Raw genomic sequence first — 72,089 nt, 5'->3', positions numbered from 1 at the left:
TGGCGACCTACAAGGTCGCCGGGACTACATGGCGACCTACAAGGTCGCCCAGACTGCATGGCGACCTCTCTATTGGCTGGCTCGTTTGCATGGCGACCTCTCCGAGACCATGGCTCGTTTGTACGTATCATGCATTGCGACCTTGTAGGTCGCCCCGGCGTCCACTACCTCCCGAGACCATGCATGCACATGCAGCCAAATAAACTTCACGTGCTCCTGCTCCCCGCTGCATGCTGCATGCATGCCAAGATAACTTCACGTGCTCCTGCTCCCGCTGCATGCCTACAGCATGCCATGTGATCCTAGCTCACGAGACGAGACCATGCATGCACAATAATTGAACCATTGTTGGTGAAATAATTGAGGCAGCCGGGTTATATATGGGGTGTGCAAATTGCAAGAAGAAAGATCACACATAAAAGAAAGAAAGAAAGGGAGAAGAGATTGCAGCCGAGAAAGAAAGAAAGGGAGAAAGAAGGAAAGTAAGAAGAAGAAAGGGAGATAAGGTAAATTTGTTTATATTTAAATTAGTTTATTATTATAAATGTTAATTAGTTTATTAGTTTAGGGTTATATGATTGTTAGTTTAAGTTATAGTATACATAAATTAAAAATTATTAATTAGTATATGTTTGATAGTTCTATAGTTAAAAATAATTAATTAGTTTGTTTTGTTAATAGTTAGTTATATAAAAAAATTATTTAATTAGTTTTTGTTAGTTAAATAGTTAAGTTATATTTGTTTGTTGAATATATATTATATAAAAAATTAGTTAGTAAGTTTATTAGTAGTATATATAATGAAAAAATAGTTTATTAGTTAGTTTTAGTTATATAAAAAAATATTTTATTAGTTGTTTAAGGGTTGGTGTTTAGTTTATATTTTAAAAGTTTAGTTTGTTAGTTTATTAGTTTATTATATTATAAGTTATTATATTAAAGTTTAGTGTTGTAAATTAGTTAGTTAGTTTATATTAGATTATATTAAATGATTTTTAAATATTGTTGTTTAATTTTTTTACAGATTCATTCCAATGGGTGACCAATTCCACTGTTGAGGCTTGACAATGAACATATTTCAAGTCATTTGGGAATAATGGTGAATAAAATATTTGTTAATGAATTATAATTAATAAATATTTGAATATTATTTTATGATTGTGATAATTTTTTGAAATATTTAATTGTAGGAGGACGAGCAGCGAGTCCTTCGTCTTCGACTACATAAAGTGCCCAAGCCACACCCACTAATAGAAGAAAATTTGCAAGAGGCTGGATTTTGGTATATCACATTTGTGCGAGATTACAAGTTGGTCCAGGTTGATCAGTGCGTTGATTGAACGCTGGAGACCAGAAACACACGTTTCATTTGCCGTGTGGAGAATGCACGATAACTTTGGAGGATGTGGCAATGCAACTCGGGGTCCAAACTAATGGGATGCCGGTGGTAATGTCACATGAGTTTAATAAGGTGGAACAACTTTGCAACTTGTTTCTTGGGAAAGCGCCCGTACCACCAGAGTGTAAAGGGTGGCGGGTGAGGTTGTCATGGTTGAAGAATGAATTTCAACTTCAATCAAATAGTACGGAGCACGAAATTATATATGCAACACGAGCATATATTACAATTGATTGGGGGAATTTTGATGCCTGATAAATCCGGTAGTTATGTTCACACTCAGTATCTTCTTTTTTTAACAAATTTGAGAATTGTAGGCAATATAGCTGGGGTTCGGCGATATTGGCGTTCTTGTATCGTGAGATGTGCAAGGCGTCATTAGTCGTGAATGATAATAATACAGTAGAAATCGGTGGATGTCTGTTGCTTCTACAATCATGGGCTTGGCATAGACTTCCGTTTTTGACACCGATTAGTCGGACTGCGGTTGACTTTCCACTTGCCGGAAGGTAATATGAATCCTCTATTTTAATATAAAATATTAATTAAAAATATTTATTTTGATTAAAATTATTGAACAAAATGTCTCTATTTTTGTTTTGATTGATATACAGATGGAGGCATAAAATTGAAGGCACAGGGTTGGTGCACAACAACATTAAAGAGTTCAGGTTGAAGATAGACATTAAGGCCAAAAAGGAGGTATGCATAATTTGTATTTTTTAATTATTATTTTAATTAACTATATTATCTAATTTAAATAAATTTTATTGTTTTTGTAATTTTACAGTTTAATTGGAGACCATACATGAATGAAGAATTATTGCGTTGATACCGCACGATATTTTAGATGGGTTTCAATATTGGTGTGCTGTTACACCATTGATCAATTTTGCTTTTGTTGAGATCCAATTTGGGGATAGAGTGCTGAGGCAATTCCACTTCCACCAACCTATTCCGCGGAGTCCATGGGATCATGACCTCCTCCAAAACTTAGATGGTCGTCGTCCAGTGAATTGGGTTGAGACGCATGACGACCTGCACAGATTTGATGGTCGTCGTAAGAAAGCGTTAATTGGGTTGAGAAGCATGCAACCTACATTAATGCTTGGAACAATAGGGCTTCATTCATGCCATCTCTTGACGCCATTCAAGACGACGACTTTAATTTTGAGACTTCGGCTTACCTTGCTTATTTTTTGGATAATGGAAAGCCGTTCCTCACAACAATAGTAGAGAGGCGACAATTTTTGAGGTTTAAGAAAAGATTTGGTAAAGCTGAATACTCTCTACCGAGTGGGAGTGGGAGTTCATCTCTACAAACTGAAGCGGAAATGACCGATGTGGATAATAGCGCACCACAATCGTTGCATCACGCAGTTGATGACTCTACTGGCCCGGCATACATACCAGAGTTTGTGCAGCCTGAGGCACCCATCTATTCTCCTACGTTTTCGTCGACGTATGACTTTGAACACATGACAGTTCAAATACCCCCAATGAATGAGGGGGATGAGTACAATACTCCTGAGCCACAACGGCCACAACGTATCAGACGTCCGCCCCGACATTATCATTCAACAACACCCCGACATCGACAACAATTGTAAACTCGTTTGCTATTTATTACAAATTATTTATTGAAATTAGACTACTTTTTTTAACCTTAACAATGATGTTTAGTATCAAATAATTAGTAAATCATTAGTATCAAATCATTAAATATTTAAAAATCATTAATAAATTCGACTATGTATAAATTTAAACTCAGTAATCCACACTTGTACACTACTTTGTTAGTATTCTATAATTATTAGTAATAATTATCAAATCATTACTATAATTTGATATTATCAAATCATTACTAAATCATCAAATCATTAAATATTTAAATCATTATTAAATCATTTTTATAATGATTATTACTAAATCATTACTATAATGATTATTATCAAATCATTACTAAATCATCAAATCATTAAATATTTAAATCATTATTAAATCATTTTTATAATGATTATTACTAAATCATTATTATAATGATTATTATCAAATCATTACTATAATTTGATATTATCAAATCATTACTAAATCATCAAATCATTAAATATTTAAATCATCATCAAATCATTACTAAATCATTACTATCAAATCATACATAATTAATAATAATTTCATTATTACTATCAAATCATTACTAAATCATTACTATCAAATCATACATAATTAATAATAATTATGGCATGAGGGACAAGCTATGGCTAGACGCTAGGGCACGAATCTATGACACTTTGCAGCTCAAATCATGCTGCAATAATACATCTATTACAGCTGCATGCATGAGTCTCCTGAGCAGATGTAAGAGGAATCACGCGAGGAGCAGGAGGAATAGGTTCTCCTGCTACCTATCCTGCATGGCCCAACGTTGTTCAGTCCAAGCATGGACTGCATGGTGACCTCCGGCGTGCATGGCCGTGCATGGAGGTCGTTGGGCGTGCATGGCCGTGCATGGAGGTCGTTGGGCGTGCCTGGGCATGCATGGAGGTCGTTGGGCGTGCATGGGCGTGCATGGAGGTTGAGGTAGGTCGCAGGGCATGCATGGCGACCTACCAGGTCGCTGGGCGTGCATGGCGACCTACCCCCGGTACTGTAGAGGACACCACTCGAGCAATTAATCTGGCGATCCCACTATTTCACGAAAAAAAAAAATTTCAACGCACTATCAACGAGATTTTGCCGGTTCCAGCGTGTCCGTGATTCGCCTGACAACCATGTATATGAAGGGAATTACATATTTCATTTGTAAGTTGTTCTCTTTCCCAGCCCCTTCCAACAGTGAATCATATCCCGGAATTGGTTTTTGAACGAAAATGGTGGCTGCAGGGACCATGTACTGTGTTGGGATGGATACGGTTTGCGTGATCCTGTCACAAGCGACCCAGTACTCGACGACGATGGATGCCCTTAACATAAAGCTCACATTGAATGCAATTTCTACAAGGAAAATCCAGTTTTGCTGCTTTTGTTTTTCATTTTAGGGTTCTCTGAATACCGTAAATGTGTGGATATTGTTGGTATAATGGCTGTTGGCTCTGGCAGCTTGCGAGAGATTTTTCAGTTAAAACAGGGATCTTGTAGCCACAGCCAACATTTTTTGCAGGGAAACTATTACAGACTTACAGTTCAACACCATTGATTCTTCAATCCAACTAAAAAAACATACATAATACACCACATATTACATATAATTATAAATAAGACTAGAAATTAAAGTTAACTGAATTTCCTTCATTTTTGTATTGCTTGTAAATAATGACAAAAGATAACCTTAAGTTCAAGTGGAGAAGAACAGTCATGCATAAGCGGTGGGCTATCATGGGCATATGTAAACGTGGCGGGGCAAGCATGCTTGAAAATTCAGAATAACTCGAAGCCTTACACGTCTGCGGCCTATTTTAATGGTTCCTACAACAAAGCTAGTCTGTACCAAAGGCTTGCACCCGCTCTTGCAAACTACCACCGGTCCGTGACCCGGCGGTGGCCTCAGCTGTTACTCATTGGGACACGCAGCGAGCAGATTAGCCCTGCAGCCAACAACGGGGCAAACACCTTTGCCTTCGTGTGGGGTCACTGTCATGGACTATGAAGCACGAGTACGGCAGCCTAAAGCCACCCCACGTACCCGATACGTCCGTGGGACAGGTAGCTTGGATACGTGTTGAGTACGTATCGACGTACCCAATATCATTTCAGAGGTTTGGCTTAAAAAAAAGACTAACGTAAGTTTTGGCTTCACTTTCTTAGTTCTCCCACCCTTTTTCTGTATTTTTCTCCTTTCTTTTCGATCTTTCTCTTGCTCACATGTTTCAACTACATGTATATCAATGTATGAGATGCTATGGCCACATTTTTTCTTAACTCATGCGTCCCTTTCGTCTACTTCGCAATTTTTTTGACTCTGTTCTACTGTGAATCTGATACATCAATTGATCTGTTTTTTTGTTTGTTTAATGTGAGAAGTTCAATAAGTTAAACTATGCCATTACAAAGTCAAATGATAATGATCCTACCTGGGTTCAATTAGTTCTTTTGTTTAATGTGAGTAGTTGACTTCAAGTTCAGACCTCGAAGAATAATGTCGAGGTTAAGTGTTAGACATGTATTACCTACCTGGGTAAGCATTGTGTTGTCTCTTTCAGATTAAAACTATTGTATTCATCTAGCTAGTATAATGAAACCCATTCACTAAAAGACTCCTCACTACTACAGTAAAATGATGAAGAAACAGGTTGAAATGAAGATTCACAAATCCCCATCCGGACCGGACCCATTAGAAAATCACCGGCCACCATCTTAGAAATAAGACAATGGATGCAACAGTCAGTGTGGGAGGATAGGATAAGGTGACACGAATTGGATTGGAGGTCAGATGTCTCAGTGTAGGGAAAAAAATAATTTTAAAGATGCATATGAAAAAGCAAGTGTTGATGTACTATTATATGCTTCTATCACAAATGTTTAACACAGCAAGATTCCTATCACAAATGTTTCCTGGGATGTGACTTGAAACGTTTAGCTAGCTCAACATACCTAAAGAAAAAATGCCAGTTTAGTATTTCACAGTTGTGGAGCATCGATTTGGATTTTTTTTAATCAGACAGTTGTTTTCATGATTTTCCAAAATATCTTAAATGAGCCAACATCAAAATTGCCACTACATAAAAAATAATACAATTCTTTAGATATACATAACTCACCCTAAGCTAAAATATTTCAGTGCACAATCTTCTTATACAGCACGCTTCCGCTTAGTTCTCTTGCTTCTTCTCGGCTGCGAAATATTAGGAACTTGTTTGCTTTCATTGGAAGCATATGCTTCTTCAAGAGTCTCATCATCCTGTTAAAAACTTGAAATTAGTCGTTGGTTTTTCAAGCGAAATGTGGTGAAGTTTCAGATTTGCATTAATCCACCATCAGTAGTTGGCACAACTTCAAATGGTAAAATATTTGGAAAGCATCACCAACACATCAAATTACCAGTCTTCGACCTAAAAGCCTAAAATAATGTCTATGTTTATCGACATAGAGAAGGCAAACCTCCATACCTGTATAGATTATTACTCCTGAAATAGGTAATGCAATTTTGCATATATTCTTCTAGAACAAGAGAATGACCAGTGCTGAGTTAACCACAGTCGTATCGAATAGATTTCATTTAGGGATATAGACAAGATAGGTGTGGTTGTAGCTAATGTCCCATTCATGTTACTAACTAATCCTCCCCATGTTAATAATAGCATACCATGCTTCCACTATAGCATACCATGCTTCCACCAACTTACAAAAGACAATGTTTGATTTTATTGCATAGTTCAATCAATATTGGATTTTGCAGCAGTGGACCCACCTACAGGTACCATAAAGTCAAAACTTTGTGTGTAATCATGCTTCCATAAACACGCAGTCACAGATTAACTTCATCTCTTCCTAAAGATGACAAGCTTTCCATGTCATTTGTGCTTCATTTTTGCTGCCCTATATGACAATTTAGAAGATCCATAAATGACAGCTAAGGTAGTACTATCGTCGCTATTGACTTCATAAAATTCAACTTGCAAGGTTAAAACCTTGCAAATGATCCTATAAGAAAATTCTGTTTGGCAGCCATTAATCTAAACATGACGTCATTATCTTATGGAAGGCAATAAAAAAGATATGGCAAGTTCAAGAAAGTAGTAATATTCATCCAGCATCAATTATGCATTGGGCTCCATACCCCTTTGTTTATGGTGAGAACTAAATCTATGAGAAATTCCAAACATTGCTTAGAGATACCTTAAAATGATAAGAGCAACCTCAAGTCACTGAAAGTAGAAGTTTACCTTGCCCTTTGTCTCATCATCTGACTCCCCATCAGAATCAGATGCTGAATCTAGAGCCTGAACCTCATCTGCTGACAGAGCCTTGCTTATTTTCTTCTTCTTCTTCTCTTCTTCTTTTAATTGCCTGAACCTGTTAATTTTCATTTGTTTTTCAGCATGCTAAAGTTGAAGCAAAAACAGAATCCTGTTATCATTTAAAAAGCCAGGCACTAACTTATCCCCATGCCGTGCTGTCTCAGCGGCTGAACGTTTTGCACGTCCTGCAGTAATAATTCCACTTGCGCTCTCATCAACAACAGGTTTTGCACCACCTAATTTGCGTAACCAACTTGTTGTGCAGTGCTAAGGACATTGTTTGTAAACCTGAAAATGGGCACACCTCAGAAACGACAAACCATATAGCTGAATAGTAAGGCGAATTTTTACAGCAAGTTGGGTGTACCACTTCATAAAAGGGAAAAAAATTATAGTGTTCAAGTAAACGAACTCATCTAGAAGGCTAGAACAAGCAACATATTTATACACATTGAACAGGAAAGACAAATGAGGACAGAATCCACACACATGATGCAGCATAATGTGAAAACAAAATGAAAATAGTACATGCGGAGATATTGGGGTGAGTGCTCAAAATTAAATACGGAGGGAATCAAAAGCAATGAAGCTGGGACAATTTAATTCTCATGTATGCAAATTCAATTACGTATTTTTTGCTAATATATGCAAATTCCAATTGCATATCTACATCCAAACTCAAAAGGCATTATTAACAAAATAAAAAATACAAGAAAAATGAAGTTTGGATGCTCTAATCCTGCTGGCACATACAACATTGTAAAATTAATGATAGCGCAAGTATAAAATGTTTCATTCATGGTTCAGAATGATGACCATACAAGACCACTGCATGCATTATATGTTAGTGACACAATCAGAAAAGTGAATATTGATACGTCTATTTGTTTCAGTAAAAGAGCTAAAGGAGACCAACCAGTAAATTGATAATCCTGACGGAACAGATAATGAAAAGTAACCAATCATAAGCGGAAGAAACTTGAGAACAAGAAGTGTGTTCTTTTGGGCTGGATCCGTCTGTCCAAAAAAAATTGAGAGGTTTAAACTTCTAACTAAATTAATATGTCAAATAGGAAAGAAATGGAAGTAATGAAGCCCGTTCTTCTTACCTGGGGAGGCTTCATCAGCTCCATTGAAACATATTGACTGGCAACAAGAAGCAAGGGCAAAACAAGGTATGCAGCAGTGTCATGCCAACCCAATGGTGGATGGCCATCCTAAATGATTATTGCCCCTCGTATGTTAGAGAACAAAATTAGATGTATGAACCAAAGGAAGAACGTGGTTTCAGCGCCTGGTCACAGAAGCTACATCTCAAAACTTTAATTTTCTATTCTTAATCTAATCTCAGCTGTAAAAAGTAGTTAAGCCTAGCTTCACACAAATTTAGTAGATATTATAGTCAAATTTTTTAGTAGCTATTATAGTCACACTTTAATTATAGTCTCATTTTTTTTCATTCATGGAAACCAAAGGTAAATATGCTACAAATTCTTAGGGTAATTATAAAGGTAAAATCAAGGAATTCCAAACAGATTAAAATAATTAAATAAGTAACAACAATCAGTCTCTCTAACACCTCTGTAGCATTAAAAAAAAGGATATAAAATAAAATAGAGTTGTCACAGACAAGTATAAGATACAAACAAATAAGCAAGGAATTCCAAAACGTTGAAAATAACAAAGAGAATTGTCCTAAGTTTGGGAGTAAGTTTATTACCACAAATGGAATAAGCCAAGAAATTCCAGATCCACTTTGTCGAGCAGCAATTGTAGTTGGCCCACCCAAAGAAGGGATCCAAAAGAAACCTTCTGTCAACAATCCCTTTGAGTAAAATTTTCAGCAATCAGTAATGAAAGTTATTCAACATGTGAAAGAGTTGTCCAACATGTGAAAGAGTTCTCCAACATCACTCAGAAATCGGAATGCTACGTCAACCACTTTATTACCTCATTTGCCACATTTGAAAGAGCTTGATACAGGCCTATCCAGACTGGAATAGTGGCTAAAGTAGGGAAGCAACCTGCAAAGACAAAGTTTTAAGATACTGATGAGCATTTTCCTATGAACCATTGCATCATAAATTCATTATTCACTCTCTTTTATAAAATAATTAACAATGCTAACGTTTAAGTTCAACTGTTCAAGTCAATTGCCATACAACCATCTCTATCACCAGTTTTTATAACCCAAGATACCAACAAAGGCAAAAAAACAGCTTTCAAAAGAAGCTAAATTTAATTAAATATGAAAAAAATAGAATTTCAAGTGAATAATCAAAAGGATACCTGCCAAAGGATTAACGCCAGCCTGCCTATACAAGCGAGAAGTTTCGAGTTGTATTCTCTCCTAAATAGAACCAAATGAAGGGAAAAATGAACCTTTCCAATCAATCAAAAAGGAAGTAATCAAATTCAAACTTCAGTATTACCTGATTTCCAGCATATCTTTGTTGGATAGCTTTTATTTTTGGTTGAAGATTTTGCATAGCTAGCGTTGATTCCACCTAAAAACCATCGTCAACTGTTATGTTTCGAGTTGAAAATAATAATAAATCACATCTAAATTTTAAGCACTTTCTTTTCCTAAACAAGTTGAACCAAAGGCAAACCTGCTGCTTTGTCAAAGGAAATGTAGCAATCTTAACTATAACCGTAAGTAATATAATCGCAAATCCATACGCGTAAGGCACGTGTAATGCCGATAATCCGTCTTTCAACACCTAAACAAAAAATAAGAAGAAAAAAACATAAATCAGAAATATTTAGTTAGATAATTAATCAGTAATCAGTTTTTCATATGTGGAATACGTGTTTACACAAGGACTCGGGAGAGAAGCTTTACCTTGAGCACAAATTCCATTGATTCAGCGATGAAGCCGAACCAACCACCATTTTTCTGCGCGGCAGCGTCAGTAGACCCTGAGGCGGTGGCGGCTGGATCCGCCGCAACCGCAGCGTCGGCGAGAGTGTATAGGAGGCTCTCGGCTTTGGTAAAAAGTGCTTGGAAATCGACGGAAGAGTCAAGTGAAGTAATCGGAGGGATTTCGTTGAAGCTTAGACGGATTCTGGAAGAGGCAAGTCTACAGTTAGGGAGCGCATAGAGGCCACCGCGGCGAAAGATTTTTGATGATGGAAGTGGAGTGCCGATGAACGGATGTGATGAAATTAGAGTTCTCGCCATGGATTTTGCTTGATGAAAGATTTTTTTTTTGACGGAAAAAGTTGAGTTTTCTTCAGAGAATCATGAGTGGGGGAGAAATTGAGATGAGATGAGGTTATCGCAGAGACTGTTTTTCTTTTCTGAATTATCCTAATATTTTTTTTTGGATAAATGAATTATCCTAATATTAAGGTTATTCCAAGTCATTATGCCCATTATATTTAGGAATAAAAAATGGAATATATCGGGTTTGAATTTGGTTACCTTCTATCTTCTAAGTGGACTGCTTTAGACGTTTTCTGAAGGAATACTCAAATTGGGTTCTAGAAAAATAAATAAATTAAAATGTTTTTAATTGTGGTTGCATTTCATGTCATAGAGTAATGCTAATAAAAGCTTGAGCTTTCTGGTATTCCTCCGGCTCCTCCTGGTGTTCTCTAACCAATGTATGCTTCCACATTGACGCCAATGAAATCTTGAATGTCTTACTCAGGATAAGACAACTGGACAAAAAACCAATGACAAAGCAAGATTCTCTAAGAGAGAGATTGTGTTTCAAAGTAAGTGGCGAAAATAGAATCTTATTTAAACTTTAATGATTGTTCATTTAGTTTATCTTAAAAAATATGATCAATGATATTTATTATAAGATATTGTTTTGTTAAGTATTTTACATATTAAAAGTTATAAAATAGTTCTCTGATTATAAAGAGTTATTTTTTTAAATATTTCGACTATTAAGAACAACAAAATGGTTACATGACTATTCACGATATTCTAAACTCATCATTTTTTTTATTAAAATTAACAGTCGTCTGAACTGGAGATTAACATACTGATTGAGAAACGATAGTCATTTGAGTTTATGAGATCAGATTTTATCATACCTTAATTAACATGTTAATGTCCAACTTAGACTGTCGTTATTTTTTTAACGAAAAAGTACGAGTTTGGTATATAATAAATAGTCAGATGACCATTTTATAACTTTTAATAGTCGAGAGAATTAACAAATAAACTCCCTATAGTCGAGGGGTTATTTTGCAACCTTTTATAATGAAAGAGTCAACAGCATAATATCTTATAATCAGGGGACTATTTGTGTATTTTACCCTAAAATATATATCAATTCCAATTTAAATTTGGAAATTAGATTCGATTAATTTATAATTAAATTAATTTAATATAATTATAGAAATTAAAAAAACTAATAACATGAATTAATTTAATCTAACTTCAAACAAACTCAAACCATACTAAGATTTATCCATAATGACTTGAACTATTAACTCAACGAAATTAATCAGAAAAAATCGACCATTAAATCTAAATGATTTGAATCCAATAGGGCAGTGTGGCATGCTTGGGTCACTTTGAACCATCTTAGGCCTGCCATTACTAACAATAGCTAAACACCAACCATCGTTTTACAACTAGCAAATAATCATTGCTGCTTCGACCACGCTATTAATAACAATGGAAGGAAACCCAGATGGAAACACCATCCGTCACTTTACCTTATTCAAAGGGAATATGATATTATTATTACTCCATATGACTTGCAAATTAATTCTGCGAACTAATCCTATAAAAGATGCTTTCAAAATCATTACCGTTTCACAGTTTTTTTAAATGCCTCGGTACTTGGTGTACCAAACCCAGGGGCCCTTTAAGGCTTGCACTTTTGCCGTATTCGCCCCATAAAAGAGTAAAATTTTGATGCTTAGCCAACCAGTCGTATTCAGAGCTTACTTAAATGATTAGACCTTACAGTTTTCTCATTGATCCATCAGTTTTCGATGTTGTTGGCAATGGTCCCTTATGCACTCTGATCTCCGACCCATATGGCCCATGTTTATAATTTCGGTTCGGCATCAATGCGGTCAAGTTCAATACTCTTTCGGGTGGGGGTGGGGGTGGGTCTTAAATCCTAAACAACGGGTCACACTGGTGGATCTATCCGTCAAGTTCCCGACTTCGGTTGGGTTCCGATAAGGTAGATTTTTTTTTTGGAATGAAAAAGCAAAAGCTTAAACCATAGACCAATAGATTAACCTTTTATCCGTAAGAAAAACGGATCATGGATATCTCTTCGAAGAACTCGAAAAATCTTAATTTTAGAGAGCCAAAATAACTAAAGAATCATCTTCACTAGGATCATTTTTGATCATATAATCTGCTGCTTCATTTGCTTTCCTATGTATCAGTTGGAACTCTACATACCAAGATCTCTTGTAAAGTTCGACAATGACTCTCACTTGAGAGAATGGGCTGGTGGCATCTAGTGGTGAGAGAAGCTTGAGAATCTCATTGTTATGCATCTGCAGTATTACACGTTGGAAACCATTTGTCCATGTCAGTTTGAGACCTTTGCATACTCCCCACAGCTCGGCCACCAGCACGGAAGAGAGACCGAGACCTTTATTAAATTTTGAACAGATGTAGTGATGATTATCAATAATATTAAAAAGAGAATAAATAAGTACTAAATGGTAAATAGTGAAAAAAGGCAGGACTAAAGAAAGTCAGTTTCAGCCGTTAGACATTAAATGAATGTAGTCAAATAAAATATGAATTCAAGGTATAAATTTGCGTAAAAACAAAGGAAAAGTCGACAGAAAAAACAATTAACAGTAGATTCTCTTAATGAGGCTCAATGTCTTTAGTTCACATCTTCCCATCAAAACCCAAAGCTATATTCCCATCAAAACCCAAAGATCTCATAAAAGTATAGTGATTAAATTGTGTGAAGTTAACGTAAAAATAAATAAATCTGTAATCCGAGTATTACAGAGGGACCAAAACTATAATTTGACCCTTCTATTCGTTTTAATAACTTACTTCCCGTGTGAGCTGCATTCTCCAAGCATTTGCCATTTTCACTAACTCCACAACACAGATTTGCCCAGACCCCCAATCACATATTTTACTTTTCTTTGCTCTCTTTTCAATACTCTTTGTTTTGACAATTCAATCTGTCTTCGTTTTTCAATTTCCACAAAATATAATTTCGCTTTTATTTTTTGTTTTGTTTCCATTAGCAGTAAGCCTAAACAACTTTTGTGATGTTCCTTTGTTGCTTTGAGATTTGGACTTATAAGGTAAGTTTTTATTTGCAGTAAGCTTTTTCCTCAGATTCCTTGTGGCGTGTATTTTAGGCAAATTTATACATTGCCCCCTTTATTCTTCACCACAAGGAATCTTTGCTTGTGAATTGCAGTAAAAGTGAAGCTTATCCATGCTTTCTTTATTTCATCGTAGTTTCCTTTAGAAATATGGGTTTTGTGATTTAAAGGTCTTTTTTTTAATCTGACAAACCTTTTTTTCACTTTTGGTACTGAATTTCAAACAAAACCCAAGATTTTATGTACCCGTGATGCGAGTTTCAACCAAAAGATGACATCTTTCAGTGGATTAGGGATTGGTTTAAGCTTGGTTTTTGGTTGTCTTTTATTAGCTCTCGTTGCTGAGCTTTACTACTTGCTTTGGTGGAAGAAGAGATTAATTGGCAGCTCACAAGTTGAAGATGATTACACCAAATATGCAAAGGAGCTCATTCAACTGTTCTGCTGGAAGAAATCTGCTTCTTTGCATGCATCCACTAATACCAACAACAACAGCAACATTCAAGATTTGGTCAAAGACCAAGGCATTAATGGCGTTGTTGAGCCAGATTTGGAACTCGGGTCAGGCAAGGATTTGCTGCTGAAGGGCTATGGCGAAGAGGGTATTGAATCAGAACTCATGAGGCTTCACAATCTGGCCGGTCCACCTAGATTCCTCTTCACAATCAAGGAGGAAACCAAGGAAGATCTTGACTCGGAAGATGGCAGGTCTAGAGGTGATAAAAGCAGAAGGGGTTCAAGAACAAGGAGCTTGAGTGATCTTATTTTAGCCATCGACACTCCAATGGCTTCTCCTCCTCCATCGAAATCACCTCCTTCGAACCCTTTAGGTTCTTATCACCGCCAGGGATTCAACCCTCTCTTTGAATCATCAACAGATGCCGAGCTAAACAAGCTGAGATCTTCACCTCCTCCAAAGTTCAAGTTCTTAAGAGACGCAGAAGAGAAACTCTTGAGAAGATTGATGATTGAAGCCGAGAAAAAGGTACATAGAAATGGAGGTCCTCTTCAAGGTGAGAACATACAAGGGTCTTTCTTAAAATTCATTGTCGATAAGAACATGGAACCTCTCCAATGTTTACCGCAGTACCCTTCAAGTTCTTCTCAGGTACTGCCATTGCCTTCTTCTCCAACAACATTCAGAACACCAGACAAGACAGACAGTATGCGTTAGATTCCTGAATCTTGGTCTGCTAGATGAGTTTTTTTTTTGTAATTTATTCTTTTCATCTACCATTTTATTAGTTTAAAACGTTTCCAGAAAGAGCAAAAAATGGTAGATAACCATGGTCCATGACCAATCCTGTAACACCTTGTTATGCAAAGGCAACTTGAAGGGGGGACCTGGTCAGGGACAATCTGGTTTTTCACCATCCTCCGTGTCCCTTTGGCCTCTGTTTGAGCTAAAATTCCTTCATGTGTTTCCAGTTCACCATTGTCTGAAAGGGCTAACAATGCTTTCCCTTGTTTTTACTTTAGATTTCTTAAAGTAATAACCGTCCTTTGTAGGCATTGTTAAGACATGTTCTCAAGTGTTAATACAACTAACCCTTTTTGTTCCGATTCAAAACAGTTGAAAGTTATGCATAAACTTTCTACCTTTTCCATGCCTGGTAAGATTTTACAGTGGTCGAAAATTTAGCCTTTTAATTGTCATTTTGTTTAATCAAAAGATAGCAAACACGCGTGGTAAAACTAAATCTTTCCCTCCAAATGTTAAGCGGTCTGGTTCGTCTTTGTACTATTAGCTTTATCAAATTAGTCCTTCGAGTATAAAAAATGATCAATTTAGTTGTTTCAGGTTTAACTTTGAAGTAAATAATTTTTTTCAATAGGACTCTTTTGTTTTTTTGTAAAGGAGCCATTTAATATGGCATTAAAGGAGGATGAACATTTAGAAAAGGTGACAAAGTTTACAAGCAGAGAGAGTTGTGAGGTTTTACCTAAACAACAAGAAACGTCATTGTTATCACGCGATTCGACCGAAAGTTTGCCCCCACTTTCACTTCTCCATTTTCCTTTTCTAACCTAATACTAACATTTCTTTTCCTTTCAAAATTTAAATCCTTAAAAATATCTGTCTGCTAGAAGTGATAAAATCTATGGGTAACCTACATGTTTAGTACCTACACTATTATTTTTGTTCTATTTTGGTATCTAAACTATTTTTTTCAAAATCATATCTAATGTTTAGTTTAAGTTTATTTTGTTACTCTGCCATTAAAAATTTAATGAAACTGTTTTACTTGACATTTTTAATGGGTAAATTACATCATTCATTACTCAACTATCTTCTTAGTTCCATTTTAGTCAGTAAAGTTTATTTCTTTTAATCTAATCACTTAACTTTCAAATTACTTATATTTTAATCATTCTAACTTATTTTATTAATATATGAGGGGTTTGTAATTTAGAATTTGTGGTATAATTTTTGGGTTTAAGTATAATTTTAAATTTATTTGTTTGTTTTAATTATATATTAATAAAATAATAAAAATAATTTAACAAAAAAATTTATAAAATAAATTAGAGTGATTAAAACATGAACAATTTAAAAGTTGAGTAATTAAATTGAATTTTTTTAAATTTTAGTGACCAAAATAGGAATGAGAAGATAATTGATGAATGATGTAATTTGACCCTAAAAATGCCACATATTAGTTTCGTTAAGTTTTTAACGACGTGATACCGAAATGAAACCTAAACTAAATGTTACGTTAACTTTGAGAAAAATTAAAGCTTAAATACTAAAATGAAATAAAATAATAATTTAAATACTAAACTTGTACTTTTCCCTAAAATCTAAGCTCCAACATATAGAAATTTTGAATTGGGTAAAAGGAAGACAATAATCATTGTGTCGAGGCAGGTAATATTTGGAAGATTTAACGAATTCAAACATTGAGTTGAATCATTCAACTTTATATCTAGATATATTTAATTTGATCATTGAATTTTTATTTTTTTATTTTACCGTTAAATGATTGAAAATATATCTAGACATCTGTTTTTTTTTAATGTGAACAAGGCCCCAAAACTTTATTTTTTATTAAAAAATCATGGCTTCATATTATTTATGATTTCTTAATGATAAGTTATCTTTTTTCAAATTCCAACCGTAGGGAGGTAGAGAAGAAAGAGACGAGCTATATATAATGATTTTACTTTGATTGAATGGTAAAGATTATAGATCAAAGTAATTTTCCTCTAGATTTTGGGTTGAAATTTAAAGATATTTTGAATAAAAATATCTAAACTCTAGGAAGGAAATGATGAGACCAGTTTTTTGTTGTCTTGTGTGGTTGAGTGGTCGGAAATGATGCTGAAGAATAATGAATTAATGATTTTGACAATAACGGGACACAAAGATGAAACTATTAAAGTTTGATATTTGTAGGGAAGAAAAATATGATGCGGACAACAAATGACTTCCACATCAACAAAATGCTATACACATAAGCATAAAACCAACCATATCACTATGTTGTTTTTGATTTAACGTTCAAGTGGTAAAAGAATTGAGCAATTTAAAAGTTTTTTAAAGTTTAATGACCAAATAGAAATATAGTCAAAGTTGAATAGTGAAATTTGTAATTTACCCATTCAGAAAAGTTAAAGTTTATGGGTATAGAAACTTAGACTTTTATTGTTAATTTTCAATATCAATTTTAACCACTTTAGCATCAAAATATCCAAATTGCCATTGACATTACAACATTTGTCGTCAAAAGATAAGATAGCAATTAACAACTAACAAAAACATGACACACGTATAAAATACCACATCATAATAAAAACCAAAATTAATACAGAAAAAAAATCATTTTTGAATTTTTTATGACATTGGTGTGTATACATTTGCATAGTTTTATTAATTGTGGGTTTAATTTTAACGAAAATGACTAAGGAATTAAAGTTGAGGCACTAAATGACCTGACAAAAGGTAATTTAAAAAAACCAAATTGATAACTATTCTACGGAGAGAATATAAATAATTTGAAAATTTGTGGGAAATGAAGATTGCTTGATTCTTGAGTCTTGACCGACCTACCAATCCAGTGTCGACACAAAACCGACTTAAACATAATAAAGGATCGAGACTAACGACACCCGACTTTAATAACTTTCTTTTGAATAAAAATAAAAGGGAGTGGAGATCAACAGTTAAGCTGTAATTTAGTAGCAGCGGCAGCTAGCCAGGTAAGGATTCTTAGTTCTTCATCTTTGCACATTGATAATGAATAGAGTTATAGAGAGCAAACGACACCAATTTATGTCATTTTCGTGCATGACATATATATTTTTTTAAAGGAGTTAGAAGACTTGTGATTTTTATATTATTTTTTTATTGAATTTATTACTGGAACATGAGAACCAAACAATCTTCGTTAATAAATAATTAATATTTTATAGATTGATATTAACAGTCTCACATTTAAATTTGATCAACACTATTTGTAGTAGGATCGATCTTTACATGCTAAGACCAATAGATTTCAATAGTTAAGAGATTTGTTATTATCTCTTGATTTTAGGTTCGAATATCACGAATGCTGAGGTATGAACATTCATGGTCAAAGGATTAAAAATCTTAAAATATATATTATATTGTATTTACTAAGATTTATAAAAAAAAAATTGATCGCTAAATAATTCATTGCATTGACCACCTACTATCAGAACTTTTAAATCTTTTGCGTGTTATATTTTCAAACAATTCAATACATTATTTATATGATTTAATTTTTATTTATAATTTAAAAATATTAAATGCTTAAATATATTTGATCTAATACTCTTTTAAGTATTATATTGATAATAATATAAATCAAATTAAACTAAATTGATCTTTATGTGTTATATTTAATGCTTATATTCTCAATTTTAAAATATTAACATAAAGATTAATTTATTCTTCCAAAGTATTGATAATATATATATATATTCTCAATAAATCCAAGCGATTGGTAAACAAATCAAATTGGTAGAAGAACATAAATAAAAACAATAGGTGTTTTCCTGTTCAACCACTTTATAGGAATTAACTGTTTTTATTACATTAACATAGTTTAAATTTCTAACAAAGAATATAATTATTTTTTCTTAATATTTTATTTCATCATTATATTTGTACGAATGAGTATAGAGCACATGTCGCATGTCGAAATACACCATTATAATGTGACACACCAATACACACAACTACTTAAATTGTTATTATTAAATAAATATTCATATTAGAAAGTTATTAAATGTAGTATTTATTTTTTTCAAAATATTACAAATATATGCATTTTTAAATCTTGATGTGATTATCAATTTACATAACAATTACTAGTTATTTTAACTCATATTATGGAAATATTTTATGTAAAAAATATATTTAAAAGATTGAAGTTAATAAAGAATCATAGATATAATGATATATATATATATATATAAATTTATTAATCACATATTTAATTCTCAACTAATAAATTTTATTTATTTTAATGAAAAATTATTATCGTATAGAATATAAAATAGCTTTATGATAATATTTATCATACTTTAAAATAAAAAAAAATTATTATTTTTAATTGAATTAATAAATAATTTAATCACGACATCAACTCAATCAAAAGTTTAGTGCATAATATAGATAAATAATTTAGCCTTTTCATCTTTTATTATCTTAGACTATTTTTCTTATTTGGGCAAGAAGGCTCAACTAGTTGGCCCAGCCCATCATTAATATTTTGAAACTTGGATCCGACCCACCTAGTTTCATAAAAAAGGGGGAATAATAAGAGAAGATAAAATAAAACCCTAAAGCTCGAGGTTGATCGTTCCATTCCTCTCTTTAACTTGTTCTCTGTTGAAGTTTGCTGATCCGGTAGATTCCCTTCTTTAGTCTCTCCTTTATTTTTTTAGAATTATCTGTTAATTTTTTCTTCATTCGAGTTAGTTGAAAAATTATTTGTATGCTATGTTCAAATCAAACTTCATTTCCAGTAATTTCTAAATAGAAGTTGTTTGATTGAATTAATCTTTGTTCTAGTTGCTAATTTTTTTAAGGTTAAGTCTGGAAAATCCGATTATAGATGGGTAGTTGTTAAGGTACTTTATCCCGAGCTTCTCACAAGCTAATTGATCTAACATAGGAGTTAAGATTTATTACTATATAGCCACTGTTGAGAAGAATTTTCTGCTCTGTTAGGTGTACAATCTTTCGGATCTCCTGAAATTACTATAAAGTACATATATAAGTAAACAAGACTTGCAGGATATTTGAACTTAAGGTTAAAAGCTTGCTACAATTTTCTTTAATGCTAATTGCAAATCATACAAATGGTTGTTTTTCATTCTTGCCGTTAAACCAATCTGTTCTGCTTCAATTAGTGTAATAAAAGTGTGCGCTTTTGTAGGTTGAGATTGTTGGCACGTCTTCTCATCTAGTTTGTAATGGGAAGGCAGGGTACTGATTTGTGGGAAATACATACCGGTTTCTTTTTCGGGGTGAAGTTTGTCTGTGGCCAAATTTCCCCTTAAACCCGATAATCCATCTACTTCAACTACATTTTATTTTATACGCACTTTCAGCAGCTGCCCCACCTCTCCTTTCTGTTACCATCCTTTCTAGTTTTCTTCTCTTCTCTTACAATGCGATTGACTATGATTAAATTAAGTGAACTCCAAATTCTACATATGATCTGTTTCTTATAATACATTATATGTAATTTGTTTACTTTTAGAGAGAGCAGAGGCATTGGAAGATTTGTATTTGTCAAGTCACACTCGGTTACATATCCAGAGCAGCAATTAATGCTTTAGGGTGTGGATTCTTCAGTGTCTAAAGCCATTTTAGATTTAAGTTGTAAATTTTACACGAGCTTGAAAGGAACTTGTTATGCTTCGCCAGGGTTGATGTTACAGTTCACATCTATGTTAGGAAAGGCCATTAATTTGGGTTATTTAGTTAAGGCTTAGGTTACACTTTTATTTCTCAGGCTTCTTGATTATGTTTTTAATTTAAGTTGACTTATTTTCCTTTTAAGAATATATTTCCTTTTTATGTAATGAGACTGGTTCTTATTTATAGGGATGGTTAAAATGATAAAACTCTAAGCAGAACTTATATCAAAAACCCTAAAAAATCTAGGTCTCTCTTTAATCAATGCTAAGGTTTAAATCTCCCTTTAATGACCTGAAAGGTTTTAGTTTCCCTTTGATGAGCTGAATCATCAATCCCAAACAGACGTTCGTAAGTATAATTTCTTTACATGTATATGAACTTTTTAGTTTCTGAAGTTTTGTGTATAATTGTTTTTAGCTTTTTGTGATGTTGCTATCATGCTTATCCTGCTGTTCTGCTGTCATCTGTTTTTTAGTTTCTTTTGCAAAATTCCTTTTAACCTGTTTCACTTGACATATAGTTGAATTAGAAAGGAGGTTGATGTAGCTTCTTATTTCTTTTCTTCTGTTCATGTAGACTAAATAATAAAGAATGGGCCGCAAAGCTGATGCACTGTATATAAATCCGAAGAAATTTGGCTCTCTTGCAAAACCTTGCATGAAGGAAATGACATCATTCTTAAACTGCTTGGCCCTTAACAAGGCTAATGAAGAAAAATGTGTTCGGCAGAAGGATCTTTTGAATGCCTGTATGGAAGCTCAGGTTTGTAACGCTGGTCTCACTTGTAGAACTAATGTCCCCAAACTCAATTACTTTTAACAGTTTACATAATTATTTCCATCTTGACCCCCGACTGTAATATTCTTTTCTCTGAAATCTAAAATATAATGACATACACAAACATTTTTGTTTACTTTGTTGCAGTCTACCATGAATAGGAAGCCATGGGGCAGCATCAATTACCACCTGCAGAGGCTTAACAGGGGAAGGAAATAGTATGGGTTTTCTTTGAATGTTGAATTTATGCATCATTGTTCATCGCCACTAGTCAGAGAATTTGTATCCGGTTGTAGTTAGAGAACATTCATTTATCAGTGTCTATTTGGATTTTCTTTTTCCTGCTGGAAATTTCGGAAAACATATTCTTGATAAATTTTGTATCTTAAGTTTCCGTTATTACAAGGAGTACCAATAATTTAAATTATCCACAATAAATGAGAAAAGTAATGTGTCAAATGGTTCACGACATGACTGAGCTTTATCAAGTTTCTTTTCTGTTTTAATTTGTCAAACCAACACTATAGAGCACATGAAAGAAGATACACGATAAATTTGAACCGTTTTATTTAAATGAGCATATATATATATATATTAGTGAAGAATTTTTTGGCGATATATATTATTAACATTAATTTTGTACATGAACATGTGCTATAGGATGTTTAACAATTATTCCAATGCACAAAGAGGTAAATTCATTAGTCTTATTAAGATTGATTGTCTTTATAAAAAAAAAACAAAATATGTGTTCGAAGTAACCTCGCAAATGTCAGATTATAGATTCTGTTGACTTTTAAATGAATGCTTATGAACAGTTAATAATTTTTTTGTATCAGAACTACATCAAGATAACTTAACCGTTTATGCCAAAAATTATTAGTAAAATTTTGGTTTACCATAACATATGCCAATATTAATTCTTGTGTAATACAATTCGAAGAATAACACATAATTTTTCTAATATATATTTATTATTTCAAATTATACTCGTAATATGAAGATTTATACAAACATACATTCTCCTAGATACGAAAAGTTATTTCATGAACCCTTTTCACTGTGTCATCAATAGTCTTAACCAATTAAAAAAATCAACGTCAATATTTATTTCTTTGTAATTTACACATAAGAATATCAATTAATTAAAACACTACCCAAAAAAAAATCTGTCAAATTTACCAGCATTCATAGACTTTCCTTTCTCAATACCCCTTTGTAATAAATATTTCCTTTTAAAAAAAAATCTCCTTTTTCATTTGTTCTGTTCTGCGTCTATCTTCTTTAACTGATTTGAGACCTCAAAAATAAAAAGTAATAAAATATCAAATGTGGGTGGCAATCGAACATACTGCACTTGAAGAAGGAGCAGACTACACTTGAACAATGATACAACTAATTAATGATGGTCATTGGGGTGTGATGTTTCTCTAGTCCATACTCCATAGTATTTGGACACTGATTGAGAACTTACATTATTTATGCGGCACGTTAATACAACAAAATTACAAATCGTATGACAAAGCTTAATAGAATGAGTTCTTTAGGAATTATGATAATGGAACAATCTCCAAATGATTTCTTGATGTAGAACAAGTAGAAGTATTCTTATTTGAGCATTTCCGTTTGAGCTATTTAAATTTTCACCACCGAAATGATTTCTCGAAACAGTACAAATAGAAGTTGAGTCTGCATTGTTGCTTCCACTGCTGTCGCTACATATCTGGAGGAGTTGATGGGCGATTTTCGTGAAGTAGTCTCAGTATCTCACAAAACTTGCAGTTTTCTCGGATTGTTATACTCACCGCATCTGTTATTTTATTGCTTTTTTTACTTTTGGGTCTTAAGAAAATAGATACAGACAGCAATAAAAATGGAGATTTTTTTAAAGAAATTTTATTACAAAGACAAGGGATATTGGAAAATGAAAGTTTATGAATTCCGGTAAAATATACAGATTTTCTTTTGGGTAGTGTTTTAATTAATTGTTATCTTTATGAATAAATGATAAGAAAATAAATATTGATACAGATTTTTTTATTGGAAGGGACCATTGATGATGTGATAAGAGAGTCCATGAAATATTTTTTTTATGAATACGCTGTTATCCTTTGATGATTTGTACTTTAGTTGATTTTATGCCATAAATATATAAATTGAAAGGTCATATGGAAGAGAGTATAAGTTAAGAGGTTAGCCACTTACTCAGGTATAAGTTGTTAAAAGATTACAATTAATTATTGGGGTTTATTTAAATAAAATAGTATAGTTCCGGGGTTCATTTAATATGTTAATTATTTATAATCAAATTTCAACTATAGGGAGCAATATAAATACCATTCAAGCATGCGCAAGATGCCAAGCCTACATGTGATGAATACTTGTGGTGCAACGCAAAGGATAAAAATTGAAAATTCAGTGTCAGAGAAATGGGGCATGTTTAAAAGAGAACCAAAATGGCCTTTGAAGGGAAATAGTAGAGATGCTTCATGTACTGAAAAATGAAACCCAAACCAAAACATGATCCTACTTAGTTATTAGTGCCCTCAAAATCCTATTCAGGATTCCTTAAAATCCCAACAGAAGAACAAAAAACACTGAAACGACTTGTTCATTCTTAGTCAACCTCCTCGATCTTGGGACCAGCTCCGCTTCCGGAAGCCGGAGGGGCATCGCTGCTCTTTCCGCCGACCGGATCACCACCACCGCCTTGGTACATTTTGGCAATAATGGGGTTACACAAGTTTTCAAGCTCCTTCATCTTATCCTCGAACTCATCAGCTTCGGCTAACTGGTTACTATCCAGCCAATTGATGGCCTGCTCAACTGCATCCTCAATGCTTTTCTTGTCAGCCGGATTCAACTTAGCACCAATTTTCTCATCCCTCACAGTGTTCCTCATGTTATACGCGTAGTTCTCCAATGCATTCTTAGCCTCCACTTTTCTTTTATGTTCTTCGTCCTCTGATTTGTATTTCTCAGCTTCTTGGACCATTTTTTCAATCTCTTCCTTGGAGAGCCTGCCCTTGTCGTTGGTGATTGTGATCTTGTTCTTTTGCCCTGTTGTTTTGTCCTCAGCCGAGACATTCAGAATGCCATTGGCATCGATGTCGAAACAAACAGTGATCTGAGGGACACCTCTCGGAGCTGGTGGGATGCCGGAGAGCTCGAATTTTCCGAGCAAGTTATTGTCCCTTGTCCGCGTTCTTTCACCTTCATAAACCTGAATCAAAACACCAGGTTGGTTGTCTGAATAAGTAGAGAAAACTTGTTCCTTTTTGGTCGGAATTGTAGTGTTCCTTGGAATAAGAACGGTCATTACACCACCAGCCGTTTCGAGCCCTAGAGAAAGCGGCGTGACATCCAAAAGGAGCAAATCTTGAACCTTTTCGTTGCCTTCACCGCTCAAAATGGCGGCTTGTACGGCCGCACCGTAGGCGACGGCCTCATCGGGGTTGATGCTCTTGCAGAGTTCTTTTCCATTAAAGAAGTCCTGCAATAGCGATTGAACCTTGGGAATCCTGGTAGATCCACCAACGAGAACAACATCATGCACGGTACTCTTATCCATCTTAGCATCCCTTAAACATTTCTCCACTGGCTCCATACATTTCCTGAACAGGTCCATGTTAAGCTCCTCGAATCGAGCTCGAGTGATCGTCGAGTAAAAATCGATCCCTTCATACAAGGAATCGATCTCGATGGTGGTTTGAGCGGTGGATGAAAGAGTCCTCTTTGCTCTTTCACATGAAGTCCTCAATCTCCTCAAAGCCCTAGGGTTTCCACTTATGTCTTTCTTGTTTTTCCTCTTGAACTCTTGCACGAAATGGTTCACCATCCTATTATCAAAATCTTCCCCTCCAAGGTGTGTATCACCAGCAGTGGCTTTGACTTCAAAAATACCCTCTTCGATTGTCAAAAGAGAGACATCGAAGGTGCCGCCGCCGAGATCGAAGATGAGCACATTCTTCTCTCCGGCACTGCCAGCTTTCTTGTCGAGTCCATAAGCGATGGCGGCAGCGGTAGGTTCGTTGATGATTCGCATGACATTGAGGCCTGCAATGACGCCTGCATCTTTGGTGGCCTGACGCTGGGAGTCATTGAAATATGCAGGGACGGTAACGACGCCGTTCTTCACAGTGGAACCTAGATAGGCCTCGGCTGTTTCTTTCATCTTCATGAGAACCATAGATGAGATTTCTTCAGCTGCGAACATCTTGTCTTCGCCTTTGTATGAGACAGTGATCATAGGCTTGTCAGCCGCACCAGGGGTAACCTTGAATGGCCACAACTTCATATCGCTTTGGACCGAAGCGTCGTTGAACCTCCTTCCAATCAACCGCTTTGCATCTAATATCGTAAAATTAGAAACCATAGCATGCATCAATGTATAGGAATATATATATATATATATACATATATATACATATATTTCAATTCTCCGATCACAGTACATCAATCTAAATCCAATCCAATCAAATTTCATCATAAAAAATAATAATATAAATCATTTCAATTTAGACTTAAATTTTGATTAGGCCATAAAAGCCAAGAATCTAAATTTGTCTAACTTCAATTTGAGTTGATCTAAATTAGAAAATTTGACGTACTAATAAATATGAATTCAAACTCGATTCAACCTAATTAGGTTATAAAGGTAAACAATCTAAACATGTCCAACTCAAACTCGAATTGATTAGAAAATTGAAATTGATTCAAATAAGAAACGATCTAAACTTGTGTCACAAACTCAAAACAATCAAAATCTAAAACTGTATGTGATGATACACATGAAAATCGTGTTAAAACTGTAAATGCTTTATCTTTGTAGAAACACTACATTGATGGGACCAGAAAAAAATCCAACAAGACTTACCAAAGACAGTGTTAATAGGGTTCATGGCAACCTGGTTCTTAGCAGCGTCGCCAATCAATCGCTCACTATCAGTGAAAGCAACATAGGAAGGTGTGGTTCTGTTCCCTTGATCATTAGCAATAATCTCAACCCGGTCATGTTGCCAAACGCCAACGCACGAGTACGTAGTGCCAAGATCTATGCCGATTGCCGGACCCTCACCTTTGCCAGCCATTGATAATCTCTTTTAAGTTGCAGAGACTCAATAAATAATAATTAAAAAGAAAAAAGTGTCAATGGAGTTGTCGAGGATGATCCTTTTTATATAGTGTAACTGTTTTGAGCTCTTCACCGTATTCCACGGGTATGGGGCTTTACCTATTCAAACTGATTTACTATTTCTTTGTTATGGATGGTCTTCACTCTTGGCTATGTAAGTTTGAGTTTGTTTGAGTGTTTTTAGGAGGGATAAAGCAGCTTTTAGTCATTGAAATTGGTATTTTTCCCAGTTTAGTCCCTTGATTTTTGTCTACATTAGTTTAGTCCTTTAATTTAACAATTTTCTCAACTTAGTCTCTGAATTTTATTTTGGTACACATTAGTTCCTGGACTTGACAATTTTTCTCATTTTAGTTTAATAATGTGACACTCTGATACTATACCACATCATCAAAAGGATTAAAAATACCAAAAATAAGAGTTCAAGGAGTAACGTGGATCAAAAAAGTTAAAGACTAAATTGAAAAGAATTATCAAGTTTAAGGATTCAAAGTTACTTTATCCCGTTTTAGGTTTTTATTTTTAGCATTAGTTCCTAAGTTTGATTCCAGACAACCTCTCCCCTTCCCCTTATGCAAAATCACTTATATTTTTAACAAGGACATAAGCAATGTTTTTGGTCACTCAACTTTGTTTTCTTTTATATTTTTGTCACTCTTTAAAATGTTTCAATTTCATCACTCAACTTTCACTCTTTCTAGTCACTCTATCATTAATGTCACTTAATTTTTTTGTTAAATGCATTTTTAGATTCCCTTTGATTCATCGATTCTATAGTGTTTTCTTTTAAATTTGAACGACAAGAGGTCAAAAAGTAGGACGAAAATAATATATATCGATTTCAAATTGGTCAAATGGTGGATATTGCATATTAAACCAAGAAAATATCTAAATTTTAATTTAAGTTTTATCTATTTCAAGGAAAACAAAGTTGGTGAGAAGAAAGTTGAAATATTAGGTTAAATTTATTACAAAACAAGACTGCAAATGGCAAGTTCCATCCATGTAGAAGAAGAGAATAAAAATTTAAGTTATTTCATAAATAAAAATATAAAATACGTAGCGTTTTGGAATATGATGTTTGTTGGAGGCATAAGATGAACATTAGTACTCAATAAGGCATATGTAGTTACTGAAAATGAATCAAAATGTAAGTTTAAGAATTTAGGGGCTTAATTTTGATTTCTAGTGTTTTGATGACTTGAATGGTGTATCCTGACTTGGTTTCACATATATGATATGTTTCAAATCACTCTAGTGCATGTTAGGGTCACTAAGGGCAAGTTTAGGATTAGTTTACAACATTTTCCAGGTGGAATACTAATATTATTCATCTAATATTGATACAACTCATAGAAGTATCGATGTTTATTATCAGTATCAATATTAACCGGGCGATATAGAAGTACAATGGAATTTAAGATAAATTTTAAAAAAATTATGATTATTTTTTAAATTATATATTTTCAATTAATGTCTGATTTAACTATAATTTACTTTAGAATTGTTATTTTGAATGAACTTGTATTTAATGCACAATAATTTAGTATTTCACACAAATTACTAACTATAAAAAATATCTTATTAAATTTACAAGTTAGTCCTTGTAATTGATAAAATATAAAATCCGATGTCTTTTTCAGATTGTTTCATGTATATTCAAAAAGGATTATTTTTCTAGTTTGAATTATTTAAAAGTTGATCATATAATTATGAAACTGAGTGGAACAATTCTGATAATGAATGTGGTGTTTGAGACTTGATCATAATTCTGAGTCAGATATGAAGTGTTATGGGTGGCTAACGCAAGAAGATTAAAAAAGACTCTGAGACTCGTATTATGACCCTTTTCGAATCTCCTTGTAGACTATTATCACTATGAAAATTGTACAAGGGAAACTGATGGTTGTTATTGTTCTGGAATAAAGGGTCATTATCTCTACGCATGGACGGATCTATGTTATAGATGGGAGGGGTAATGCCCCAAACTTTGATGGTTTAATTACCTCTTAAGTAACTAGTAGTTTTTAAAACCATTGTAATTAAGTCCTTGTCTCTCCCAAAATTTTACGGTATAATTGTTTTTTAGGCCACTGTCAGTTTTGAAATTAATGGAATTAAGTATTAATCCCAAATTTGTCTGGTTTAGTTACATTTTAAGAACTTTGAATTTTAAAATTAATGAAATTAAACATTTAATCTCTTAACTTTTATGATTTAATTATGTTGAAAACATTTTGATATTTCGATATAACAAATTAAGATAAATGAATTTTAAGATTTTCCAAAAAGATTTTCTAAGTATATTCGATATAATTATTCGAATATCAAAATATTACTCCAAATCTTTCAAATGTCATTTTTAATCCTTACTCAAGTGTAAAATTAAGATTTAAACTTAAAATAATTTCAAAATAATTTTACAAAATATTTCGAACCATTTTAAAGCCAAAAATTCCAGATTGCTCAGAGGGAACCAATTCCCCCTGAATGGTTTTGCTCTGAGAAAAACAGAATGCTCGGAGGGAACCGATTCCCCCCAGGGGGTATCGATTCCCCCCTGTTTAATGGTCGAAATATTTGAATTTTACACTTAGGGAACCGATTCCCCATGAGGGGTACCGATTCCCCCCACGCTCCAAGCTGTTTTATTAAATGATTTCACACTAAAACGGCTCTATTATCTCCACTAATCATCCCCAACGTTTAGAAGTGATTCAAGGTGTATTTAAACAAGTTCTTAAGCCTTTGATCAACAAGAAATTATAGAGAAACAAGAGAGAAAGCATCAAACACCAAGTTTGTGCAAATCAAGCCAATTTTCCTTTCAATATTCATTTTGCTTTCAAGAACACCATTTGTGCTCATTTGTAATTATTTTTGAGTGTTCTTTTCTTGTTCTAGAATTGTGCAAACATCTTACCTTGTGAGGTTTTCCTTGTAAGTTTGCAAATTTGTGTATTTCTCTTTGAAAAAGAGTGTGCTAAAAAATTTGGGGTATAATTCTTGAGGGAGTTGTAAGGTTACTCTTTGTCCTCAAAAGAAAGAACAAATTAGTGAATTTGTTGGAAAATACTTAGTGTGGATAGCTAAGGTAGTGGACGTAGACTTTGGTTGAGAAAGTCGAACCACTCTAAATCGTTGTGTAAATATTTTCAATTTTCTGCAAAAGCTTCCACCAAAATTTTAATTGCCAATTCACCCCCCTCTTGGTCATTTCCGTCAATCGATTAACTCAACAATTGGTATCAGAGCCTCACTCATTTGAAGGTTTAATCGCCTCTTGAGTCAATCCGGGAAGAGTTAAATCGATAAAGATGTCGTCTACTTCCGGTTTATTCTCCATGGAAGAATCCAGACCTATTGACGTGCCTCCACACTTCAATGGAATAAATTATCGTCATTGGAAGAGGTGTATGATGATATTCATCAAAGAATTTGATATGGAAGCTTGGATGATACTCAAGAAAGGATATTCCTCTCCTACTAAGAAGGCAAAGAAGTGGAGTGTTTAAGAACGGAAGGAAGCTCAACAAAACTCAAAGGCTATGCACATGTTGTGTTGTGCAATTGATCCTAATTTATATAAAGGAATTTATTCTTGTTCAAGTGCCAAGGAAATGTGGGATAAGCTTGAGAAGATCTATAGAGACAAGGAAGAAGAAGAACCAATAAAAGTGATGTCTCTATTAGCTCTCACAGAGCCAAATGTATCTTCTAACTCAAATATATCAAATTCAAAATCTTTTAATGAGTTACAAGATGCTTATGATAAATTATTTTCGGAGTTTGAGATCATGAACTCCAAATACAATAAATTGATTTCTAAATTTATTACTAAAAATGATCATCTTTTGAAAGCTAAAACAGACTTGGAAAATCAAAATGAAATGTTGAAAAAGGAGTTAGAGCTTTCAAAAATAAAATCTGAAAACTTTGAAATAGAAATTTTCAAATTAAACAAACTTCTTCTAGAAATGAAAATGGATTTTTAAAATCAAAATGAAATCTTGAAGAAGGATTTAGAACTCTCAAAAATGAAATTTGAAAGTATTGAAAAAGAAAATTTCAATTTGAAAGATAAGCTTGAATGTTTAACAAGAGAAAAAGAGATCATTCTAAATAATTCATCTAGTTCAATAATGACAATATGTTTACATTGTCATTATCATGGTCATAAGGAACATACTTGTCCTTTAAAGAAAGGAAAACGATTTAAAATTAGACAAGTATGGGTTCCAAAAGGAACAAGAGGCATTGAAACTAATGTTCAAGGATCCAAAGCAATTTGGATACCAAAATCTACTTAAATGTCTCTTGTAGGTGTGTGAGAGCAATGGTGATAAAGATGATATTATTCAAGATGCATTTAGATTTTATTAATATAACTATTTTGTGCCTAGTTGCTAGGGATGAGCATGATGATTTGTTATGGCATAGGAGACTAGGACATGCTAGTATGAGTGTTTTGCAACAGTTAGTTCAAGGAGAATTGGTTCGAGGGATGTCTAAACTAAAATTTGATAATGATAAAACTTGTGATGCTTGTGCTAAAGGAAAACAAAAGCAAGTTCCTTTTAAATCCATTAATGACGTATCAACTAGTAGAGTATTACAATTGATCCATATAGATCTTTTTGGGCCAACTAGGACTACTAGCTTGGGTGGAAAACAATATGCATTTGTCTTGGTATATGACTATTCTAGATATACTTGGGTTCTATTTTTAAGTACTAAATATGAAGCATTAGAAAATTTCATCACATTTTCAAAAGTAATCCAAAACGAAAAAGGTTACTCTATCACTAGTGTTAGAAGTGATCATGGCACTGAATTTGAAAATCTTGGATTTAATGAGTTTTGTAATTCTAATGGTATTAGCCATAATTTTTCAGCATCTAGAACCCCTCAACAAAATGGAGTTGTTGAGAGGAAAAATTGAACTTTAGAAGAAATGGCTAGAACCATGCTTTGTGAAAATAATTTGCCAAAATATTTTTGGGCGGAAGCCACAAATACCGCTTGGTATGTTGTAAATCGAGTAATGATTAGGCCAATTTTTAAAGAAAACTCCATATGAAATTTTCAAAAATAAAAAACCTAACATTAGCGATTTTCATCATTTTGGATGTAAATGTTTTGTTTTAAACAACAGTAAAGAAAACCTTAGCAAATTTGATGCTAAAAGTGATGAAGGAATTTTTCTGGGTTATTCCTTAAATTCTAAAGTTTATCGAGTATTTAATAAAAGAACTTTAGTTGTAGAAGAGTCTATACATGTTGTTTTCGATGATAATCTCCTTCCGAGGAAGAATTCTTGTTTGAATGATGATGTAGGTATTATAAATACAAATGATGTTAGACATGACGTTGGAGAATCATCATCAAAGGAAGAAACGAAAGATGAGGAAACTCATGATCCTCTTGAGAATCCAACCATTGAAGAAAGGGAAGTATCTTATCTAAGAGAGTACAACTATGTCAAGGATGGTGAAATTATATGTGATCCATCCAAAGGGGTAACAACTCGATCTTCTCTTAGAAATATTTGTAATTATGTTGCATTTATTTAATGCATAGAGCCTAAGAATATTAAAAAATCATTAAATGATGAACATTGGATTATGGCTATGCAAGAAGAGTTAAATCAATTTGAGAGAGGTAAAGTATGAACATTAGTTGAAAGGCCTAGTAATAAATCTATTGTAGGTACTAGATGGATATTTAGGAATAAGCTTGATGAGAGTGGTAATATAGTGAGAAACAAGGCTAGACTTGTTGCTCAAGGGTATACTCAAGAAGAGGGCATAGACTATGATGAAACATACGCCCCCGTAGCTAGGATGGAAGCAATTAAAATGTTATTAGCATTTGCATGTTTTCATGAATTTAAATTATATCAAATGGATGTTAAAAGTGTATTTTTAAATGGTTTTATAAAAGAAGTGTATGTGGAACAACTTCCAGGTTTTGAAGATTCAAAATTTCCTGATCATGTTCTTAAATTGACAAAAACACTTTATGGTTTAAAACAAGCTCCAAGAGCTTGGTATGAAGATTGTCAAATTTTTTAATTAAAAAAGGTTTTTTCAAAAGGGAAGGTTGACACTACATTGTTTTTAAAGCATAAAGGTAAAGATTTATTAGTAGTTCAAATTTATATTGATGATATAATATTTGGTTCTACTAATGATGTTCTTTGCCAAGAATTTTCTAAGCTAATGCAAAGTGAATTCAAAATGAGCATGATGGGGGAGCTCTCATTTTTCTTGGGACTCCAAATCAAGCAAAGAAAAGATGGCATCTTCATCAATCAAGCTAAGTACGTCAAAGATATGCTCAAGAAGTTTGGACTGGAAAAGGGCAAACCTCATGACACTCCAATGAACTCTTCAACAAAGCTTGACTTAGATGAATGAGGTAAATATGTAGATGTTAAATTATATAGGTCAATGATTGGATCTTTACTTTATCTAACTGCAAGTAGATCGGACATTATGTTTAGTATATGCTTATATGCTAGATTTCAATCATGACCTAAGGAATCACATTTACTAGCTGTCAAGAGAATCTTTAGATACCTTAAGGACACTTCTAGTTTAGGACTTTGGTATCCTAGAGACTCTAGCTTTAGCTTGCATGCCTATTCTGATGCGGATTATGGAGGATGCAAATTAGATAGGAAAAGCACCTCCGGTACTTGCAAATTAGATGCCTTTTCCTTGGAAATATGTTGATTTCTTGGTTTTCAAAGAAACAAAATTGTGTTGCATTATCTACCACTGAAGCCGAATACATTTCAGCCAGTAGTTGTTGTGCACAAGTTTTATGGATGAAACAACAACTTTTTGATTATGAAATTTAAGTAGGTACCATTCCTATCAAGTGTGACAATACTAGTGCTATTTGTCTCACTAAAAATCCCATCCAACACTCTAGAACTAAGCACATTGAAATAAGACATCACTTCATTAGAGACCATGTCACTAAGGAAGATGTAGTTCTAGAATTTGTTGATATTTTGCACCAATTAGCGGATATCTTTACAAAACCTTTAAACAAGAAAAGATTTTGGACACTTAGGAGAGAATTAGGTTTAACTGACCTATCTTCACTTAGTGTTTAAAATATTTTTTAGCACTTTTAAGAATAAATAAAAAATGCTTACAATGGTAATTTTTGATTGCATTCATTGCTATTAGTTAGGGGGAGTTTATGATTAATAGTGAAAATTAATTGTTTGTTCAAATGATGTTTTAATGACAAATTTGATTGTTTGAACATAGTTAATTTTCGAAATATGAGTTGCCAATACCACTAGGATTAATTATTTTAGCACTATTGGATGTTTAAAATACAAATTTTTTAAACATTTGGCAGAGGGAATCGATACCCCCATAAGGGAACCGATTCCTCCTTTGAATGGGAATCGATTCCCTCCTTGAGGGAATCGATACCCCCCCACGGGTTCTGGATATATCACGACCAGAAAACCCATTCTCTCAAAACCTCTCTTCTTTCTTAAACGTCGTTCATCCTCTATTTCTCTCTAAATCTCCATTTTTGCCAAAATCATCAAATACAAGTCGGAATTAGATCTTTCTTCAACTTCTAATCCTTGCAAACAACATCACATTCTCATAAAATCCAAATTTTCAAGGTAATATTTCAAAATCCTCTATTTCATTGATTTTTGAACTTAGGAATAGTTTTGATTAGTTCTAAGATGAACATTACATCGGGCATTGGTTATATGATGATTTTACAACCAATTTCGTCAAAAACACTCAATTTTTCTTTTAATTTCGAAATAAAAAAATCGAGAATTGTTGTTTTAATTGATGTTTTTGATTCAATTATGTTGTTTTCGTAAAAACTATACGTATTATGATTTTCAAACATTATTTTCCAAATAGTTTTTCAAAACATTGCCCTTTAGGATTTGTTTTAGAGAACCTTGAAATATTGAGGACTCATTTGAGTTTTGGGTTTGATTATATTGCATACATGTGTTTAAATTTGCAGGTTACATATTCTATTCCGATTCTTAAACCATGTCAAATCCTAAACGACTTAAGACATTGTCTAGTCGCTTAAGTCAAAACCGACCTCTTATTCCTCCACCCAATCCAAATAACCCAAATATGACCATTCTGAACTCTTGTTTCACGTACCTGGTCGTAGACAAAATCTATACCATAGGTATCATACTTGTTTTGAGTCATACAAAATCCGGGAAGAACGTATCCCTTCGATTCAAGCTGTAGAAGATATGGACTTTCAATATCTTCATACTCTTAAATCCTAAAAGTTTGATAAACTCTTTAAACTCAAACCTTTGGTTTATCATCAATTAGTCTGCATTTTTCTATTCCAATGTGGTATGTGTCCAAAACGAGCGCCGATATAAAATTATAGGAATTCGATCCTATCTTTTAGGACAATTCATTTTTATAGACTCCGGCACAATCGCTACCCATTTTGGACTAGATAACTCATGTTTAATGAAAAAGAGACTGTGGATTCACCCTATAAGTCTAAGGATAGTGAGAGTACCCTAAGAACTTATCTTGATAGATTCCTTCATTATATGATCTCTTGGTGGTTTAGACCATCCGGAGGTAGGTAATCCTCCCTTAGGAACATAGATATATGGTGGATATACTATATCCAACATAAAAAGAAGATTAATCTGCCACAAATCATCTTTAGCGAGTTTCCATAAACACTATTCCTTCTAAGAATATAGAAACCTTGGTTTATGGTTGTCTCCTTAGTAATTTGTTTATCAAACTCAGTCTTAGGGTCTCTTCTGATATTCCTATCCCTCTTCAAAACCAAATCAATCTTACTTCCTTGAAGATAGCAAGATGGAAAAAGGATAAGGAAACGGGCCAATGGATTTATCATCCCGAACTCAAAACTTTGAATTGTAAAACATTTTGATGTTCATGGATTGTTTTATTTTGGATGTTTGAATTTGATGGATAATTGGATATTTGAACTTACATGCTTATATATTTGGTTTGGTTTTAACTTTCATTTTGAGCTTAATGTTTATTTTTGCATCATTTACATATTAGTTGCATTATGACCAATTTTTGTCATTTCACATTATTTATGAATATTGAATTATGGAACTAATGGCTAACGTTTCTCTTGATTGTGATCTTAGCAGCTTAAGCTATATATATTTATCATCAATTGGCTAAATGATTTCAAAACCTTGTTTTAAAAGTCTTTTTGATTTAACAAAAAAGGGGGAGAAATATTGAAGAGTTTTAAAGGGGAGAAGTGTTAGAGTAAGGGGGAGTAATTTCAAAACTTGATTTCAAAATCTTAAAATTACTAAAATGTTTTGTTATATCAAAAATGGGGAGATTGTTGAAAACATTTTGATATTTCGATATAACAAATTAAGATAAACGAATTTTAAGATTTTCCAAAAAGATTTTCTAAGTATATTCGATATAATTATTCGAATATCAAAATATTACTCCAAATCTTTCAAATGTCATTTTTAATCCTTACTCAAGTGTAAAATTAAGATTTAAACTTAAAATAATTTCAAAATAATTTTACAAAATATTTCGAACTATTTTAAAGCCAAAAATTCCAGATTGCTCAGAGGGAATAATTCCCCCCAAGGGGGTACCGATTCCCCCCTGAATGGTTTTGCTCCGAGAAAAACAGAATGCTCGGAGGGAACCGATTCCCCCTGTTTAACGGTCGAAATATTTGAATTTTACACTTAGGGAACCGATTCCCCATGAGGGGTACCGATTCCCCCCACGCTCCAAGCTGTTTTATTAAATGATTTCACACTAAAACGACTCTATTATCTCCACTAATCATCCCCAACATTCAGAAGTGATTCAAGGTGTATTTAAACAAGTTCTGAAGCCTTTGATCAACAAGAAATCATAGAGAAACAAGAGAGAAAGCATTAAACACCAAGTTTGTGCAAATCAAGCCAATTTTCCTTTCAATATTCATTTTGCTTTCAAGAACACCATTTGTGCTCATTTGTAATTATTTTTTAGTGTTCTTTTCTTGTTCTAGAATTGTGCAAACATCTTACCTTGTGAGGTTTTTCTTGTAAGTTTACAAATTTGTGTATTTCTCTTTGAAAAAGAGTGTGCTCAAGAATTTGGGGTATAATTCTTGAGGGAGTTGTAAGGTTACTCTTTGTCCTCAAAAGAAAGAACAAATTAGTGAATTTGTTGGAAAATACTTAGTGTGGATAGCTAAGGTAGTGGACGTAGACTTTGGTTGAGAAAGTCGGACCACACTAAATCGTTGTGCAAATATTTTCAATTTTCTGCAAAAGCTTCCACCAAAATTTTAATTGCCAATTCACCCCCCTCTTGGCCATTTCCATCAATTGATTAACTCAACAAATTATTTTTAGGACCCTATTTATTTTGAAGTTAAATAATAGTCCCCTAATAGTTAAATCCTCACTGTGACTACTTAAAGAATGAGAAGTCTAGAGTTGTCGCTTCGAAGAGGTTTACCCTAGAAACCATAGGTCACAAGCCTGCTAGGAGTAGAACCGAAAATGTAACATCCTCCATGCCGGGTTAGTGATTAATTTGTAAAGTTTTAGCATTTGGTGATTTAAAGTAGAATGATGGAAAAGTTCAATGACTTATTTGAGTTATTTTGTGTAGGATTGAATTATAAAGAAGGAAGATTAGAAGGACAAAATGGTCTTTTTATAGCAATATAATTATTTGGGGTTAGTATTATATTAACCACGTGGAAGTATAGGAAATTAAAACAAGCTTCCAGAGTCCTCTTCTTCTTTCTTCTTCTTCATACGTGAGACCCAAGCTAAGGTAAGATTCTCTTGTTAGTGAATTTCTTGAGGAATTTATGGTTGATTCATGATCATTAGGCAATAGTTAAGCTTAAAGGAAGTTTAAATTGTTTTAAAACCTCAAGATGAAAAGTATATGAAGAATTAAAGAAATGAAGTAGAAAAGTGAAATATTAGATTAGAGTTCATAATAAGAATTGGAAGTGAGATTTGACTTGTCATCAAGTTAATTAAGGGATAAGAAGTGTTAGAATAGGAATTTGAACATGTTGCAAAACTAGTATACTTTTTGCAATTACATAGGAATGACTAGATTTGAAGTTAAAGAAGTGATTATGGAGTAGAAATAAGTTTAAGTATGTGTATTAAAGTTAAGAATATTAAAGGGAGTGAAATAGGAAGGTTTGAGCTGAAATAAGGTGATTTTCGAGCTCAAAATGAGATTTATGGGCTAGGGGAATCGGTACCCATTCAAGGGGAATCGATCCCCCCTCAAATGAATATGAATTTCTAGAATGCTAGAGGGGAATCGATACCCCCAGGGGGGAACCGATTCCCCCATAATGAAAAAGAAAAGAAAAGAAAGAAGAGAGACTAAACTATCAATCCCTTAAATTGGTAGGCTATTAGAGGTTAATTTCAAGACTTAGGCATCTTATAATCATCTTGAAAATTTTGCTTATGTAGATATTGAGCCTAATCGAGTTCCGGAATCATCGACAAGTAGGATCAATCGAGGGAAAGACAAATAAATCTAGGTGAGTGCATATGCATAGCATGAATATGTATTTTATTCAGTTCTAGACTTGTGATAAGTCTGGATTCAATATTTTGATACATGATCGTAGTTCATATAATGATATATGACATGAATCCATACCATATGCATTATGGGACATGAATATGAAAGAAAAAGTTATATGAGTTATATGATAAAGGTATGGAAATAATATGTCTACGTTATATAAATTAGATAAATTGTGAAAGCCCAGGTTATGTAAATGAGAACTATAGGTATAGTTGGCATGCCAATGGTAGAGGGTCTATGTGGTCCTTCGGGATATATATGTATTCTTTGGAACATGTGTGAGGTCTGGTGAGACACATACTTGATCCTTGGTATATGTATATGATTCTTAAGGAATGATATGTGGTCATTCGGGGCATATATGTATTCTTTGGAACATGTGTGAGGTCTGGTGAGACACATACTTGATCCTTGGCATATGTATATGATTCTTAAGGATGATATGTGGTCCTTATGGACATTATTATATGACACTACGGTGCAATTCTACGCGGCACTCCGGTGCAATTCTACGTGGCACTTAGGTGCAATTATATGAACTGTGGTGACATCATAGTGCACAACCTCACAATACTCACATACCTTAGGTTCTCTGTATGGTACCATGGGCTAATGAACTTACTAAGGCGAACTTATGAATGTGAATTTGATAAGTATATGTGTAAGAAACATGGTTTTGGTTATTGCATTATTTACATACATCTTATTATTGCAACCTATCTCATTTTGGCAATTACTTTATATTTATTGATATTATTATTATATTGCCTCACTAAGTCAATGGCTTAGCGTGTGAGTGTTTCACACGTAGGATCCGATAAAGTAGACGATCGAGGTTAAGCAGCTGGACAACATTACTCCTGCAACTATCAGATCAGAAGCAACTTAATCAGTAGGTCATTTTGTTATGAAAATGGATGTTGGCATGTAATTAAAGAGTTAAGTTGTGTATGCTCTGAATATTTTGGTAAACTTATATTACAATATGTATATTATTGTATTTTTCGTAATATAAGTTCAAGTATTTTACTATTATTTGTAATGAGTTGTGTTTTAAAAGTCAATATAATATCTCTGACTCGTATCTGGGTTGGATATGGGTTGGGGGTGTTACAGAAAACGTGTATGAAAGATGGAGAGGAAATTCATAGATTATGGACAAACAAAGTTCTTGAGAGCTTTCTCGAGCCTATGCCCTGAAGGATCATAGTAGGGGTGAGCAACACCGGGTACCCGCTTATTTTTTTGGGAATCGGAACTGAAACCTGTTGCATCGGTTCTTAAAAAATAGGAACCGGAACCGGAACCTATTCAAACGGTTCCTAAAAATTGGGATCCGAAACAGAAACCTGTAGGTACTGGTATCGGTTCCGGGTAACCTGTTATTTTGACAACTTTCTCATTCAACCTGTTAATTGTTACACATTAAGTGAGATGGTATGCCGCCTCCACGTTAAAATTAGCCCTTTTATAACCTGTTAATTTATTAAACTAAAATGCTACTACTTATCACAAGTATAACTCTTTTCTATACAAAATTTATCCACCATTTCATACTTAAATAGTAATAAAAATACTAATCCAAAGTACATATTACAAAAACGCAAAGTTAGAAATCAATTACAACAAGTTTAATCCAAATTCAAAAGTATAGGTCACAAAACGCATAAAGTCGCAAAAAGTCCAAACCAAGTACATTTACAACTAAAAGATATTACACAATATTTATAATTCCAACGCAATTTTTGCTCCATTCTCAAACTTTGATGCGATGATGCCCTTGATGCTCTCATGACTCCTAGCACAAAGAGAAATAAGTTATTACAATATGCCCCAATTTGTAATAAAAATGTATTAAACTTACATGTAAGAAAATAATAAATGACAATATGAATTGTAATTTACCTTGAATGAGATTCCTTAGTAGTTTTTACCAATGACATCATTAATTTGTGTCACGCACCTATCACTCAATTCTGAAAACAAAAAACACAGTCACTAAGTTATAATATACATATAATTTGATAAATGAATAAAAAAAGTAAAAGTACTACCTTCTTCATATTTCTCAACATCCTCCAATAGTTGCTTAATATCCACACATATGTTAGATGCTCTCAACCAATCTTGAGCACCTATTAAAACTTTCACAGTTTTTGGACCCAAACTATTTCGAAACTGATCAAGCACCCGACCTGATGTACTAAAAGCAAACTCACTTGAAACTGTCGAAACTGGTATAACAAGAATATCCTTCGCCATTAATACCAAAACCTTATATGCATTACTCTTAAGACTCCACCATTTCAAAATATCAAAAGCCTCATCATCTCTTTTTTCACGAGGTGCTTCAAGATACATATCTAACTCAGATTTTTGGTATAGCAAGAATATCCTTTGCCATTAATGCCAAAACCTTATATGCATTACTCTTAAGACTCCACCATTTCAAAATATCAAAAGCCTCATCATCTCTTTTTTCACAAGGTGCTTCAAGATACATATCTAACTCAGATTTCCCCCAACATCATCAATCTCTTCTTCATCAAATTCATCATAAAGCTTTTTCATATTCTCATTATTCAAGGTACCAACTTGATCATTACCATCAACATTCATGGAAGAGGTGCAACAATGATGCGAAGTAGAAGAAGCATCATAAAAGGTAAATAAACTCCGTAGCACATCAGATATATGATTATACATCTCATTCACCTTTTCAGGTTCAAGGATAAAGTTTCTTAAGTGAGAAACTCACAAACCTCAATTTGTAACGCGGATCAAGAATAACAACAGTTAACACCATGACATTTGTTTTGTCTAAATCTCCATAATATTTGTCAATTTTTTCTCTCAATTGAGAACTCATCAAAGAAAGTTCAATATCATCATCATTTTCCCACTCTAACAAAGAAGTAAGTATGACTAATACCTCATAAAAATGCATATTTACAGTCACATACAAACTACTAGATATTCTCTTAGTAGCTTCATAAAACAACTTCAAACAAATTGCTAAAACTTTGGCTTTCGCCCAATCATCTCTACTAATTTCTCAAAATTTTCGTCTAAATGACATACAAATTAAGTATGTCTACAGATTATACTTCTCTTATATAAGAACGCCTAATTTCTCATAATTTTCATCCTAAAAACGTTTTTGAAGTTAAGAAGAAATGAAATAATCACTTGTGAGTAGGCTGAATACCGAATAAAATCAAGCAATCATCAATATTTAATAATAACGCTGCAAATTAGAGATAGATACAGAGTGAGAGAAGAAATAATACGAAAAAAATACATGGATTTCAGGAAAAATTAATCAACAAGCAAACCTTAAAAAATGAAATCTTTAATTCTAATATAAATTATATGATAAGATTTAAGAAGAAAAAGAAAAAGAAATAATGAAAGGAAAAATAATATATTTGACTTTGTTAAATGAAATTCAAGAGATTGATGTAGTGATCAAGTGCTTCATCAATGAAGACGTGTGACAAGGAGAAGGAGAGATAGAGTGATTGCAGCTGTTATGTGGGTGAGTTAGGGTTTCTAATTTTTGGCTCTATGTTTTTAACTTTTTACGTTTAAAATATTTTTTTTAGTATGGGCTCATTTTATTTGGGTTCTAATATTTTGAACAATATAATATTATGTGGTTTCTGTTTCAGTTTCAGGATACCCTGTATTGAAACCACTTTTAGTTGGGTATCCAACCAATTCCGATTCCAAAATTTTGGGAACCGGAATCGATGTTAACAGGACCCTTATTTTGCTACCCAAAACCACTGGGACCGGTTCTGAAACAGGATTCCTGTTCTTTTGCTCACCCCTAGATCGTAGCAACCACGACGATCCAGACGCTGTAGTAGGTACCTTCATGTTATTTAATACCCTTGTACTTGCATTAATTGATATTGGTTTCACTAGGACAGATGTTAGTGTAGCTAGAATTGCTTATAATTTTTCGGTGGTTGTATTTCCCAAAGATCTTATACAACTTCAATTAAAACGATCGAGTTTGATTTGATTTAGGACTACTTTATTTTTTTCGTACTTTTATGTAAGCGAGGACTAATTCATGGACTAGTTTAGTTTGACGTCCATTGCTCTTTATGACATCCAAATCCACTGACTTAAAAAAAATATTGAAAACACGATTATCAAAGTTTTTGAGTCGGGAATTTAGTAGATGGAGTATCTTTACGGTGCTTCGGTGTTATTTGTTAAGGAGAAAGATGCATTGTTTTATTTTTATATTCCTTACTAATAACTCAATAAGGTAAAGATAAAAAACAAGTACTCACTTTTATATATTGATGATTTATTTGATAAATAGAAGTACAATATAGTGTTCACTAAAATAAACTCAAGGTATAGAGATTAATAATATTGAGGATAACTCTAAAAATGGAATGAGTTAATCATCAATATTTTAAATAGAATTTTTGAAAAGAGAGAACATGATATAGCTGATTTCACTTTCATTGAGGAGAGTGTGGGGTCAATGGCTCGCCGTATCAAAATTTTTAGAAATATAAACAAGGCAATAACAAAATAATGAATATTAACATATCCTTTTTTTTTGGGTTGGAAAATAGACTAACGTACTGTACTGAGACAACTTGTGTCTTTTTCATTATCCCCAAAAGAAAAGGATAAAAAGAGAAGAATTATCTCTGTCATCTTTCTTAAAGGAGATTTCTTTATTTTGAACAATGATTTACTTCCATTTAAACCACATTAATGAATTGTATATTCTAAAGACAGAAATAGAATTCCAATTAATTCTTAACAACATACACACATAATGGGAGAAACTAAGTAATGTCCTTGGCCTCTCTAAAGTAGAAAACTTACCTGATAGTCCCTTAATAAATCTTAAAATCTTAAATTACTCCAATTAAATTATGTTTCCTTGTTGAGCATTTAAATTCGAGTCTCACATGTATAAATTATGTTTAATTTGATTTTTTTTATCTTCTCATCTTCATTTAATTTATTGTAGTGTCCAAATATACTCTAAATAATCTAATCAAGAAGCAATCTTAAAAAAGTTTAATATGATGAGAAGTCCAAGTTTTACTCAAATACTTAGAGGCATATGTCAACTGCTTTAGTTTTCTTATCCAAGTTAAATTCTTCTTAACCATGAGAACTTCTAAATGAATAAAAACTCTCAACAAAATCATCTAACTCCCTTGTTACATAAAAACTCATATTTATTGTATTGTCATGAACTACCCTTCATATTTGTCATGGATTGAGTTACTTCTTTTTAATAGTATTTAGTGATTTTAAGGTAATATCTTATCGGATGTTTTTTAGTACATTAACAATGTACACACATTATGCATATGCAACTGCTCGAATACATAACTTTTAAGGAGAACAACACTCATCATCTTTATCACGGAGACCAGACAATAAGTTCAAAAACTTAGGGGTTGTTTGATAAAATAAAATGATTAAGCGCTGAATGATTCAATGGCATGAATGATTCAAAGGCTCTTTATGAATTAACTCTTAATGTGACATGCTGTTTGATAATGGTTCTGAATGTACAATCTGAATTATGAATATTTTCATTTTTACCTTCATAATGATTTATTATATTATAAGATATGATTGTTTAATAAGACAACATGTGAAAAAATATGTATTATGGTAAAATAACGGGTGCTTAATGATTCAGAATGTACTTTAATGCTGAATCATTCAGCAGTGTTTTGCTGTTTCATTCAGCATAATCTTCATTCAGAGGTGAGAATCAAACACGATGAATGGTTCCATTCAACAGTAAACAAACAGCCCCTTAATCATAATATTTCATATAATTAATTTCTTTAACACGTGACATCATAATGTTATCTATGGTATTTTAAATATAAAACTCATTGTATATATATATATATATATATGGAAGAAACCCCTTTTCTTAGTAATAGAAGCGAAGATTCCTTAGATAAGAAGATATGCATGCATGCTTCTTGTTTCTTATTGCATGCATTTTTTTCTTTCTCAAGCTGCCCTCCCACCAAACAAAGTACTTTAATTTTCATCCACCAAACGAAGTACTTTAATTTTCCACAATTTATGTCCAATTACTCTCTTCTCTTTTCTGTCTCAATCCAATAAAAGGGGGACTCAACTAATAAAAGTGTACAGGATTATGAATGGAAATTAAAGGGAAGAAAGACAAATTACAAATTGGTATTAATTCCTCTAATAATTAAGAAAAAGAACATGCATGATATAAGCATAAAAACTTAAAGGACATCGAAAATTCCTAAAGCAGCTTAAAAAGTTGATAGAAAATTGGATAAACCCATAATCTTTTTTTATTTTTCTAATTTGGAAAGGACATATCTTTATTGTGAAGATATGTATAATTGAGATCATGGTGTCATGAACACTGTGTGTCTTGTTCAACTATAAGAAATGTGATATAATAAAATTCTATATTAAACTTTGATTGGTGCCGATGTAAGATCACCGGTTCAGATCTAAAGTTCGTTCGACTTAAAATTAAAAAAATTAGGCATAAAAATATAATTAAATAAAAAGTAAAAGCTCTATTGAGCTGTATTTGGCTCTATGCCTCTAATATTCATTGTCCTCCCTGTTTTATTTTCCAATTTTATAATATATTTTCCCTTTTTTTTGTCATGAAATTTAGGGTAAATTACACATTTAATACCTCAATTATCACTTTTGTTTTGTGTTGATCATCTAACTATTTTCTGTTTCAAAATCATACTTGATGTTATGTTTTAGTTTCATTTTGGTTACCACTATTAAAAAATTATCGGCGGTGCTGACGTGTCACTATAATGTAATGTCACGTCATCATTGATTTTTTAAATGTCATGTCAACAATTCTGTTAATTTTTTAACAACTGATGACCAAAATGAAACTAAAACGTAATATTAGGTATGATTTTGAAAAAAAAAATTGTTGAATTACTAAAATGAAACAAAAGTGATAGTTAAGGTACTAAACGTGTAGTTTACCCTAAAATTTATATCAAATAATTCAAAAAGAAAAATCTTAGATTCTCGTTTTTAAGAGAAGTTTGTGGTGTTTAAAAGCTCATCCTTCCATAAAATTGAAGAAGTTGCTTGCAGTACCATTTTTGTACCAAATAATAATATTTCTATAATGCATGCATGCAAGAAGTTGCATATTAACTCAAAAATAGAGGTAAAAAAGCCAAGTAAATCATACAAATGAAGATCACATATTTTTTTAATTAATTTAGGTAAATACATGGTAGTATATGTTTAAAAATAACTCTCAATCATTTAATATTGAACATTCATATATGATATTTAAGGTGCCCGAACTAAAAACCTTAAAGAATAATAATAACTCTTTTACTATTGAAGTCACTTAATTCGTACAAAACCACATAATTAATGACGTAGAGGGGCATAAAAAAAACAGGAATATATAAACTTTAATAGCCCAAAAAGCCCAAAAGGGAAATGGTCTATTGTAAATTTATAATCAAGGCTTTATTAAAGAGTTTTTAGCATAGGAAAATGAAAGTTTAGGAACTCGAGAATATACAATTCTAACCTAATAAAACTAAGAACAATGTTTGAAACACTTTATTGTTAATTTCAACATATATAAAAGTAGATATTATTAACTATGTTAATGATAAAAATAAATATTATTTTTTATAGATCTTAAATTTGAATATTTATATTTATAGAATATGTGTATAATATCATTAAGTTAAAAAAATAATAATCTATAACGAAAGAATAATAATTTGTGTGAAGACCATATTGGTGTAACTCCCGTGCATGAACAACTCTCTCCCTGAGCACTAAAACTAAACAGTCCACACTAAGAAGAATCAAAAGCTTATAGGCGAAGAAAAACATACTCCACTCAAAACCCTAAAATAACAATAAAAACAAAAAGGCAGAAATGACACAATAATCTAATGAAGAGAAATAAAAATTATATATATAAAAAAGCAGCCTTCTCCTTCTACCTCCTCCCTTTAATTCTCTTTCTCTCTTTGGTCTCTGGTATTCCCTTTGAGTGATTCTCCACCTTGTTTTTCTCAAAGAACCCATCAACTTTTGCAAAAGAAGACACAGCAAATTATATTTAGCCATGGTTTTTTCATCTCTTCCAGTCTATTTAGATCCTCCCAATTGGCATCAGGTAAGGGTTTTTTTTTGTTGCTTTTCTTCACCATCAATTTCTATCCACAGCTTCTGCACCCAAAATGAAAGCAATATATGAAAAGATAAATATTCATATTCCTTTGTGATCTTTTTTCCCCTGAATATACCAAATATATTTCTTCTTTACAGTTATGGGATTACCTGATTTTATTTTATTTTGAGCAGCAGCACAATGATCAACAAGGAACCGGCAGCACCGAGAATCCTCAGCTTCCACCTCCTGAAGCTGGTTGTGGATCCAATAGACCCGGTTATATGGCCGATCGAGCCAGGCTAGCCAAGCTTCCACAGCCAGAAGCCGCCCTCAAGTGTCCAAGGTGTGAATCGACCCACACCAAATTCTGCTACTTCAATAACTACAGCCTCTCTCAGCCACGCCACTTTTGCAAGACGTGTCGGCGGTATTGGACCCGAGGAGGAGCTCTTAGAAACGTACCGGTAGGTGGGGGTTGCCGGAGAAACAAGAAGAACAAAAGCAGTAGTTCGAAATCCTCGGCTTCGACGGACAAGCAAGTCGGGTCGAATCCATCTGAAATCACTTCTCATTTGCCGCAGCAATCACCTCATTTACCCTTCATGGCTACTCTGCAAAATTTTTCTCAGTATGGTTCGGGGAATATTGGGTTAAACTTTGGTGGAATCCAGAGTCAGATAGGAGCAGCAGGTGGAACTAGTGGACAGGCTGACATGGGGTTTCAAATAGGAACTCATCAGCAGTTGCTGCAGCAACAGCAGTTCCCATTCTTTGAACCAACAAATGGTTCTTTATATCCATTTCAAAATGAGGGTTTGGAAACACCATCGTCTTCTAGGGTTTCTCAGATAGCTCCAGTGAAAACTGAAAGCAACCAGAGGCTAAATCTATCAGACAATAATCAGTATTGGGGAGGAAATAATTGGACGGATTTATCAGGCCTCAACTCTTCCACTTCTAACCATCTCTTATAAGCTAGTTTCAACCTTCCTTGAAGATTTAATGGCGGCGTTAATGACAGATATTTCACATCAAAGTTGACAGTGAGGAACTTGTTTTCATTGTCATCTACCGAAAGAAAAACAAAAGATTGGCAGAATTAATGTTGTTTCATACTATATATTTTGGGGTTTTTTTTTCTTTTGCATGGGCTTGTTTACAAATTTGATCATTTATGTTTGTATGTGAAGTTTTGGGATCTGTTATCTGACATGATAAGCTAACTCGTGTCTATGTTTTCTTCTTGCATATATAACTGTTAGAGATAGGCATTGTTGTTTAAGTTACATAAAATCATGGTTCCTATGCATGTTCCTGATTCTTCAAAGAAACTTGTTGGAATTCTAGCTGAAGAAAAGTTGATGAAGTCATCTGCATTTTAGCTTCTCATCAGAAAAATAGAGAGAAAAAAATTCTCCAGGTAGTATTAACATACAATAATCGCAAATCCCTATGTTCGATTAGAAATGAATTTTCATCCGCCATTCTTATGAAGTTAATTAAGAAGCTTCTTCGTGAATATGATATATGGTGTGATCTCTAGCATGTTTATGAACTTAATAGATTAATCCAAGTTTCTTAATGGCATCTCACCTCGCTTTAATTATCTAATATTGATTCCATCTCTCATTTAAATTTCAAGTTAATTTAATAAAAAAAATTGAGTTAATTTGAGTTTGATATATATATATATATATATATATATATATATACAAGTTAACATCCACTTACATAATGTAAAACTCTTTAGATTTACACATATTTAAAAACGTTGGATGAGTAAAAATAAATGATTCTTTTTCTTTCGGTGAAATATATACTGATTGTATCATTCTATACAACGCACACTAGATTAGAGTTTAAATTATTTTAAGTTTAGATGATTTCAAATTTATATTAGTTTCAAATGTAAATGGATTTATATTTAATTTAACAAATAAATCAAATCCATTTAATCTTTAAGTTTAAACAAGATTCTTCGTCGTCCCCAAGAAAGTCTATTCATCCGCAGGCCATGCATCAAATTTTGTGCACAAATAATCCATGATTTTCGTTATCTTTTTAGTACAATAGATTTATGCATCGTTGAGACATATTAATGAGTTTGAGTTGAAATTAAGACAAAGGATCTCAGAAAACACTTAAAACCATGCATTTTTCAACTAAAAGTATCCAGAAGCAAAGCAAGTGAAATATTATAGACTTTTATAGAAAGAACAAGTAACGATAATGCTTTCGAGTTTTGTATTACTTGGATATGAAATGGTCGAAGCTCGAAAGAGGAGAAGCCTTTTGAAAACACACATACAATATATACTATAATGCAAAGTGGATTCAAATGTGAAATTATGGGTAGTTAAGTATATTTTGGTGATGAGATATTGGATCTTAGGTAAAATTAAGAGTTCAAATCATGATATTTATGAATAAAATAAATTGAATCGAAAGTATCATTTCGTAATGAATTTTTACAGTATTCGACTTGAATCAATCCATCAACGAATGAAATATCGATTGTTAAATAAAAAAAGTTGTACAAAAAATTGATTACTAAAAGAGTAATTAAAATAATATTAAAATATTGGAAAAGAAAGAAAGGGAATCATATGAATGGGGATATATGCTTTTTGCAAGGACCAAGACTGGTAGTGATAATAAAGCAAAATGTGGGGAAGCCATCTCAGCTGGTCCATAGATCCAAACCTTGAATTAAAGTGAAAAAACATGCAGTAAATAAGTACGTTTGTGCATGTGATGACGCAAACTGTGGGGTACCAAGTAAATCTTTTGGTTTTTTGGGTGGGAAAGTCGAACAAGGGTTAAACCGAAAACAACAAGAACTAGGGTAAAGTTTATGCATGCAGGGGTATTTATGTCCATATGCCTATTTATTTTTCTTTTTGTTGATCCACCTTATTGGTTGGCGTGAATAAAATGTTCCCTTCATTCTTTTCCATATAATTAAGGCGTGTTTAGATACTATACAATAACATTAAAGTTATAATTCTGTTTTTTATTATTTTTTATACATATTTAATTAATAAAGTATAATTATATAATAATTAGCGATATACTTGATTAGAAATGAAATATAATTATACTCTTTAGTTCTCGGCAGTCCCAACAAAAAAGTAGATCTAATCTTAATTTTATGTGATTGAATGAAATTCTTTTAATTAAACAAAAATCCTATAATTTCACAATTTATATTTTTTTAATAGTATGAGGTGATTACAAGATTGTATTTATTCAGAATTTTTTAACCTATTAATAATATACTCGCATCTTGCAGACGTCATTGATCAAGTTAGGAAAATCAAAATTCTTTTTTATCACTAAGATCATTTGATGAATTCACAATTTATAAAATTGATAACATTCTATTACTCGGAAAGAAATGATATTTATTGATGTGACATAATTGTTTCATATATATATATCTCAACATATTCACATATGTGTTATATTAATTTAATTTTGTATTTTTTTGGTGTTCTTTTTATAATATTTCATGTTGATTTAATTTATAAAGTAATTTGTCTGTCTACGTCATATTTATGTTGTATCTCGGTTGTTTAGTTTTTTAAAATTTATTATAAATATTTAATTTTTATAAAAAAATATATAAGTATTTTCCACAATAGTTTTCACGTGTTTAAATATATTTACATAATTTTTTATTAGTTAATTATTCATATATGGCTCGTTTGTTTAAAATCGATCTTGTTATTCAATAACTAAGATTAATTTGTCATAGTCTCAATCTATATTAATATAAGATTCCATATTTGTATTTTAATTATCTTTATTTATAGAAATATAATTCAATTTTATGAAATGTAATGAAAGTATATTTTAGTTTCTAATAAATTATACTGTTAATTTATAATATCAACCAATTATACACATATAATATATTCTTACATAATATAAACATATGAAGTTGCAAATTATTAAATACAAGTATCTCTAATGATATGAAACCGCCAAAGTGGTACATTTGTTGCGCTGCTCGAGTTGCAAAGGCGGTAAATATAAGCCCATGTGTCAACGACGAGGCCGTCTCTCGAAGAGCGTTGTTTAGACGAAGGCAGCACCGGATACAAACATAAGGCAGGGCCTAAGCCATGACCCACCACCACAACCACCTGAATTAGTCAATTTCTTTTCATCAGACCCACCAGAACCGCCCAAATTGCTGAATCTCCCAACGATTGTGGATTTTTGGTCTCGGTCTCCATCTTCACACTTGACAAATTGGGTTCTGATTGCTTATCCGTTCAATAACCAACTTGAAAAGAAAATAATAAAGAGCTTAATTATTGAGAATTTTCAAGTTTTGGATGTAATCAAAAGGGCGGTTAATCATGTTTCAAGAAAATATTGTATTACAAGCGAATGGATTCCCGTAGGTTCACATCAACCGATACAGAAGTAAAACAAGGGTCCAAAGCTGAATATATCAGATCAAAGGACAAGCTTTTACTATCACTGGTGAATTTTGTTACAACGTTTGATTTCAATACAAGAAACATCTCTCCAAATCAAAACTGAGGATGATTATAGTCCTACAACATTACAATGGTACAAATTCACATACATGTTTTTCGGGGGTACATACAAATTCACATACATGTTAAATGCAAACTTATCCTTTTTCTTTCCCTTTGCTTTCTTCTTCCAACTTTGATGATTCTGAGTAAAATAATCTTCCACACAAACAAATGAATAACTTAATGGTCGGTCGGGTGATCTTCCACCTCCTTGTCCGAAGCAAAGCCGACTCCTTTAATACATAAAAAGAAACAAGATGACAAAATGATACTCAGCTATCAACAGCATTTGCCACAGAGGGTGGTCGCATCTCTTGAGCCTGAGACAGGGATTGCTGTGCTTGGGCCTCAGAGTTGGACTGTGCCTGCTTTTGCTTCTCAATAAACCTGCTCAACCACTGAAGCAGTTGAGCAGCCTTCCGCTTGGCCCTATCCGTACCATTTTGTGCCAAGTCTACCAAATGATCCATCACTCCTAGTTCCACTGCCTCTCCTAGATGTTGGTCTCTGGCACAAAGGTGCACCAAAATTGCAGATGTATTCTCTTTGTTCCTCGGGGATCCATTTCCAATAAAATCTACCAAATGTGGCATAGCCTCAGCCGCTACAATTGAAAAACTTCCCTTCAGGATGGCTAGCAAGTATTGCAAGTATGGCCGACTACTCATCCATCATTCTGTCTCCGGGTTCTGCCAGTAAACGCATTAATGTAGGTATAACTCCAGCTCTAACTGCTTTTCCCTTGCTCCCTTGGTAAATGCACAAGTTGAAGAGTGCCGTAGCTGCATCCTTCTTGCCCCTTCGGGTGCATTCACTTAGCAGTGTCACTAGTGGAGGGATTGCTCCCGAGGCACCATGATAAGTGCTTAATTTAGTTAATATTTTACTTTCAAATTACTTTTTAATCATTGATTTTTGTGGTTTATTTGTTCATTTTAATTCATTTTCTGTACAGGACGTAAGATTATGGAAATTGCACAAAAAAGACACAATTCTGCAGATTTTTTATTTTCGGAATCAAAGCTGGCTGGAATTCGGATTTGGATTAAACTCAAATTTAGGATAATATTTTAAACATTATATTTTATCTTTGTATTTTAGTTTAAATAGGTTTTTAGTATTTTAATTAAGTTTTAGGATATTATTTTTATATTTTATCTCTTTCTTTGTATTTTAGTTTAAATAGGTTTTAGTATTTTAATTAGGATATAGAATATTATATTATTTTTTTTAGGTATTTTAGTTTAAATAGTTTTAAGTGTTTTAATTAGGATTTAAGATGTTTTAGTTTGTTTTTAGGGTTTTTGAACGCTATAAATACTCTTTAAGGGTGAGCTTAGAAACATATATATCTCATTTGAGAATAAAATCTTCTTTTTCTCTCTAGTTTTCTCTCTATTTTTCGCATACTTTTCTATTATGCTAAGTATGACTTTGGTTATGCTTATCTAATTTTCTTTCAAGCGAAAACTCAATTCCAAACGTAAGAATTGTAAGGTACTTAAATCACTTCGAATTTTCTCTCTGTTTTCTGAAGCTTACTTTTCAAATCAAAACTATTTCGACATTGGTCCGGATATTGTTATGGTTAATGTTTGAAGAATGATTTGCTTATTGAAGCATATTCAACTTCCCGAGAACACACACTTAGCAAAATTGTTTGCTAAGAGGAAACTGAGATCGGAATCAGTTGTTGTTGAAACGACACAATCCGAGTTGGCAGCGAAGAATTATTCTTGTAAGCTTACGTGAATCTTGAAGTAAAATTTTTTTTCGATGATCTAAAGAATTTGAGGCGAAGCTGAAGTCTGAGGCTACTTTCACAATAAGTTTCTCTTTATCTTAATATCTTTAATTTGTTTATTTAATTATTTTTTTCTTTTATTTAATTCTTATTTTTTATTTTAACCACAACTTTTTTTAAAAAAAAACCCCTTTTATATTTATTACTATTAATATTTATTATTATATTATTTTTCTTTTATTTATTTATTTTATTTTAATATATCTTTTCAACTTCATCTGGAATTCTATCTTTTTCTAAAATCAAGAAAGAGTTTTATTAAATCAGAAACACCACAGTCCCTGTGGATCGATCTTGCTTCTCTATACTACATTTTCATTTTTATTTATTAAGAAGCCATGAATTATTTTAATAGCAAAACGACGGTTATCAAATTGGCGCCGTTGCCGGGTTCTAACGGCAAGTACTGATTTATTTTTCTAGTTTTTGATTTATGACCAGAAGTAACCCAGGTGAATTAGTAGATCTAGATCCAGAGATTGAAGCACGAGCACGAAGAATCCACGCACAAACGCTTCGAGAAAAGAGAAAAAGGTAAGAAGAACAAGAGCAAAGTTCAGAAGCAGAATCAATTCCAGAGACAGACTTTGTAGCAGACGCATACAACATCCTGATGGCAGAAAAAGAACAAACGATCCGAGAGCTAGCCACAGCTCCTGTCACTCAGACGCCATTATGCATTAATTTTCCTAGTGGCGGGACTCCGTTTCAATTAAAGACATGACTCATTCATCTTCTTCCCACTTTCAACGGCTTTCCCACTGAAGATCCGTACAAACACTTGTTGGAATTCCACATGGTTTGTACTAGCATGAAACCACAGGGAGTTACCGAGGATCAAATTAAATTGAGAGCTTTCCTCTTCTCTTTATCTGACTTGGCTAAAGATTGGTTATTTTATTTATCTCCAAATTCAGTTAATTCATGGGCTGACATGAATCGAATTTTTCTTGACAGGTTCTTTCCAGCGGCTAAAGCAAGCGAGTTGCGAAAGAGCATTCTTTCCATTTAGCAAAGGAGCAAAGAAAGTCTTTATGACTATTAGAAGCGATTTAAAAAGCTTTGCGCACGTTGTCCGCAACACGGATTAAGTGAGCAAACGTTACTTCAATACTTTTATGAAGGTCTTTTACCAATGGAGATGAAAATGGTGGATGCCTCCAGTGGAGGAACATTAGTTAACATGACCCCAACAACAGCAAGGGAATTGATTTCAACCTTGGCAGCCAACTCTCAACAGTTTTCGAGTGAACCTAATCGACGGGTTCACGAGATAAGTACATTTTCCCTTGAAAATAAGTTAGATAAATTAACTGAAGTAGTTAATTCACTTGTTGCAGGAAAATCTGGAGCAACAAGAGCATGTGGGATATGCACAAAGCTAGACCATCCGACGGATTGCTGCCCGCTGATACAAGAAAGAGGCAATGCAGAAATCAATGCAGTAGGGAACTTTCCAGGTCCTCCACAAAGACAATACAACCCATACAACAATACTTACAATCAGGATGGCGAGACCACCCAAACTTCAGCTATGCGGCAAATCAGAGACCAACTTATCAATAAAGGCCTCCTCCTCAACAACAAACGCAAAACTCATCATTGGAGGAACTCATAGGAAAGTTAGCAATTTCACAAGAAAAGTTCATTACATCCCAAGAAAAATTCCAAAATCGAACCGAAATACATCTTCAAGAGTTAGATAATCAAGTAAGTCGACTAGCTCAAACTATTGGAAAATTGGAATCACAAGGAAAACTACCTTCTCAAACGGAGTTAAATCCGAGAGAGAATGTTAGTGCCATCACACTCAGAAGTGGAAAAGTTATCTCACCCGAAGTTCCAGCAAAAAAATACGCACATCAGGAAGAACAAGAGGAAACACCACCTCCAGAAATACAAGGTACGTCTGACTCACATCCTTCTCTTTCTTCTCATGAAATCATGCCATCACCCTTCCCATCAAGGTTGATGAAGCGTGATAAAAGAGCTGAAGAAAGGGAGATCTTAGAGGTTTTCCAAAAAGTTCAAGTCAACATACCTCTTCTTGAAGTAATTCGACAAGTACCAAGATATGCTCGATTTTTAAAAGAACTTTGCATTACAAAGAGGAAATTAATGGGACACGAAAAGGTAAATTTTGGAGAACATGTTTCTGTAATTTTTCAACGAAAACTCCCACCAAAGATGAAGGATCAAGGTATGTTCGTTATACCTTGCAAAATAGGTAATTTAAAAATTAAACGTGCAATGTGTGACTTAGGAGCTTCAATTAATGTTATGCCATTTTCTATATATAAAATGATTACTAACGAGCCTTTGAAGACAACATGAATAACCATACTGTTGGCTGATCGATCTGTGATCTATCCAGTGGGAGTAATGGAAAACGTCTTGGTAAAGGTCGATGTATTATTCTTTCCAAAGGAGAAGAGGAAGCTTTGGTAGATATTGCGCTCTCACAAAGAAGACATAGGATGGATCATTGCTGACATTAAAGGATTAAGTCCCTCAACTCGCATGCATAAGATCAAAGTCGAAGAAGAGCAAAGCCATCACGTGAAGGACAACGTCGATTAAATCCACTGATGATGGAAGTAGTAAATAAAGAAATTTAGAAACTCCTTGACGTTGACGTAATCTATCCAATTTTGGATAGTAATTGGGTAAGTCTGATTCATGTGGTTCCCAAGAAAATGGGAGTCACAGTGGTCAAAAATCAAGAAGGAGAGTTAGTGCCAACAAGAGTTCAAAATAGATGGCGAATTTGTATTGATTACAGGAAAGTTGAACTCTCTTACTCGAAAAGATCATTTTCCTCTTCCTTTTATAGATCAATGATTGAAAGATTAGCTGGGAAAAAAGTGTTGTCTTATGGTTTTTCAGTTTTTTCCAAATCCCAATGGCGCCAGAGGATCAAGAAAAAATGATTTTACTTGTCCCTTTGGTACATTTGCATATAGACCAATGCCCTTTGGTCTTTGTAACGCACCAACCACCTTCCAAATATGCATGCTAAGTATATTTTCCGACTATATGGAGAAGGGCATCGAAGTCTTTATGGAACTTCACGGTTTATGGTACTCTTTTAAAGATATCTTGATAATTTAACTAAGTGCTTAAAAGATGCTTAGAATATAACATGTTTGAATTATGAAAAATGTTTATGGTTGATAAAGGGTTAATTTTAGGTCATATTGTTTCCTCAAAAGGGATTGCGGTTGATAAAGCTAAACAGATGTTATACGCTCACTTCCTTACCCCATAACTGTAAGGGAAATTCGTTCTTTTCTTGGCCATGCAGGATTTTATCACATGTTTATTAAGGACTTTTTGAAGATAGCACAACCTTTATGCAATCTACTTCAAAATGATCAAGACTTTTACTTTAATTCAAAATGCAAAGAGTCTTTCGATTCATTAAAGGAAAAGCTTATTTCAGCTCCAATTGTTCAGTGTCAGATTGGAATCATCCCTTTGAACTTATGTGTGACGCATCGAACACTAGCGTTGGAGTCGTTCTCGGCCAAAAAATAGGGAAAGAGCCACATGTCATAGCCTACGCGTCCCGAACTTTGGACTCGGCTCAAAAAAATTATTTGACAACGGAAAAAGAACTTTTTGCTATAATTTTTGCTATAGAAAAATTTAGATCCTATTTGCTTGGTACTAAAATTACTGTTTTTTTTGATCATGCAGCTATAAGGTATTTGATGAGCAAAAAGGAAGCAAAACCAAGGCTTATCCAGTGGATCCTGCGTTTACAGGAATTTAACTTGGAAATTAAAGATTAAAAGGGATGCGAAAATCTTGTAGCAGATCACTTGAGTCAAATTCCCCTTTCCACATCCGAACCACCACTTAGAGAAGAATTTCCTAAAGAAAAACTGATGGTGGTGCAAAGCATAACTCCATGGTTAATTATTTGGCCACAGGTAAGTTACCATTAGATTTGACGAGAGCTAAAATCAATCGAATTAAGCGAGAATCCCGATATTATATTTGGGACGATCCATTTCTATGGAAGCACTGCTCGGATCAGGTAATTCGACGATGTATTGCCGAAAGTGAGGTAAACTCAATTTTACAATTTTGTCATTCTTACTCTTGCTGTGGTCATTTTGGGCCAAAACGTACAACTCATAAAATTCTTGAATGTGATTTCTATTGGCCTAACATCTTTCGAGATTCTTATCTATTTTGTAAAACTTGTGAAAGATGTCAACGTACAGGTAATTTAAGCCGTAAGAATGAAATGCAACTTAATTCTATACAAGTTTTTGAAATTTTTGATGTTTGGGGAATCGACTATATGGGTCCTTTTACTTCGTCATTTGGAAATATTTATATTATTTTAGTTGTGGATTATGTTTCTAAATGGGCGGAAGCTAAAGCCACTCGGAATAATGACGCTAAAACTACAGTTAATTTTTTGAAAAATATTTTTTCCAGGTTTGGCACGCCACGGGCTATAATAAGCGACAGAGGAACACATTTCATCAACCAAGTAATCGAGTCGCTAATGAAAAAATTTGGAGTAACTCAAAGAATTGCTACCGCTTACCATCCACAAACAAATGGACAGGAAGAAAAGTATCAAATCGAGAAATTAAAATAATTCTTGATAAAATTGTTAAATGACCGAAGGATTGGAGTTTAAAATTAATCGATGCACTTTGGGCATATTGAACTGCTTATAAAGGTCCCATTGGATGTCACCATACCAGCTTGTTTTCGGTAAACCATGCCATTTACCGGTTGAGTTAGAACATCGGGCTTATTGGGCCGTTAAACAATGTAACATGGACATGGATGCAATTGGTGAAGCTCGGAAATTACACATTCAAGAACTTGAGGAAATCCGAAGAAATGCCTATGATAATGCTCGAATATTTAAAGAAAAAACAAAAGAATTTCACGATAGTAGAATTTATTTTAAAACTTTTTTTGTCGGTCAAAAGGTTTTATTATTTAACTCCAAATTTAAACTTTTTGCAGGAAAACTCAAATCAAAATGGCTCAGACCGTTTACAGTTACTCAAGTATTTCCTCACGATACTGTTGAAATTGAAGATAACTCAGAAGTACGATTTAAAGTTAATGGTCAAAGATTGAAGCCATATTATGAAAATGCTCTGGTTGGTCTAATCAAAGAAATCAATTTAGAGGAACCCACTCTTTGAAAAATCAGGTCTTCGAGCTAACGACGTTAAACAAGAGCGCTTGATGGGATGCAACTCATTTCGTTATATTTTTGTTTTTATTTTTTATTTTCGTTTTATTTTTATATTTTAGCGAACTTTATTTAATTCTATTTATTTTATTTTGATTAATTTTATTTTTTCTGAACATATCTGAATTCCGATCGAATATTTAATGAAAAAAAAACAGTGCATAAAAACTGACTTGGTTCGAACTGTGCAGAAAAATTCGAACATAACAGTGTAGAAAAAACTGATTTGGTTCAAACAGTGCAGAAAAATACACAACAAATTCAAACAATGCAGTGCAGAAAAAAAACAGATTAGGTTCGAACTGTACAGAAAAGTTCGAACAGAACAATGCATCATCGGACAATCTACTCTACAACAGCTCGTCTCGACGTGGCCGTGATTGCCACTAGATTGGGGAGTATTCTTTTTTTTTCCTCTCTTTGTTTTTAAATTTGATATATGCTTTGGGACAAAACGGAATAAGTGAGGGGGGAAGGATAAACATGTGCAAATTTTTCTTGACTTGTTTAATCGTTTGAAATTGAGTAATTCTGATGTTGATATATTGTAATCGTTGGTTGTTAGTCTTGAATTTCGCTTTATACTCTTGCTTCATTTTGGATTATGACCATGTTTTTTATCGAATTTAATTTGCATGATTGGTGATTGATATAGCTAGTGAATTTTTTGCTGAGTATTGATATTTTATGCTTTTGTCAATAGAGATGAACTTGTCTCAATGCATATAAACTTTTCTTATGAGATTTGAGCCTAACGAGCATACATTTTATTTCTTGCTCATTGTTTGACTTGTGTGTGCCGAACTAATTAGGATATTCTAGAACTTGTAATCACAATGCATATCGAGACTACATGTTGAACGTAATGTTTTAATGTGATAGGGGCACCTAGGATAAACCCACTTTTCCTAAAAAACCTACCCATTTATATATTCACTAGTGAACCACATTTGAGCCTATTTCCATTTCTTTGTTTTTACACCTCATAATTAAACCCGAAGCCTTTTTTCCCCTCTCTTTTCACACTCTTACCGAGACTTGAGATCTTGTATCATTGTTGTTCCAGAAAAAAAAACAAGTTGTTCACTGTATCGAACAGCAAAAAAAAGACCCTTTGTTCGAGAAAAAAAAAAGGGAAGGAAAAAAAAATCGATCGCTTCAATTGTCTTTCATCTATTCTTTTTCCTTGTTTTGTTCTTCATTGCGCTTCATGTTAATTCGTAGATTGTTCTTAATTATTTTGATATCTTGTTTTGGTATTTTAAATCTTTCTTTTCGGCCTTTCCCTACCCTAACCTAAGTCCCGTTACACCGTGTTTAAAGACCCCTTGATTATTGCATTATGTTCATTTTTCGTGGTGGAGACTTGATTGGATTCCAAGCCTATGGTAATATTTTGGTTAGTTTCGATTTGAGCGATTCCATTTACCCCAAACACTTTGAGCGGATATATGTGAATCTTTGTGAGGTATTGAGTCATGTTTCATTGAAGTTGGCAATTAATTGAGATATCTTGCATACTTTAAATTTTCTTGGTTATTTCTTTGTTTGATTGTAACTTGAATTCGACAAATGTGATGGACTTCAAATTTTCTTGGTTATGTCTTTGCTTGATTGTAACTTGATATGTTAATTGAAGAATGCTTGAGGACAAGCATTGAATAAGTGAGGGGGAATTTGATAAGTGTTTAATTTAGTTAATATTTTACTTTTAAATTACTCTTTAATCATTGATTTTTGTGGCTTATTTGTTCATTTTAATTCATTTTCTGTACAGGACGTAAGATTATGGAAATTGCACAAAAAGGACACAATTCTGCATATTTTTTATTTTCGGAATCAAAGCTGACTGGAATTCAGATTTGGATTAAACTCAAATTTAGGATAATATTTTAAACATTATATTTTATCTTTGTATTTTAGTTTAAATAGGTTTTTAGTATTTTAATTAAGTTTTAGGATATTTTTTATATTTTATCTTTATCTTTGTATTTTAGTTTAAATAGGTTTTAGTATTTTAATTAGGATTTAGAATATTATATTATTTTTAGGTATTTTAGTTTAAATAGTTTGAAGTGTTTTAATTAGGATTTAAGATGTTTTAGCTTGTTTTTAGGATTTTGAAGGTTATAAATACCCTCTAAGGGTGAGTCTAGAAACATATCTCTCTCATTTGAGAATAAAATCTTCTTTTTCTCTTTAGCTTTCTCTTATTTTTTGCATAATTTTTGTATTATGCTAAGTATGACTTTGGTTATGCTTAGCTAATTTTCTTTCAAGCGAAGGCTCAATTCCAAACATGAGAATTGTAAGGTACTTAAATCGCTTCGGATTTTCTCTCTGTTTTCTGAAGCTTACAAATCGCTTCGGTTTTCTCTCTGTTTTCTGAAGCTTACTTTCAAATCAAACTATTTCGACATTGGTCCGGATATTGTTATGGTAAGTTTGAAGAAAGATTTGCTTATTGAAGCATATTCAACTTCTCGAGAACACACTTAGCAAAATGTTTGCTAAGAGGAAACTGATATCGGAATCAGTTGTGTTGAAACGACACAATCCGAGTTGGCAGCGAAGGAATTGTTCTTGTAAGCTTACGTGAATCTTGAAGTAAAAATTTGTTTCGATGATCCGAGGAATTTGAGGCGAAGCTGAAGTCTGAGACTGCTTTCACAATAAGTTTCTCTTATCTTAATCTCTTTAATTGTTTATTTATTATTTTTTTCTTTATTTAAATTATTTTTATTTAACCACAACTTTTAAAAAAATCCCCTTTATATTTATTACTATTAATATTTATTATTATATTATTATTATATTATTATTATATTATTATTTTTTAATATATCTTTTCAACTTCATATGGAATTCTATCTTTTTCTAAAATCAAGAAAGAGTTTTATTAAATCAAAAACACCACAGTCCTTGTGGATTGACCATGCTTCTCTATACTACATTTTCATTTTTTTATTAGAATCCATAAATTATTTTGATAGCAAAACGACGGTTATCACACCAATTGCCACCTTATTTTCATCCGCTACTGAGAGGCTGAAGAGGGTGACTGCTGAATTCTCTCTAGCTTCCATGCTCCCATTCTTCAGCACTTGGACAATACCAGGAATCGCTCCAGAGGATATGATACTTCCTTTGTTAACTTCACAAATGGAAAGATTAAGAAGTGCTGTTACAACATGTTCTTGGATGCGCAAGTCAGGTGTTGAAAGGAGGCTCACAAGGAGAGTATAGCCCCGGCTTCAGCAATGGCTACACGGTTATATGTATTGCATTTAGCGAGAAGACGGATTTCACCTACAACCATTCTTTGGTCTTCAAGATCACTGGATGTGAGCTTACGGAGGAGAATTTCAATCATAGCTTATTCAGCAGGTGAGAAGGCAGACGTGGTTTTACAGGGTCTGGAACTACCAGTTCTTTTGGGTGGTTCGATGCCATTTGCCTCACACCATTGATCTATTAGACTACGCAATGCATAATTGGGAGTAAGGGCAGTGTTACTAAGTGTCAATTGCATCTTTGGACATGTTCCATGCCTTTGCTCCAGCCATTTCTCAATGCAAGATCATTTATAAGTCTACAGAAGAGAGCAATGAAACCAGTTAAAAATATAGAATGAAGATAACGGTAAACAAGACTTCAGCCTTTGTATACAAGAGCGGTTCTCCGTAAAATGTATGATAAAATGCAAGGTTGTTATAAACATCTTTCATTTAGCACCCAAATAGAATAATGATTAGGATCATTTTAGAATGAACTTCTGATCAAATAGAATAATGACATAGCTATGTGATACGAAGAAACAAGCGAGGTCAATAACCAAGCAAATATATCAAGCAAAAATGAACATTCAAAGCAATTTAACTATAGGACGAGCAGGTGGTTCCCAAGATTAAAGTGATAGCTAAAAACAGAAGATATAAAAAATAAATATACATGCCTGTAGAAACAGTGAAAGGATCCTTCATCAGTTTTAGAGATATTGGACATCAGAAATCATCTGGTATAACTGGGGTCTTGTGATTTCGATCGGTGCTTGTTTGCCCTCTGCTGCTACTAGTAGGAAGATTTTTTTCTCTTGCAGGAGCATCCAAGTTGGGATTTTCTCTGTACAAAATCCTTTATTTTCTTTAGTTAATTTGAAATCTTCTCAAATATTGCCCCGGGGTCTCCACCATTAACAGAAACCATCTCATGGAGTGCTAGTGATTCTCGCGTGAGTTCAGCTATTCCCACTAATTGTAACTTCTCAGTCAATCTCCTTAGTATATCCGGATTTGTTGCTGCATCATTACTCTTGTTGTCGAGTGACAACAGATCATCATAGTGCTCAACATCAGGTGCGTCAACCCTTCCTTTAGCTCTTCTGAACTGAGCTAGAACAAGCTCAATCTGAACATAAAAATATTATTCATGTAAACTCCCACTAAATTGTGTTGAGAGAAGAATCAACGTAGATTTTGGTTGCTTTTTTCAGTCTCTCGGTGCTTATTTATATCAATACCATCATTGGTATCTCAAATAATATGAAACTCAAGAAAAAAAATAATTGAACGTTATACTGTGATTGCTTAATGGCATTATAATCCATGTTGAATATGACTGATTCAAATAATCATCTTTGGGCAACACATAAAGGGCCTAATGCAACATAGCAAGTGAAGAAAGGTAACTAGTAATTCTTCCAAACATATGTGATATGTCCAATGATAGACTGTTATGATTGGAGAAGAAGAAGGACGAAGCATCGAAGAGGATAGGCGAGGAAGCATTGAGGAACAATTGGGAAATGAGGATCGAGGGTTAGAGATTGGAGATAAAGATTGGGAATTAAATCACGTGGTAGGCACGGGGAAACTTACCACAGCAGAGGAGCTGGCTGTACGAGATGATTGTATGCTGGGGAAGCCCAAGACAGAAGGCCCAGTACCTGAAGAAGAAAAGAAAGAGAAGAATCATTATGTTAGTTAGTTGTTATGAAGTATGGACAGCTGGCATTAATTCTATGGCTAATGTAACTAAATAATACCAGCACTGATTGTAAAAAAATCTTTTATGCAATGAATGATGAATTTTCTTATCTCTCAATTCTCTTTCTTCTAAATTCTTCTCTCAAATCTCTTCTTTTCCTCTCAATCCATAACAATTGTTAATCAGAGCTGCGATTCTGGCAAAAAAAATTTGTGGGCATGCCAAAGAAGAACCAATCTATGGCAGAGACTAATTGGTGAAACATAGAAGAGATGAAAATAATCCACCTAAATTGTGGGAGAATCAAGAGAATAGAATCACTGTGTTGGAGTCTAGAATGACTACTAATCAGGGTTATGTGGAGGAGCTATTAAAGATTCTGACAGGTGGAACTAGGGAGCAGGAGCATTCTACCGGTGAGCAGGTATAATCTCCTGACACTTCTAAAAATTAGGAGATGAGTCCTGTTTTAGTGATTGTGGTGAATGATAAGTCTAAATTTACTTACAAAACGGATGAACCTAGAATATTAAAGAATAAGCCTGATTCTTGTTTAGCCCTTAAGAACAGTTATAGGCCTGAAAATCAAATGGGTGAAAACAGTGAATTTAGACCTGTAATGTTGGGAATGGAAGTTGAAAAAAAGGGTCCAGGGGGTTCATTTAGTAGTGCAGGAACTATGTGGCACAGACCCAAAATAGATCTTCCTTTCTTTGAAGGGGTTAATCCTAGAGGATGGATTCAGAAATGCTTGAAATATTTTTCTATTTGTAGTGTGCCTATGGAACAGAGAGTGGAGGTGTCCACTATGTATTTGACAGGCAAAGCAAAAATATGGTTTGATGGTTATATAATGCAAAAACATCATGTATAGGGTCAAGGCTTTAGACCCTAAGAACTTGTTTGAAGCATGTAAACAAGCCAAACTTTATGAATTGTCAGTAGAATTTGAAAATAGAATATTCAGGCCTTCTTTTAAGGTTCCACCCTACCAAAACCCCATAACTACATCTAAGATAATTGCACTGCCAGTAACTACAAAGCCTACTTCTATATCAAATCCAAAACAAAATCTTATGGATTATAGAAGGCAAAATAGTCTCTGTTCCAAATGTGGTGAAAAATATATTCCATGTCATCAGTGTAAGACCAGGCAGTTAAATATGATTACTGAAGAAGTTGACACTTCTCCATTAGAAGTTTGTCCTACTGATGCAGAGCAGTTTCCACAACAAGAGGAGGAGAATATGGAAATTTCTATTAATGCTATTACTGGCTGCATTGGCCATAATACATTAAGAATTCAAGGCAATATTCAGGGAAACCCATTGAGTATCCTAATTGACAGTGGCAGTACACACAGTTTCTTGACTCCTAAATGGGCTGATGTTGGAAAACAAGTGAATATTGCTTATCCTTTGGCCATTACTGTGGGTAATGGCCAACAGTTGTTCAGTTCTGCTAGATGCAACAAGGTACAATGGGAAATGTAGGGACATACTTTCTTACATGATTTTAGGTTGCTTAAATTGGGAGGAAGTGACATGGTGTTGGGAGTTGATTGGATGAAATTATTCAGTCCAATTTTGATGGATTTCAATAATATGACCTTAAGCTTTGACCATGGAGGGGAACAGATTTGTATTCAAGGTCAACAGTCCTCAATTGAATTACAACAAATATCAGGAGCTACATTACTTAAAATGAGTGCCAGGTATTCTGATATTCTGGGCCATATTGTCCTATTGACTATGGCAGGAAACTCTCCTTCTGTTCCTATTGAACTGCAACCTATCTTGGATAAATACAACACAATTTTTGATGAACCTGAAGGACTACCTCCTCAGAGGACACATGACCATGCAATTCCTATAATACCTAATGCCACACTAGTTAATCTGAGGCCTTATCGATTTCCTCACAATCAGAAGGCTGAAGTTGAAAAACATATAGCTAGTATGCTTTCTAATTCTGTTATTCAACCTAGCAGGAGTTCTTTTGCCTCTCTCTGTCTTCTTTTAAAAAGAAAGATGGCACTTAAAGGTTTTGTGTGGACTATAGACAGCTAAACAGTTTGACCATCAAAGATAAGTTTTCTATTCCTATAGTGGAGGACTTATTCGATGAGTTACATGGGGCATTTTATTTTTCAAAGATTGATTTGAGATCAGGTTATTGGCATATTAGAATTAAGGCAGATGATATATATAAGACAACCTTTAGAACTCATCAAGGGCATTATGAGTTTAAGGTAATACCTTTTGGCCTTACTAATGCACCTGCTACATTTCAAGCTCTCATGAATGAATTATTCAGTTCTTTTATTAGAAAATTTGTTTTATTTTTATTTGATGATATTCTGGTGTATAGCAGTAGTATGCAACAACATGTTAAACATTTACAGCTTGTTTTGGAAATTTTAAGGGTGAACCAATTATTTGCAAAATTGTCTAAGTGTTTTTTTGGACATACTAAGGTGGAGTATCTTGGTCATATTATTTCTACTGCAGGAGTGTCTACTGATCCTAGCAAAGTGGAAGTTATGCAGACTTGGCCTCAGCTTAAAACCCTTAAATCTCTCAGAGGGTTTCTGGGTCTAACAGGTTACTACCGGAGATTTATCAAGAATTATGGTATTATTAGCAGACCATTGACAGAGATGTTGAAGAAGGATAGATTTCAGTGGAATTCTGCTGCTTACACTACTTTTGACTGCCTTAAGAAATCTATGTGTTCTGCTCTAGTTTTAACATTGCTAGATTTTTCTAAGACATTTTATCTAGAAATATATGCTAGCTCTGGAGGTATAGGGGTTGTTCTTTCACAAGAAGGAAGACCTATTGCTTATTTGAGTAAAGCTCTAAGCCATAGACATTCAGCTTTATCTATTTATGAAAGGGAATACCTTGCTATTCTCTTATCTGTTTCTAAATGGAGGCATTATTTGGAGAGTGCTCCTTTTGTTATTAAAACTGACCATAATCCATTGAAGTTTCTTTTGGAACAAAAGCTGACTACTACTATTCAGAAAAAAAAATGGTTGACAAAGTTATTGGGGCTAGACTATACTATTCAGTATAGAAATGGGAAATTAAATGTGGTTGTTGATACATTATCTAGAAGATGGGATGATGAAGCTCACTGTTTGGCTATGGGAGTAACAGTTTTGATACCTAATTGGGTTCAAGAGATTAAAGAAAGTTATAAGGGAGACTCTTTAGCTCAGAACTGGATTTTAGTTTTGACTATTAGTCCTGTGGCTGATAGTAAATGGAAGTATTCTGGAGCTATTCTTAGATATGATGGGAGAGTTTCTGTTGGAGCTAATGGAGCTTAGAGTGCAGATTCTACAGTCTTTACATGACTCTCCTCAGGGGGGACATTCAGGTGCTCAGGCCACATATTACAAGATTAGGTCCAATTTTTATTGGCCAAATCTTAAAGCTATGGTTGTTGCTTATGTTAGATGTTGTAAGACTTGTCAGCAAACAAAAGTGGAATATTTAGCAAAGCCTGGATTACTACAACCAATGCCTATTCCTAACCAGGCTTGGGAAATAATTACTATGGATTTCATTGAAGGGTTGCCTACTTCACTTAAGAACAACTGTATTTTGGTAATTGTGGATAAATTTACCAAGTACAGTCATTTTCTACCTTTAGCTCACCCCTATTCTGTAGCAGAGGTGGCTAAGATTTATTTGGATAATGTGTACAAGCTACATGGCCAGCCTAAAATGGCCATTTCTAATAGGGATAAGACCTTCACAAGTATTTTTTGGAATGAGTTCATGAAACAGTTAGGAACTAAGGCACTGTTCAGCACTGCTTACCATCCGGAAACAGATGGGCAAACAGAGAGAGTTAACTAGTGTTTGGAGCAGTATTTGAGAGGGCTTTGTTTCTATCAACCTAAGCAGTAGGCTAAATGGCTACCACATGCTGAATGGTGGTACAATACCACATATCATACTGCCCTAAAGCTCACACCCTTTCAGGCTTTATATGGTTACAAACATTCTATTATGGTTTGGCCTACAGAATCTACAGTACAAACAGTTACAGAAATGATGAACAGTAGAGAGACTACTAGACAGTTACTTAAGACTCAATTACAGATGGCAAGTAATCGCATGAAGCAACAGTAGGATAAGAAGAGAATTGAAAGGGTTTTTGAGGTTGGGGATATTGTTTACCTGAAATTACAACCCTACAGGCAGACATCCATTGCCCTGAAAACAAACTTGAAGCTAACAGCGAAATACTTTGGGCCTTATCGAATTCTAGAAAAGATTGGAGCAGTAGCCTATCGATTAGACTTACCAGAGTCCTCTCGGTTGCATCCAGTTTTCCATGTCAGCCTTTTGAAGAAGTTCATTGGCGAATCAACGACTGCTGCCACTGATCCTCCTACAGTGGATGAAGATGGAATGTTACAAATCAAACCTTTACAGATTATGGCTCGAAGAATTGTAAATAGAAACGGCAAACATGTGACTCAACTTTTGGTTCGCTGGGAGAATCTTGCTGAAGAGAATAATACTTGGGAAGATTATTCGACTCTCAAGGGTCAGTTTCCTACGTTCGATCCTTGGGGACAAGGCTCGTCTCGAGGGGTGGGTATTGTTATGATTGGAGAAGAAGAAAGACGAAACATCGAAGAGGATAGGCGAGGAAGCATTAAGGAACAATTGGGAAATAAAGATCGGGTTAGGGATTGGAGATAAAGATTGGGAATTAAATCACGTGGTAGGCATGAGGAAACTTACCACAGTAGAGGAGCAGGCTGGACGAGATGATTGTATGCTGGAGAAGCCAAAGACAGAAGGCCCAGTACCTGAAGAAGAAAAGAAAGAGAAGAATCATTCTGTTAGTTAGATGTTATGAAGTATGGACAGCTGGCATTAATTCTATGGCTAATGTAACTAAATAATACCAGCACTGATTGTAAAAAAATCTTTTATGCAATGAATGATGAATTTTCTTATCTCTCAATTCTCTTTCTTCTCTCAAATCTCTTCTTTTCCTCTCAATCCATAACATAGACCTCAACATGTTCCTTAACTTCATCTAATATGTCAAGATTCTCATATGAAATTGTACTCAAAGCCTGCTCCAACCGAACTGTCACTTCATGAAACTTGTGCATAATTTGCTCCCTTTCTAGAACCTTCAAGTAGACAAAAATAATTTATCAGTCAGCAGCAAAGAATCCATACCATAAATCAAGCACATCACTGGCTTAGAACCGCTTGGAGCCTTTCTTTACTACCAAGTTCAAAGTGAGTAGCATAAGGTGAACTCTAATTGTTAACCTCGAGATTAGAAAACCAAAGTTGATTTATGTGGCAAACCAACACGATTTTTGACACAGAAATGCACAGGAAGGATTACAAAGAAATAAACCCGAACAAGAAAGGCCATATATAGGGGATTCCAAGCGAAATTGATCTCCCTCACCTCGACTTGTAAGAAAGGAAACATATCTTCAATAAAACCCACAACAAAACCAATGAATATGGCAACTGAATAAAGTATAATCACTCTAGAAACTGCTCAGAAAAATATCATCAAGCCTATAATCCCCTTCCATTCCCTTCATCTCTATCTTCAAGTCCCCTTCTCTAATTTTTACAACCAAAAAGAACCTCCCAATCCAATACCAGAAACAGAACGACCACAACTCTACGTGCCATGGACGCAGAAAACAAAAAACTCCATAATTAGAATAAAAGAGTATATAATCCAGTTATAAAACGCTCAACTTAGATTTCAAAGGCTTCCAATAGCAATTAGGATGATGACACCAGTTATTTTCAAAACCTCATGTAAAAGGAAATTAATAGATGCAGAATTGAACTTGTAAAACAAAACATATGACAGAGAACGAAAATTACAAAAACAATTCTCATAATAGTTACTTCAAGTGCAAAAGAATATGCCACATGAAATTAAGGGTAGCATCTATTTCCTTTTTGAATTAAAAGAAAATGCAACACTAAATATCATATAAAGTTTTATACTTCATTCAACTTACACTTTCAGGTTTATTCTATCTGAAAAAAACTATTAAAAGTTCTCGATTTTTCTGAAGTTCTTTGACACACTTCTTTCTCTTCTTTGCAGCTTTAATTTTGCTTATAGTTCTAGGATTTGGAGGGGGTGTAGGCGACTTCTAGGGTTCAATGTATCGGCTCCAGCTTTTGTTTTCTTTAGCATGTTTTTTACTTGGGGTGTTTATATTGATATTGTTCGAAAAGGTACCTTCGCTGCCTCAATTTTTGAAACTAAATTCAATCGCAGGATGCCTTTTATTGCGTTACCCATTATTGGGGGGAAATTACAGATCAATTGCCATAAGTATAACCTCAATTGTTCAGCATATGTTTTCTTTATTTGAAAGTTTGGGTAAAGTTCAGCTCACTGAGATATGGTGTCCTTTCAGTTAATAATAATATTTTGGATATTTTTCTATGATTTGATTGTCAAAATGGGAATTCGGCTCCAGCTTTTGTTTTCTTTAGCATGTTTTTTACTTGGGGTGTTTATATTGATATTGTTCGAACAGATCAATTGGCATAAGTATAACCTCAATTGTTCAGCATATGTTTTCTTTATTTGAAAGTTTGGGTAAAGTTCAGCTCACTGAGATATGGTGTCCTTTCAGTTAATAATAATATTTTGGATATTTTTCTATGATTTGATTGTCAAAATGGGAATGTGAAATTAACTTACTTTTGCTTCATGACAACCTATTATTTGCTTTGTTTTTTCCAGCAATTTCATGTTTTATGGACATTGCATTCAATGGACAGATGATTATGCTCATCATTGGTTTATGTAGGTTGTTTCTATTTGTCTCATTCAGTCTTTTGCAACATACATAACTTGCTTAGTCACATAGTTCGTTCTACTTACTTTTGTTGATCATTGATCAAACATGCTATATTATTTCCAATGGCAGGATCATGCTAAAGGATCCTGGTTTTGTGGCACAAGAGTCATTCTGTATGGATGAAATTGATGAAAATTCTGATCTTGGTGTTCGAACTCACGACGAGGTTGTTTAATTTTTGTTGTTGTTCAATGTGATGCAAGTACAGAAATAGAAATAATACTAACATGCACATTGCTGAAAAAAGCTTGAAGTAACTGATCAGGGGTCTCTAATTTCTTGAAGTTTCCAAATGTATTTACCAAGTAAAGTTTGTTTGAAATGTGCAATTTTTCATTCTATTGAATTCTACCATTGAATTTAAGACTGAAAGTTTCCTATCAACCTCGTTCAGAATTTTGTTTCTAATTGGTCCCACCATGGCTTGTTTCCTTTCAATTTTTATTGATTTGATTGCTTATTCTCTTCCAGAGTTCTCTTTTGCAAATGAGAGTAAGATACTGTAAGAGCTGCCAGACTTCCGTACAGGGTTGACCACCACTGCCCCGCTTTTGGAAACTGTATTGGTACTAGAAATCAATTTGTTTTTGACTATACATTTTTTTTAAAAAAAAAAAATCTCTTGATTTGTCGATACCTTAATCTGTTCTTACCATGTAAATAATCCTTTGTTTATAAGATTATTCTTAACTAAATATTATCCTTCTTTGTGGTTGATAATGTTTTTATGTCATCATGCAGGTCGGAAAAATTATGTACTCTTTATGGTTCTTCTGGTTGGATTTATCACTAATGAAATTTCTTACGTTGTTTGCTCGTCCCAGTGTAAGTATAAGCTTGGGGAGGCCTGAATTCTTAATCTACTAGCTTTACCTTTGACTTACAGAACACTGTGATTCATTTGGACTCGTAGCTTGTGTTGCAGTGCTTTCTGATATTGAAATTTCTTTTGCGTACTTTATTTATGTCATTTACTTTCTTAAACACGTTTATTTGCAGTTGCCTCAAAATTTCAAGTTTTGAAAGAAATTAGAGTGGTGGCAATTGATGCTTGTATATTGATGTTTCACCCTTTTCTTGATGTTTTGGATAGACGGGTTCCATTTTAGTAATAGCAAGAAGCACATTGCTTTTTTGTGTTCTCCAAGTGCTATGGCAGGTTTGTATCATTTGACTTTTAAAATTGTTATTGTTTCTGGATCCTCTTGGTGTATCTGTCCATATTTATTTCCATGTCAAAAGTATTTCACTTCAGAATTTTATGTCTATACAGGGGTTGTTTCTGATATGGCATGTATATTGCATATGTTCCAATGTCAGAACTGAAGAGTGGGTAAGCTCCCTGCTAGACCAAGGAGAAACTTTTATTGTTCGAGGAAAAATGGATATATTTTCAAGTGTACATTGTTAGAAATAGTTTACTTAGTCTGCAATATACGTGATAAGAGAAAAAAATGTAAAATGCTGTTATTTTTTTAACTTTTAATTTATCCAGGTAAACTGGAAGAAGTATCCATAGTTCCAACTTAATGCTTCATCTTTACCAGGTGATATATTTTTATAGAACAAGTCTTATTCCTGGATATACAGGATTTATAATGTTCTATCATTCTAATTTTTATTCATTTGGCTGCATCTAGGATCGAACTGTCATGATATGAGGTTTAAAAATCCGTATAACAGAGGAATCTTGCAAAATGTCAAGGAGTTCTTAACCTTGAGATGATGGAAGTCTTACTGCCCATCTTGCTCCGAGTGCCTTCCCTAGTTGTTTTGTCTCTCAACTTTAGCTGCAGTTGTCGTTTGCGGCAGTCTTCACTTCTCAAACACGGGGGCACTGTTTCGATAGTTGGATTTTCAAGACATGCCTCTAGAAGGTCAATTAGAGGTTGCTGATTACGGTGTGTGGCACATTTGATGCATGGAAGTAAGCAGTTAGGTATTGTCTTTAACCTTGGCCATTGATAGGGAAAAAGTTGAACTGGCGATTCTAACCACGAATTGAGAAAATATTTACAAATTGAGTTAGCTGAGAGAAAATGATTACAGTTAATTACCGTGAGATAGCGTAGTTATTAAAGGTGAAATAAGGATTATATAATCATAAGATCACTATTGCCCTTTTGTCTTTTCCTTTTTTCCAGTTTCGTTAGTGAGGAACGGGAGAAGGTGAGTTGCCTGCCATAGCCAAGCTATTTCAACAACCATAATGGCCTGTTAAGATCAAATCCGGCAAAGAGCTGGTCATATTCAGCCTTCTGTGGCAGACCTGGCTGAATCCCACTCAACTATGGGTCTATGGCCTTACTTTTTGTGGCTGGTTTTGGCAATAGCCTTATTGGATATTGCTTGTTGT

At 33.6% G+C, this 72,089-nt stretch overlaps 4 protein-coding genes and 2 pseudogenes across 5 annotated transcripts; 3 read left to right on the top strand and 3 right to left on the bottom strand.

Moving 5' to 3' along the window:
• Positions 1-6,060: 6,060 nt before the first annotated feature.
• LOC120142254 lies at positions 6,061-10,671 on the bottom strand (annotated as a pseudogene).
• A 2,691-nt stretch (positions 10,672-13,362) lies between these two features.
• Positions 13,363-15,137, top strand: LOC120142236. Its single transcript, XM_039156984.1, has one exon. It carries the CDS (start codon positions 13,916-13,918, stop codon positions 14,816-14,818), a length of 903 nt encoding a protein of 300 aa, XP_039012915.1. The 5' UTR covers positions 13,363-13,915; the 3' UTR covers positions 14,819-15,137.
• A 4,298-nt stretch (positions 15,138-19,435) lies between these two features.
• Positions 19,436-21,743, top strand: LOC120142237. Its single transcript, XM_039156985.1, has 3 exons — positions 19,436-19,519; positions 21,116-21,301; positions 21,464-21,743. Exons 2-3 carry the CDS (start codon positions 21,131-21,133, stop codon positions 21,533-21,535), a joined length of 243 nt encoding a protein of 80 aa, XP_039012916.1. The 5' UTR covers positions 19,436-19,519; positions 21,116-21,130; the 3' UTR covers positions 21,536-21,743.
• Positions 21,744-23,811: 2,068 nt separating this feature from the next.
• On the bottom strand, positions 23,812-33,820 carry LOC120142187 (heat shock cognate 70 kDa protein 2-like). Its single transcript, XM_039156927.1, has 3 exons — positions 33,809-33,820; positions 26,193-26,432; positions 23,812-25,666 (listed from the first exon to the last, which is right to left on the bottom strand). The coding sequence occupies exons 2-3, from the start codon at positions 26,404-26,406 to the stop codon at positions 23,934-23,936; spliced, it is 1,947 nt and encodes a 648-aa protein (XP_039012858.1). The 5' UTR covers positions 26,407-26,432; positions 33,809-33,820; the 3' UTR covers positions 23,812-23,933.
• Positions 33,821-46,083: 12,263 nt separating this feature from the next.
• LOC120142189 (dof zinc finger protein DOF3.6-like) lies at positions 46,084-47,474 on the top strand. Of its 2 annotated transcripts, none has more exons than XM_039156929.1 (2): positions 46,084-46,265; positions 46,457-47,474. In XM_039156929.1, exons 1-2 carry the CDS (start codon positions 46,215-46,217, stop codon positions 47,234-47,236), a joined length of 831 nt encoding a protein of 276 aa, XP_039012860.1. In that variant the 5' UTR covers positions 46,084-46,214; the 3' UTR covers positions 47,237-47,474. The 2 variants fall into 2 exon arrangements, with proteins under 2 accessions (XP_039012860.1, XP_039012859.1); XM_039156928.1 differs by having other exon boundaries at positions 46,454-47,474.
• A 3,357-nt stretch (positions 47,475-50,831) lies between these two features.
• LOC120142132 lies at positions 50,832-70,154 on the bottom strand (annotated as a pseudogene).
• Positions 70,155-72,089: the final 1,935 nt, after the last annotated feature.

Source organism: Hibiscus syriacus, unplaced genomic scaffold (genome assembly GCF_006381635.1).
Source record: "Hibiscus syriacus cultivar Baekdansim isolate YM2019G1 unplaced genomic scaffold, ASM638163v2 tig00110819_pilon, whole genome shotgun sequence".
Taxonomy (NCBI): Eukaryota; Viridiplantae; Streptophyta; class Magnoliopsida; order Malvales; family Malvaceae; genus Hibiscus; species Hibiscus syriacus.
This window is presented reverse-complemented; position numbering and strand designations above follow the sequence as displayed.

Coding starts and splice junctions, on each gene's coding strand:
- LOC120142187 (XM_039156927.1), bottom strand. CDS start 26,406: ATGGCTGGCAAAGGTGAGGGTCCGGCAATCGGCATAGATCTTGGCACT. Junction 25,667..26,192: donor CCCTATTAACACTGTCTTTG/GTAAGTCTTGTT, acceptor TTACGATATTAG/ATGCAAAGCGGTTGATTGGA.
- LOC120142237 (XM_039156985.1), top strand. CDS start 21,131: ATGGGCCGCAAAGCTGATGCACTGTATATAAATCCGAAGAAATTTGGC. Junction 21,302..21,463: donor ATGCCTGTATGGAAGCTCAG/GTTTGTAACGCT, acceptor ACTTTGTTGCAG/TCTACCATGAATAGGAAGCC.
- LOC120142189 (XM_039156928.1), top strand. CDS start 46,215: ATGGTTTTTTCATCTCTTCCAGTCTATTTAGATCCTCCCAATTGGCAT. Junction 46,266..46,453: donor ATCCTCCCAATTGGCATCAG/GTAAGGGTTTTT, acceptor TATTTTGAGCAG/CAGCACAATGATCAACAAGG.
- LOC120142236 (XM_039156984.1), top strand. CDS start 13,916: ATGACATCTTTCAGTGGATTAGGGATTGGTTTAAGCTTGGTTTTTGGT.